General features: G+C 28.1%; 2 protein-coding genes across 2 annotated transcripts; both read right to left on the bottom strand.

Moving 5' to 3' along the window:
- Nucleotides 1-8,018: 8,018 nt before the first annotated feature.
- Nucleotides 8,019-35,819, bottom strand: LOC111041849 (multiple epidermal growth factor-like domains protein 8). The gene is made up of 41 exons (XM_022326287.1): nucleotides 35,688-35,819; nucleotides 35,342-35,622; nucleotides 27,496-27,659; nucleotides 25,577-25,860; nucleotides 25,313-25,491; nucleotides 25,001-25,227; nucleotides 24,685-24,797; nucleotides 24,373-24,617; nucleotides 23,850-24,113; nucleotides 22,954-23,091; nucleotides 22,689-22,872; nucleotides 22,339-22,619; nucleotides 22,098-22,249; nucleotides 21,813-22,022; nucleotides 21,544-21,738; nucleotides 21,169-21,479; nucleotides 20,924-21,035; nucleotides 20,614-20,866; nucleotides 20,325-20,526; nucleotides 19,926-20,117; nucleotides 19,681-19,857; nucleotides 19,355-19,537; nucleotides 19,047-19,231; nucleotides 18,758-18,969; nucleotides 18,408-18,692; nucleotides 18,111-18,320; nucleotides 16,325-16,508; nucleotides 16,002-16,183; nucleotides 15,520-15,664; nucleotides 15,271-15,451; nucleotides 14,811-15,039; nucleotides 14,543-14,712; nucleotides 14,308-14,479; nucleotides 14,018-14,248; nucleotides 13,572-13,950; nucleotides 12,163-12,619; nucleotides 11,757-12,066; nucleotides 10,216-10,376; nucleotides 9,964-10,134; nucleotides 9,644-9,884; nucleotides 8,019-8,723 (listed from the first exon to the last, which is right to left on the bottom strand). Exons 2-41 carry the CDS (start codon nucleotides 35,529-35,531, stop codon nucleotides 8,319-8,321), a joined length of 8,766 nt encoding a protein of 2,921 aa, XP_022181979.1. The 5' UTR covers nucleotides 35,532-35,622; nucleotides 35,688-35,819; the 3' UTR covers nucleotides 8,019-8,318.
- Nucleotides 35,820-39,702: 3,883 nt separating this feature from the next.
- LOC111041850 lies at nucleotides 39,703-45,056 on the bottom strand. Its single transcript, XM_022326288.1, has 5 exons — nucleotides 44,899-45,056; nucleotides 43,301-43,504; nucleotides 41,838-41,980; nucleotides 41,006-41,236; nucleotides 39,703-39,732 (listed from the first exon to the last, which is right to left on the bottom strand). Exons 1-5 carry the CDS (start codon nucleotides 45,020-45,022, stop codon nucleotides 39,703-39,705), a joined length of 732 nt encoding a protein of 243 aa, XP_022181980.1. The 5' UTR covers nucleotides 45,023-45,056.
- Nucleotides 45,057-62,475: the final 17,419 nt, after the last annotated feature.

Genomic DNA, 62,475 nt, shown 5'->3' with positions numbered 1-62,475 from the left:
TACGTTATGTATAATGCTCTGTTCTAAACACGACTGACTAACCTCCTCCCTGTGTGTCGGCCTGCGACCCAGCCGGACGCCGAATCGTCTAGTCAGCGGATTCCAGTCGGCGAGCCGTCGACCAACACACTATTCCTACTGCTAATATTATATTATGTGACAACATAATATAATATAATATTGTTCAGGGGTTCACAACAACAAGTATGTAGAATTAGTATTGGTAATTATACTGTCGGGAATCCCGACTCGGGATCAAACATTTTTTTGAGTGACCTACCTGCAACCTTGTGTTAAGCGTAAGTATAGTAGTGTGTAAAATAATTCGACCAAAAGACGTGGCTGGAACGCCGCGCAAAACTGTTGTGCTATGTGATGAAAAAATGTGTTAAGTGTGTATATACGTATACCTATGTGTAATTATGTAAATGTGTGTATTATGACTATGAAAATAGGAACAATGGGTAATATGGTAATAATTGAATAAATAAATAAATATGAACAGATAATTCGTAATAACTGTATAAACTATAAAGGTATTTACAATTGCTCTCCTGGCTTAACAATATAAAAAGTACAATAATAATGAAATATTGCCCTTTCGGCGCAAGTTGAGGTTCAACTGAAATAACTATTACAGAATGACTCATAATATGATCAAACCAATAAAATATATATAACCTAATATAATATAAGTGTAATAATTAAATCATAACAAATATACTGATGTTTCAAGTAGTTCAACTATTTTCAATTAAGTACCTAGTAGGTCTACATTTTGGTGACACAACATACTGATGGCCGTTTTTTATTTGTTGTTTCGTCGATAATTGCCATCTTTATGGTATAAATATATATTTAAAAGCTTTCTGTGACCCACCAAACATATAATTTCGACCCACAAATCTCTGAGCTAGATAGTTGTTAAAGCTTGTATACTTGTGCAAATAGAAATAGAAATTCAGAATTCTTAATATCCCACAACCACTATTTGAGATAAATCTTGTGTAATAATTAATATAATTATTATTTCACATAATACCTTTGTAACACATATAATGGAGTATAGTAACAATAAATATCACACAATGATTATAACTGGTAACAAAATATATATTCAAAACATTATTTGACCTATAAAATAATGTGGTAGTAATAAAATAATAATAATCAATAATTTGAGACTATAACAGTTTAATATAATAAAAATTATTGCTGTGAATGATTAGTTTTCACCCTTCTTCACTGGCGGTCGCTATTAAAGTTTCCCTGTATAGTAGATAAATACGAAATATACAATAATATATTGCAGCTATTCGATTTGTCTCATCATATTGAAAAATAATTCATCATAATTAAAGTCCTTTTGGCAGAACAATAAAATGTAATAATATAACAATTGTTGAGCTGTTATAAATTAATAATTAAAATGGCTGTTCGACTTACTCATAAAAATAACATAAAATATGATCTTTTAATCACTCAAGCCTTATCGATTTAGATTTGAATCAGAACGAATGTCGATCTGGCCCACCCGGCTTTCCATTAATTGCCGGAGGCTCTTCAAAATTTTTCGATATTAGGGACTCATATCTAAATGGGAAAATGTACATTAAGTCACTTATGAGACGTGACGGGTTCCAATCTAATCAATTTGCAGGTATTGAACATTATAATAAATACAAATAGTCATCATAGTTATATACAATGAAACCTGGTTCATTAAATACATTATACATAAGATTCAAATAGGCGCGTTTTTATATTTCCTTAAACACAACTATAGTTGAATGTAAACGAGTATTTTCAAAACTTAAAATTTAAAAATCCAAACTTAGATTTTCGATAATCCAACAATATCTGGATCGTTTAAAAGTCTATTTGATGAAGAAAACATAATTTAATTTATAAATTAAGATAAAATTAATGATATGTTATAAATTATGATCTTTCAGCAATTAACTAAAAAACTACTATTTTAATAACAATTTATAATCTATATTTTATAATATTTTTTTTACAATATTTTCCATTTTATGTGAGCGTATAAAAGCAGTTGAGCAATTGTAAAGAGTATTTTTTTTTTTTTAATTATAATAAAAAATATTTTTGAATTAATAAATTATCTTTTATTTAAAAATAAAATAATTTTATTCTAATGTTGTAAAAGGCAGCTAATTAGTATAAAACGTTTTTATGGGACGCTGAGGTACATTGGAAATTAATGGGCCTGGAGTTTACTCATGAGGCAGGTTGAAATTTACTCAATATAATATATACCAATAATATTTAAATTAAGTGACGATTAGAGCAGGCTTTAAAAAAAAATAAGAGCGTTTATAAAGTATTGTGTACAAGACTTGCGGTTTTTTACGTGCCTACGTATAATATAATGTATAACAACACACAAACGAAGAACAACAACAATAATCGGTTATCACAATAACCTTACAATTATTCATGAATATATTATATTGTTATAATTCACAATGATAATTTAAATAATAATAATAATCATAATTCATTGTGTACCTGTGTGTGTGTGTGTGTGTGTGTGTGTGTGTGTGTGTGTGTGTGTGTGTGTGTGTGAGTGTGTGTGTTAGCGAGTTAGCCGGTCGGTGACAAATATATAGGTAGGCTATTGACCCATTTCTGCTCTGCTTCGGTTGTGGTTCGGGGGAAATATATCGATAGTATGTGGAGTTTGTATAAAGGAGATACACATTTGTAATATTTTGTAATATATTAGCACATAACAGTCACTCATCATATAATAATATATACCAACTCATTGTTGTTCGGACCATGGGTTTTATGAAATTTGTAAGTAATAACAATAACTTGATACTTGAAAGTTAATTTATTATAAATGTATAGCCAATAATTATCAAGTAATGATTTATGGCATATATTATGTGGATATAGATGTGTATGGTGTAATAATAACAAAAAAAAACGAAATGAAAATACATTTTCTTAATTATTTCCGTTTGAATGTTTCGTACAAAAGGTGCGAACAAAAGCGCAATCAAAACATAATACCTTCTATAATAGCTTTGGTAAATATGTTTTCTTTAAAACACTGCAATTTACACCCCAGGAACAATATTTTCAAATTGTATTTTCTTGTGAATATCGTATTGCGGTTGAACAAAACAAGATGATTAGCAATAAAACAAATACAATTACTCGAATGGGCTTCAAGCTTTTTAGAGTAGGTAGTTCAATCGTTCGATTGTAACCTTCTGCTTGTTATAAGAATATAATATAAAATATAATCACTGTGTTTTATAAAATCAAATAATAGGTATAATGTTATAAAAAAAAAAACCATTTATCTATCTAATCTAAGTTGTTGTTGACCGGATATAATATATTATTAATTAATTGTTAATATTACACTATTGCAGATAAGCTAGTCCGAAGCCGTCGGTAAACACAAACGTTTATTTATTGATAAAAAACAAAAACAACTGGTCATCCCGCGTTGGCACACGAAATTTTTCGTCTGTCTGTATAAATACAACGGACATCATTCTTTTTTAACATCTAAGTGACCTTAGAAAATGTTTGATATAATTATCGTTTTAATTTTTTTTATCGCGGTCCGTCGCTGTAACCAAGTGTTCCTAGAGTTCCTAGACCTACCTATTTTATTATAGTAATCATTGTATTTATAACTTCGTATTTGAATACGATTGAGTAAAATAAACAAATTGTTTGTCTTACACGGTCTTTTTTTTCAATACTAATAACGTTATATACTTAGTGAATATTAAATTCAATTTAAATAGGTACAAAATAATATTGTCAGCAAGAAAAAACTATACTTACTATTTTATCAGTATACATTTTAGACAAACGTTTTATATAAACATATTTTATTTTATAATAAATAAATAAGTAACTGTTTGTACTTCGTCGAGTACACACCAACATGCTTGCAGTTATTAAAAAAACTGTTTGTTTCGGGAATGAGTCCATATATTGTATTGTGAAAAAAAATATAGTAGATTTATGTTTATTATATTATCAGTTTTATAACATAGTACACGGCAGGTTTCTGTCTATAGCATCTTTGTCAAAACCTATTTCATACAGTAATTTTGTCAGCACCTGTATAAACTAAAATAATATACTTCCGATATAATAGTAGTAATCAAGTAATTTTGTCAGTAGGTATCTATTAGTAGGGTTTTTTTCAGCTCAGTTTAGTTCATATTCATCCATAAATATATAATGTATAATACTAGCTGATCCTGCATGGCGCTAAATGTGACAAATTTACATAAATTACATTAACAGAAATCACCTTCAACGATGAAGATTGAAATATTTTTTCTGCTCGAAAAGCGGACAGTACAGACACACTATAGGCGACTTCTTTTGCAATACAACTTATATTTAAAAAATTTAAATAGAATAATAGCAAATGATAATTAATATCACGTTTTATCATTTTATTGGCCAAACAAAAAAAAAAAAAAAAACAATAATAAATTAACAAAACAAACACATCAACACATATCTGAAGTATAACACTACATTAGAAAATATTTCAATTATAATTTGAGTTCTTTTCTATATATATACACTAAAAATTTAACAGTACAATACGCACTCAAATATTAAATAGAAAAGCAGAAATATAATATACATATATATTTTGCACATAATATTTGTTAAAAATACGTTTAGGTAGTAGAATAGTAATATCATATATTATAATATGTTTATTGTTAATGGTATTTAACATTTTAATACACACAAAGAATGAAATTAAAAAAAACAACAAAATAATTATCGTTATTATAACTATTTATAAATTAAGTGTTTATAATATTATGAAATAGCCAATACAATATAGGTAGGTAGGTAGTAAAAGAAAAACTAAGGTAACATACATTATTATAATCAAGACAAACGAATTGGTTAATCAATTTATTGGTCGATTATTGCCTATTGGTAATAATAAGTCTATAAAAATTAAAATATGGGTTGGTAGGTAGTAGCTGCAACAAGGTATCCTAACCTATAAACAAATCAACTAAATTATTGATTTGTGTTAAAATAGACATAAATAAAAGTATACAAAAAATAGCTATAGAATTATGATATGAATGCCAGTTACAGTGGAAAAAGACTTTGACAGAAGAAAACATTTTGGAATTTACACTTGACAAAAAAAGGTATATTAGTAATTATTTACGTCAAGGGCGAAGTCGAATAACATTTTCGAGGAAGTTTCACATTTTTTATCTGATATTATAGATGTTAGAGTTATTAGAATAAGAATTAATTAAATTTTTCATTGTAATAACTTTGTCTGCCTGTATAATATCAAACTTCTATTGAATTTTTTATTAATGAATATATTATTTAAGTAAAAACACCCGAAGCCTTCCAAAAACACCCTTGATTTACACATGCGTCTAAATTATATTATATGTATACTATTATTATACATATCGGGAATGGTCACAGTTATTATAATTATCAAGTCTACAAAAATATACTATAATATACATATTAAACGGGAGTAGGGGTAAAAAATATATTTGATCACACGTACGGTTTTGTAATTAATATTATTTATCGTTTGGACTTCGCACTATGTGCTTATATTGTTGATGTTTATAAATGTTAAATATTATTATGATTTATGAATTATAACGTAAGTCGCCAAAGTATACGAAGATAAGAGATGGATTACGTTGATTACACTTTACACGCGAATAAAACGAATTAACGTCGTTTATTTTGGTCAATTCGATTATCACAATTGTTTATAATAATGAGGTATATTATATTATTTTACATTTCAAGTAGGTAAGTAGGTATTATTTTGTTTGATTCGTACGAAACTATGAATTCATAATTGAAACTTTATAGTTTATATATTTTTATCATAAAATGTTGATTATTCACGTTTTTTGTTTCTTGGTTTTGAATTAGTGATGAACCAAAGATGATAACAATAAATAATGATTAATGAAACAAGGGAAAAGTAATGTATCGTGTGATTCTATTGTTAAGTGTTTACTTCGTACACTATAGTAACTACCTACCAATACAATTATATTAATTATTATTTGATTTTATAAAGCGTTTATAGATACTATTTAGTTTTTTTTAAATCATATCAAATAATTACCTATGTAATATTGTCAAAAAATAGACTTTTGAAGTAAAAAAGGAACAAAAAACAACACATAAAGGTGTGTCAAAATGATAGCAATAGTCGTTTCAATCTGGATTTTCGATCTAAAATTAAAATATTTACTTTTCCATAAAAAAAAGTTGTGTACAATATTGTACCTATATAATTTCACAGTTGGTATTAATAATTTGAGCCAAAGTTACATGGTAAGTATAATGAAACACTGTATTCTCTGAAATTCTAATCTATGAAAAGTATATCAAATAAATGTTATGTACCTACTTCCTTATTAGTTATTACTTATTATAAACAGTATGTTGTTTACAACCTGGTATTATAAATCTGAAATCGCATTTTTAAATTTCAAAAATTAAAACTAATTTGAACTTATTAATTTATAAATTTTTTTTAAAAATAAATAAGCACTAATTATGATTGAAATTAGTTTGATTATTTTTAAATATTTCACAACCAAATAGTGAACAAATTGTAAATTGAACATGGTGCTTCATATATTTAATTTAAATTTTCCATTAATCGTGTTTTATGAATTATCAAAGAAAAATAAACGATCACATTAATACATTTGTTGATTTTCACAATTTAATACCATTAAGTATGTTAATGATGTTTATTAAGGGATTCGACAGACCGTTTTTAAGGAGTTTTATATAGGCAACTTTCTAAATTCGATTGTGTGTAGTAAGTAATCATTAGTGTATAAAGTGTGACTGCAGTGTGAAAAAACAGCGAAGAGCTTCCATACGCCAATAAGGCGAAAAATATTTTTTTTTTTTTGTCTAAAAATATTGCAAATATTATAATATATATGCAAATTGTATTCCAACCTATTTATCCGATAAAGTTTCAAGAAACATATAAGAATTTCTCACGAAACTTTCTTGAAACCGTTCTTTTGTATCAATATTATTAAAATTTTTAAATTTTTAATAGGTAAACAACATTTAAAAATCGAATTTTAATTGTTCAGTTTCAAAGAAGCGGAATATTCGTTTTCAAGTAAACTTCATGACCGTAATAAATATTTTTTTCAGAACTTCAAAAGTCAATCGATCACTAGGATTGTCGGTGCAATTAGCATAAGATATGGGTCTATTTTGGTAGGAAGCACAGCTCGGGCCGAATCCCTATAAACAAAAAATTAGTTTGTAATGATGTGGAATGTGGACCCTGTTAAATATTAACTAATTTTTAATTGATTTATTTAACTGAATATTTCTTGAGATGTTAGAACATTGCAGTTACATAAAAAAAAAATATTTTTAAATGTAATTGTGATGGTTTTGAAGGTATTCATTTTCGCAAAAAGTTTCACACAAAATAATGAAAAATGATTGCCTAAAATCGATTTGTCTGACATTTTATCAAATGTTTTAAATTTTTCATTTCTTTTGATTATATTGATTTATTTACATTAATATTATACATGTAATCGTAAGTGCATATGAAACATAATGAAGAGATCAACAAATATAGTGTAATATGATAAAGAATAATCATAATAGCAATAATATAAAAAGCAATCAGAAATCAATCAGTTCATTTATCATGGAAATTGGAAAGACTTAGTTAATAAATTATACAATAACTAAACATTATACATATATTAAATATAATAGGATAAAAACTGATTGAGAGAGTTAATGGAGAGTTGATAACAGATACCAAAAAGTTCAAACAAATTATTACTAAATATCAATTGACAAAATTAAACTTATAAATAATTAGTGGAATATTTAAATATATTTTAATAGGTTTCATTAAATTATTTCATTATCCACGTATATCTACTAAAATATGGAAATATGGTAAGTACGTTATATTTATTGCATGTTTAGGCGAGTTCTTAATTTTTATGCACGGGCGCTAAAATTAAATGCGTTGGAAGGATGAAATTGCGATCGGAATATCTACATGGGCCGCGTACTACCAGGCTCACAGTAATTATTGTAGTCGGAGCAATTATTGCGAGTGGGAAATACTGATTAAAACGCCATGTTTACGGATTATGTTACAACGTATTATTATTATTTTTTTTTATTATTGCATACAGTACAATGCCTATTACGACCACAATCTTATAATATACCTTACAAATGATATTTATACAATGCGCGGAGACAACGGTTAACCGTGATCACTGGGGCGCGTTTCTCCTTTGTCTAGGACCGGCGGCGTTGTTGTGATGGTGGTGGTGGTGGTGATGGTGGTGGTGCCGGTGCGCGTTGGAAGCGTAACCACCCCTCGGGTTAAGCATGTTCAACACCAATGTGGAGCCAAGCGCCAGCCTCGTGCCGGCCGACTGATGGCCGCGATCGGGCAGCTTGATCAGCAACGTGGTGACCGCTGCGTTAGCGTCGCTGGTCGGTTCAATCGCCAACGGCCTGATGTCACCGAACCTGGCCACTTGGCTGTTGTTGGTATCCAGCTGCTGCTGTGGAGTGCTGCAGTTCAGTACGATGGCCACGAATGCGAAAGGTCTCTTGGCCATGTGCAACATCTCCACGACCTGTTGCCGACGAGCTCGTCGCATGTCGGCTGCCTGATGGGCGAAAAATAAAAAACGAAATTTTAAGAAAAATCCACTTTATATTGTTATCCAATGTATACACAGATTATAATCTATCATAATATAGTGTTCAGTAATTACAAAATGATATTTAAAATTCATTTATAAAAATCACGTTGACGCAGAACAGTTGCATACTTATATCATTGATTAAAACTGTATATATAATCAATGCACATCTTGAGTGAAATTTAGAGGTAAAGCGCTTATTATATGATCGAAATTAAATAATACTTTAGAGAAAATGACATAATACCCTTTATGAATACAAAATGAGTGTCAAGTGTTTATCTTATAATTAAAGGTACTTAGGACCTAGGTACATATAAAATAATTTTTATACACTTTTTTTGAACTATTAACTTTTTGTAGTATGTAGATACTTTTATATCTAACTTATGGGCACATTACTTCTAATATAGTAGTCTTAATATTTTACATATTATCAAAATGTAAGCCAGAACAGACGTCTAAACTCTAAAACCTTCGCCCTATTCAAAGGATATGTAAGTTCACTGTATCAATAGAAATACTCATACAAATAGGTTCGTTATTATAGAGTATGAGCTTAATGACTGAATGCCTGGAATTCTAGCAGAAGATATAATATAGGTAGTAATAATATTTTTTTATCTCTACTGTAAAATTTGCTTTTTGTGCCCTACATTACTTTACTTTCAGTACCTAGTACAGATTTGTATTTAGCTAAAGTAATGACTTTGATACCAACAATTATTAATAACAGTAATACTAATTAATTAATTAAATTATAAATGACTATTGTCATAGTAATTTTTATGAGTATTGTTTAGTAAGATTCATACATTTCCAGTTTTCAAAATGAATGACAACCCTACAGCCTACACATGTAGTATATATATGGTATTATTTACTTGTTTAGCTTTCCATCCAACAACGCATACGGCAAGAAACAAAAAGAAGCACGAAAAAAATACAGAGAAAAACACAAAGAGATCAATATGAAGTTGGTCTTGTCTAAAGAACACTGTTCCGTAAGTCGGGACGGGTACTAAATGAGTGGCTTGAGCAGGTAACGACGAGATTGCTAACAATGCCATGTAATATCTTGTTGCTGATAGGTCATGTTTATCATGTGGAAGTGTAATGATCAATCTGTAAAACAAATGATATAATAATAGTATAATACATAGGTTATAATATAATATAATGTATATTTTGACTATTAACAAACCTATTGTTGACATTTTTCACCATTAACAGAGACATACTCTTTTTCAATGTCACATACGTAGATAAACCTTTGGTTTTGTGCTCTTGGTATGTAAATAAATGTTTACCCTTTGAAGAATTTGAGCTACTACTCACGCGTTCAATTGTTTCCATTTCACTAAACCACTCAAACCTGAAAAATGTGGCAAGTTTATACTTTTAAAATAATGGCTCGAATTATCTATCATCTAACTTCATTAATGAATAATATTACCTTGGATCAAAATCAAAAACATTCCTGTTAAGTGACTTATTTTTAGTAACTATGAAAATATCCTCATGTGATGTTAAGAAGAAATCGACAGCGCCTTGTGTTATGTCAACAGTTATTCTGATATCAACATTCATAAAACGTGGTTGAACAACAAAAAACGACTAATACAAAAGAGAACACTATTAAAAAACAATACTATGAAACATAATACTCTACTTTTAAGATAATTTAGAAGGTTACATTTTTTTTAAATATTATAATTTGTAATAATAACATAATAGATTAAGGACTAGTAGTTTGCTTGACAAATTAAAATATTGTTAGGCGCAAGAATTATGTGTATCTCAATAACTGTGAAAAATATTGCAATATTAATCTGTCGTAGCGTTATCAATACCCAAAATGATAAAGTATGAATAAAGATATGAATTTATTGCAACATTTAAAAAACATGAGGTCAGTAATAAGAATTATTATGAACAGAGAAATACTCAGGTAAATTATTGTAGAATGATTAACCAGTGATGTCTATTTTTACTTAAGGGAGCTGGAGCTGTTGCGTATTTAGTACAAAAACATGTCTTACAGAAAAAACTCTCACGCTCTGTAGAATAGTAACTTAGTTAGTTTTTTTTTTATATAAAAGAAGAAAATATCTTGCAGATTCTATCAAAGCCTGATTTACAAAATTATAACTATAGAAGCTAAAATATACATTTGAATAATGAATAATATTTGTTATTTTATAAGCGTATTTTTCTAGCACTATTTAAAGTAGTACACAAATTTGAGATTTAATTAAAAAAGTACTCATCTTTTAGATAAAAAAAATCATCAAAATGTTACATATCAATGAGGCATGAGAGATTTTATTGTGAAGTCATTTTTGTTCATATAATACAAGGTATCAATCCACCCTAAATAGATATCATGCAGTAGATTTGTAGACAAATATTATAAAGTAACAACTTAAGTATAAAATATAATTTTCAAGTTTTAGAAAACTGAGGAAAATTGGAAAACTGGCATAGACACCTTTAAGCATTTGATAATAATTGTATTTTGGACGGAAGTAAGGAATTTTGTATAAAAACAATTACATCGCTTAGATTAAATTAGAAACCAACTAACTCTAATTCAAGATTTGAAATTTTAATTTTTACTAGATGTAAAGAAAAATATAGAGAAAATAAGAAATATATTCCTCAAAATATCAGAAATTGTAGTTATAGTTGAGCTCTATTAAGAATTATCTTTTGACTGATGTGATTTGTCATTGTTAATAGGCTTAACATCTTAAGAAGCATACCAGCACCATATAGTATTAATGCAATAAAAGTAAGCAATATAAGTTCCAAATAATTTTTTTTAAATATTATTTCTATGACAAATAGTTATTTAAATTTTCAAATGTGATTTGAGATATTTACAAAAGCAACTTTATGGATATTATTAGTAAAAATGTTTATAAACATTCTAAATATCTTTCTTTAAATAATAAAGTACACTTAATGAAATATAATATTTATTTAAGTGCATACCGTTTGTCCTGGATAAAGAGGATTAGGTTTTGTTTTACACTCATCAAGCAGTTTGGCATCTAAGCAAAACCTTAAGTCTACACTCATTTGTTTATAACACTGATGGCCATCAGTTGGTGTTCCCATATATGATTCTCTACACTTTGAACACTGTTGCATCCAACACAGTTGAACGGTATTTTTTAATGTTCGGTGATGAGGTACGCCCCCTGACTGACAGTTTGTGTCACTTTCAGTATTGTTTTGGCAATCACATTTTTCTCCGGTAATTGGATCACATGTACTCCCGTGACCATGACATTCACAAGGTCTACAAAAAAATATGAATGGTACATAATATTAAATTAAATTAATGATATAGTTTATTGAAAACAATATAAATCCATATTTAAAATATAACACTTGCCTACAAGGATCTCGATTATCACTTGAACCTCGAAAATGACCAGATAAACAACCTGAACATGTTGGACCGGTTGTATTGTCCATACAATTAATACAATATGCATCAGAAAGAGGGCCATCATTTTGCATAAGATTAGTATTAGGATCATTTAAAATACTTAGAGCATCAAACGGTTCATTATCGTATTTTTCAACACATACTTGAGCATGCCCATTACAATAATCTGAGCATGGTATACATTGGCCATGATCCACTGGGTTACCAACATAAAATAATTTACACCGTTGACATTGAGAGCCTTGAGTGTTGTTTTTGCAACTCAAACATTCTGTTAAGCGATCAGGACCAGCACAATCAGAGTGTCCATTACATTCACATTGTATAGTACAATTGGAACCAACATAACCAAAACCACAGCGACAGACATCTGGTTTTATACATTCGCCTCTGACACAGCCTGAAAATAAATACAATACAATACAAGGTTATTTTTATTATTTGCATTTTAATTTTGTTTTGTAATACGTTTATTTATTAATTTATTCCAATATGCGGTTTAATAGTGAACTGTGGTCACCGTATAATGATTTAAGTATAGTATGTAGTCTCCAATACAAATGTTATTTATAAATTTATAATTATTTATAAATGTGATTTTACATTAAATAATCAAAATAAAAATATTAACATGTTTGCAGACTGTTGCAGATTATGTATAAATACTTGTTGAAACAGTAATCAAATTGGAGTTTTAAAGAAAATTTCATAAAAATTGAAAAATTATAAATTATCAATGAACGATTTACACGTACTTTAAACAAGACACCAATTGACGTTACTCAACTGGTTATGCAAACAATTTTAAATCACACCATTTGCAGAGAACGTATTAAGTATTATAATTGTATAGATTGTAAAAATAAAAATAATTTATATAACCATTACTATAACTATAACTTACACAACTATGATTTACTTCAGTTGAAAGTATGTTTTAAAATTCTTTTACATATAAATTAAAAAGTTCACTATAATCAACTATACCTACTAGTTGGCATAATCCGCAGTAATACACGACAAACAATATAAAACCAACTAAACTGATGTTATTGATAATAGCACTGATTTTAATAACACCAGGGAGATACAAAGATAAAATATGTATCAATGAAAGGTATAAAGAGAAAATATATTAAGTAATTTAAAATGAAAAATAATATAATAATCATAATGATGTGTAAGGGTCGCCAACTGGTCTATCTTTAGAGGAATATTGGTTGATATTATTAAAAATTAATATAATAATATCAGTTGATAACAGATGTAATCTGATAGACATATTGATAGATTGTCATACATATGTAAAATTATTAATTTTAATTTATGAGTAGTATATTTTAATTTGTCACCTTGTGTACAAATTGGAATACATTGAGAATTATCATCAGGTTGATAACCATTGCCACATACACAATGGAAACCATCAGCAAGATCAACACATTCTTCACTTTCTGAATTGCAACTGTGATGACCATTTACACATTCATTTTCTGGTGGGCAAGTTATATAATACCAAGCTACAGAATCATTTAAGGCTGATTCTTTATTTAATAAAGCTACATCTGTAGACGATGAAAGCGCATCATCTATTCCATAAATGAAATCATGAGATTCTAAGTTTTGATAAGCTGCCATTTTAGGTTCAGTATTTAAGTGTTGAAGCAGTTCCTGACATGAGTGGTTGGGGCCGGAAGCTGGACTAGACATATAACCTTCCGTACATATTCCCTGAAGAAAGAAAAAATTAAGTTCTGTAGTTTTTCAATGAAAATATTTTTAAACTAATTGTATTTACCTGTCCAGTTTTGTTCAATACATCTAAAGCACACCATCCACAATGGGTATGGCGGAGACACGTGGAACATTGAATATAGCTAGAACAAGGTTGAGGGCAACGATCTATATTACCACCACTAAGAACAAGTCCACAAACACCCCCAGCACAGTACAGTGGTTGATAACTAGGTGATATGCACTCATTTAATGTAATTGACCAGCGACATTCGTGCCAGCCTCCTTCTCCACCCTAAAAGATAAAACCCATTTTAATATAATTATAATTTATCCCCATTAAAAATATTTTACTTGAGATGATAAACATGTTTCACAAGATTTGTGAGCAGAACAACGTTCTGGACAAATGGACGAGTTTTTTATTTTGATATTTGACCGTTGATTGGGATCTAGACTAGAGCAACTCCAATCATACAATAACCCACCATTTGAAAGAGTTCCAAACTCAGATGTATGCACTTGCCTAAATATGAAAAATAATTTATGATGACTGAAATAAGTAGTTCAAATTTTAGTAAATTCAAACCTAGTCCATAAACAATTTCCTTGCTGATGACATTTTTCACAATTAGTTGCCATGCATTGAATATTTGGACACATTTCTACTTTAGTTACTGTTTTACATTGATTATCACAGCTTGAAGGGTCTTTAACACATTGTCCTTTAGTACCACAATTTGCACACCATGAACAAACCTAGAAATAATTCGTGAATATTTTATTTTATTATTTTTTTTTAAATACATAGTATGCTAAAATTAAAAAAAATATTTAATTTTAAGTTTATTGCTTACATTTGAGTTTTCATAATGATTATTAGGCCATGTAGCTAAACAATCAGTACATGTGGTGTATTGTTCACAAGATCGACTAGATATCCAGTTTGAATTGCAAGATACTCCATTATTTGTTCGTGATGTACCATTAGTTGAAACACAGGGATTAAAGCCTGGACCAAGATGAGTAAAACAGTAACTGACATTTGTTCCTATCACTTGACAAAATGAACATCCAACCAGTGATCTAATCAAAATAACGAAAACAATAGATAGGTAGTAAAAACCTTTAGAAAACGAGATTTACGTTTATCCTCTTCATAATAATTAGCAATACAACTAATATAACAGGGCTTTGATAATTTAGTTACGTACATATTTAAGTAGGTAATAGAAACAAAAAAAATTCTACAATACGATTAAATTAATTTAAAATATTTCAACATTATAATAAATTGTATTAAGTTTAATTTCTGACCTGCATTTATCTCGTTTACCAGACCACAGGTTACAAAGGTCATGTGGCAATTGAATCCTTGTTACACGAGATTGTATATCGCCTGCAAAACCACCAAGAATGTACATAGACTTTGTTTCTATGTCTAATGTCATTGCATGAGCATGAGTAGGTGGTGGTGGCAAACCAATAATAAATATATCTGAAAAATACGAATATATTATTTCAATTTTCATTTGAATTGCACTTTTTATACTGTATTAATTTTACCTGGAGTTAATAAACGTATCCACTGGTTACATGCATATGAGTAAGCAATAAGTGTATCATTTGTACTAGGTGGATCAGTCCTTCCGCCAAAAACAAACATATATTCATCTGTTGTAATAGCTGAATGTAAAAATCGTCCCCTTGGCTGAAAAATTGAATAAATACTTTTTAGATGGCAATATTAATGACAAGTATTGTGAAAAATGTAATCATGGTTGAAACGGCAAATAAATTTGTGAATGCTAAATTGAAGAAACTAATAATTATTGTTATTATAAGTATGTATATGAATCCGATATAACTTGATTTGAATATTACTTTTGGTCTATCATATTGTATGATTAATAATAACAACAATATGAACTATGGTATAACATAACAGATGATACATTTTTGGGAACAAAGATTGTTCAACATCCACTTTTATATTATAATTTATACAATTGAAACACATGTTTACAACATTTAAACTAATTACTTACTAGACTATTTTTTGGTGGATTATAGTCTTTGAAAATAGGTAAAATAGTCCATATTTGTAATTCGTAGTTAAGTGCGAATAATTTATCTGTCATTATTGTTTGATTAACAGAGTAAATATATCCACCAAATACATACAAACTATCAGTTGGCCCATGGTATACTGTACTATGTCCATAAATTCCTAATAACCAAAATGTTAAAATAGACACATTATACATTATTTAACAGGTATAGCTAACAAATTAAATACATAAGTATTAAGAAAAAAAATGTCTTTATACTACGACTATAAATTAATTTTATTATTTTCTGAAGCACTTACCAGCTGGTCCATATCCACTTGTTTTAAGCTTTCTCCAAACTTCTGTTTGCATATCAAATTCCCATACATCTTCAAGGAAGCCCATATCTGGACTAAAACCACCAATTAATATAAGACTTTCTTTATCACCAACAGATCGTAATGTAAGAGTATGGCCGGCCAATGGAGGGGGATCCAATTCTGTCTGAAAAATTCAAACACCGTATAATACAACAATAAAATATAATTAAAAACTATACATATTTTCTACACTTTTCAATGAGTCAAAATGATCCAGAACATATCTCATCAAATTTTTCAACATATCACCTCTCCTAAGTTAATTAAATAAAATATTCTCTTTTTGAACAAAAAACAATAAGAATAAAATGGAAAAAATAAATAGTGGCAAACATCAAAATATTTAACAAGTTTCTAGGCACAATAACAAGCAATGTGATATGAACACAATTGTGGAACAAACCGTACGGCACATTTTACCTCAAATATTTTTTTATTCAAATTGAATCATAAGTTGTAATAACAAATTATTTTCTGCCAGTTTATTAATTCTAATAGTGATGACCAGGGCTAGGATTTTATAGCATTTGCTAATTATTATAGGATACAGGATACATATAAAAATAATGAGTGAGCTGTACATTTTTTTTATTCACTAGACTCCAAATATGAAATTTTATAATACTATTTTTTGCATACTTGAAGTATTTTAGATTTTTAGTGTTATTTTGACTAAAATTTGAACCAAATAAATGTATAGAAGTATCAGGGGTTATAGGGTACGAGTCATAGCTTAGTGTTTTAGTGTTTCATATACTTTGAGAAATTAAGGTAGGTGCAGATGGGTAATATTTGGTTACTAAACATTAACAATACAATTATAAATTTAAGAAATAGTTAAAATTTAAATTTAATAAATTAAGAGTTCTTTGTGCTATTTACTAATATTTTAAAAAAAAATTGTTAAATATATTATTTTTGTGCATATTTCAGTTATTTTAAGTGCACCATATTATTATGTGCATGCATATTTTCAACAATTTTTCATGTTTCTGTGAACTAGTGAATATTTTTATACATATCAAAATACTTGTTTGTTAATACTTAATAGAATATAATAGTTCTAACTATACCAATCATATTTTAATGAATAAGCTAGCATTTTATATTAAAACATAAATCAATTGTGGGTAATGCTGAGTCAACACAGGACAAGAAAATAAAACTAAAAGTAAACTTAACTTTTCCCTACATTGATGGGACAAAATAAATGTTTTTAAAAACAGAAAAAAATAAAAAAAGACCGCGTGGAACTGGCACAAGGTATAAGCTATTTTATTCGGGCGCCATACCTACATGATGTTTTGTCTCCGTCTTACTAACTTATGACATACAAAATGTGTGTCAACTGTTAAGCAGTCCAATTTTATGAAATAACCCAACGAAAGAGTTTACCTATTATCAAAATTAAACAAAATATGAATATTATCTGTAATTTCATCGAGTTTTTATGATATTAAAATTTTTAAGAAATTATGAACATTTAAAATGGGACAGTTTAAAAATTCTCATGACTTGCTAAAAAATAAAATATTGTAAAAAAGCTCAAGGAGAAAGCACAGATAATATGCTTAAATTTGATAATAGGTCAATTCACTTTATCAAGGCTTCCTAACAGAACTAGAATTGCTGAATATAAATTTGTTATGTTGTATGTTCAGAGACAAAACATGTGACTATGACATCCTCTTAGTAGTTTAAAACTAATTATATCAACATTAGTTACTTGTATCCCTATCCATCTTTGATCTTTTAAACTGAATTTCCAAAAATCTGATAAAATCTTCATTGAATATTTTGTAGAACGACCATAAGCAGTTTGAATTTGCGTTAGACCTCCATAGACGTATATTTCTCTTCGAGAATGTACAATTTCAGCTGCATGGAAATATCTTCCGTTTGGCATATGAGCGTCATTTGTGCCATCTACTGTGACCTTTTAATAATATTCATCATATTATAAATAACTCAAAAAGGGTTTACAATGTTTTGTTCATTCCAGATTTGAATCAATGTAGCTTACTTGCATCCAAGAATTGTTTTTAGAGTCAAACAAACGTATATCATTTAAAGGACCATGCGATAATGAATAACCTCCGAATAACCACAATTGACCACGCCTTGTTGCAACTACTGAATGTCCAAATCGAGGTAATGTTTGACGCAAGTGATCTAAATTTTCTGATACGTGAGCTGAGTTAAATAGATCTGTAAATATAAGTGGTTGCCGCAAATGACTAGATATAGGAACTGAAATTGAACAATCTTCTCCTTCATAAATACTATCACAAATACAGCGACCATATTCCTAATAAATAAATAGAACAATCGTCAGTTATTTAAATCGCTAGAATTTAATAAAAATCTACTAACATGATCACATTTTCCATGGCCTTTAGCATGATTACAATCATTTGGACATATTAAGTCTTGGCAAGTTACTCCAGTGCTTCCTTTTTGACAGACACAGCGGTTATGATGACATACTCGGGTTGAGGGGCAGAAGTCTGGACAGCTTAACACTACGTATGTAGCATTAAACCCTTCAGTAGGTTCAGATTGTTTGTAATAAACAGTCATCACACCTAAATTGTTAATTAACTGTTTAATTCAACATTTTAACATGTAAGATAGAAATATCTTGTGTAATATGCAAGCTTACCAGTAACCCCTTCTATGGTTAGAGGATACTGAGAATCTCTGGTACAAAATACACCAAGAGAATGAGCTGGGTGTGTTCTAGACATAGACACAAAATTTGGTAGTCCATCATACACATAAACACTGTTCATACCACATGGAACATTTATATCATTATCGATTGTTAACTGTATTACATAAGATCCACTGAAAACATAACCAGGGAAATTAAATACTTAGAATATTAATATATTTTAGAGACTTTTATTTTATAAGTAGTATTTATATTTTAGTTCTTTTTGTACAACTAGAAACAAATTATGAACTTACATTGCAGTTGAATTATTACGCATGTTTTCAGGATCAATTATCCAGAGACATTCTTTTGATGGTGGACCTTCTAAACGTGTTTCCCAAGCACTGACCTCCACAGATTTTGATCCAAAACCTTGAGGCCCCATACCAGATAAAATACCTCTGGCCATACATTGATGATAACAAACATTCCCATTTCTATAAAATTAAACAAGTTTAGGAAAATAACATCTTAATTTGAAATCAAAGCATAAAAATAAATTTAAAAATATCTCAAATCATAAATATTATTGTTAAATCATTTATTTATAAATTTTAACTTATTAAATAATAATAATTACTTTGGATCTCCAAAAAATCCTTTCTTGCAAAATTGACAATTATCTCCTTCAGTATAATGTTTACAATAACATTTACCCGAATTAGAATCACAAATACCTAATTGTTCATCACCATGACCATTGCAATCACATTTGTGGCATCCTTCTAGTGATGTTGCATTACCATAACTTCCAGCTCTATAAAGTAATTATTGGATTATAATGTAAGTATAATATTTTTTTTAAGTTCATATTATTTGACTTACTTGCAATATTCGCAAAACTGCCCAGTGGTCCAATCTTGACACTGGTCACATGTACCAGGCCGTTCGTTGCAAGTTGAATGATTATTACATCCACAGTTAATTGCACAATCAGCTCCAGTCCACCCAAGATCACATTTACATGTATAATCAGGTGCTCCAATACAATATCCATTTAGACATTTATGATAACACCTACAGATTTAGTTATATTTAAGAAAAATATAAAAATTATGCTGTTTTATTTTAGTCTTAACAAAACATAATGCTGGTATTACATTAGTTCAACATCTGTCAATCAATACATTTTGATAAACACAATTTCCACCGATAAAAATAAAAGGAAAGTATTTATTATTTGACTGTTGAGAAACCAGTAAAATACCAGCAAAAGAGACTTACGTTCTTGTACATGAATGTTTTCCATCGCCAATAAAACCTCGTTTACACTGACAGCTATATGAACCTTGAGTATTGGTACATTTGGCTTCTTTATGGCAATCGTGTAGCCCTAGACCACATTCATCAACATCTGGACATTGTGCATATGCCCAACTTGAGTCTTCTTCATAAGTATTGTTGTTCATTATGTACGAACAAGTTCCTAGAAGATAATAAATATAGTTAAAATATTCTTAATACACTTATTATAATTTACAATAATATTTGGATCATCAAACAATGCACATACCTATAAACGGTTTACTAAAATCCCCTCCTGTACAAATCCCTTGAATTGGGTTACCACTGTCATAACACCATCCACAACCAAGAGTTTTTAGACAACTAGAGCAATTCATACTTTTTTCGCATGAGGTACATGCTAAGTTAGGTTTATCTATTTGCATCTGTCCTGATCCATAATAATGAACACTTCTATCAATCCATTCTCGACATCGTCCAAATTGATATTCTGATGTATATTCAGAAAAATGGAAACATTCCTAAAAATTATGATATGTAATTAAAAACTGAGGTACAAATAAATAAAAATACTTTACATTTGTTGCTCGGCACCAAACACATCGGCCACTGTCCAAGCAATCAGAACATGAGTGTCTATTTGAACATGGGACTGGGCATGAATCAATAGACACAACTCCTTCAGATAATCTAAAAAAAAATGGATAGATATAATCAAAACATCAAAATAGTTAGTATAAATTGCTTCTAAGTTATTAAATAATCTTAAATGGTTCTATTTTAACCAGTTTTGATAAAATAAAAAAGATCTTTGTTAACAAACCTTCCACGCCGTTCACATTTGGCTTCTTGACTCCACCATTCACAATATCCACTTTGAATACAGTCAACACAATCCACATGATTAGAACAGTTTGGACATAGCTGAGGTGATATAACAAGATACTTCCATTCATTAATATCATTATTACTATGGCAAAAAACTGAATCTGTTTGATTTCTTGTGGTGCAAACGGATTTTAATTCACACCATGCACAATTAGCATCACTAACACATATAAGACAACTTTGATAGCCAGCACATATTGAGCTGTCTCGGCTATGATATGGTTCGAGATAATCCATTGTAAAAGGCTATTTATATTTAAAATACATAAATAATTATTAACATTTAGTATTTAATAATAATTGTAAATACCTTTGAATTATTATGTCCTTTATTGTGTTGTAATTCTACTATAGAGGTACCAGTGTTTTGAGAATATGTTATATTTTTATGAGTTGTTAAATCTAATAAGTATCGTTCAGGAGCATGTAAGGGTTGATCTTCAGTAGACCACGATGAAAGTTGTAAACATTGCCAACCATCAGCTTTCAATGTTATATTGATTTCCTAACAATTGATTTTAGTTGATAAGAAAAGATAATAAAAAAACTTTAATATTAAGAAATTTTGAATTTACTTACTGGTTGGTACATATATGGAGATGTCATAATAAGTCGGGTATTTGTAAATCGAGAGCATAATTGCAGTTGGTCTTTATGATTGTCCCACATCTGAGGAAATCTCAAAAATCCAGAAAGCCTTACAACCATTGTACCACCAATCGATAGATCAGCTCTAGACATTGGTAAATGGGTTGAAACATCAATGACACTTGTATTAACAACTGATACCTATAGCAATTATTAATTATTTTAAAATAATAAGTAATTATCATGATTATTAATAAATAGGAAAGTTGAATTTACTAAGTCTGGCTGTGAAAAATTTGCAGGATGTAAATATTTGAAAAAAGTCAACCCTGATCTTCTATCTAAGGCTCTGCAATTGTCTGGATAAGCAACTTCTATTCCTCCACCATTAAAATTATTGTTATGCAGACCGCACACTTCATAATTATCTGTACAAATAAAAATATTTAGATCCATAGTTTTAATATTTTTTTATGCATAAATATTAAATAAATATAAAATATAAAATGGAATTTACCATTTTTATGATGACATCGACCGTCTTGTATACACCAAACACATCGACCTAATTGCATAATATGGGCAACTGAAGTGGTTGATTGATTATTGCTAAAAGGAGTACTTTCCCCATGAATTAAACATGAATGACAATCAGTTAAAGCAGAACAGATACCCGGGCATCTGGTTGTTTGTAAATTGGTTGTACAATTTATACCCCCATTACGACCATAACAAGTATCGTCAGAAGAACACCACCCACATTCAGGATTTGCTGTACACTCTTGAAGACCTTTGTGCCTAAATATTTATTTTATTGTTAATATTATTTAGGAGTATTATTTATATATTCTGTTTAGTATTTATTACCTTAAGCACATAAGTTCTAAATGATAGGAATCATTTCCAGTTGGAACTAGTGTTGGTGGTAAAACAAATGCTAACAAATCTGAGTTTATGTTTCCGCGATATCCACCAACAATAATTAATGTATTTCCGTTTCGGACATCAGATCCGTGTCCAAATACACCAAACATTTTCTTATGAGTGAACTCTATAGTGCATTTATTGACAATTTAAAATGTAGAAATAGAAAAATAAATAAATTCAAGATAGAAACATTTTCTTAAATTACCTTTGTTAGATAACCCGAGCACATCTCGACTAAGCCATGTATTACAACTAAGATGATACAGATATATTTCATTGTCATAACAAATTTCTTCCTTGGCATGCCTATGTGTATATCCTCCAAAAACAACAATGTAATTTCCTAAAAACAAAAGGTTTGATAAAATCAGTGATATTATTTAAATTAATTTATTAGGGTTAAGTAGCCCACACAAAGACTTAAAAATATAAAAAATATAGCCAATAACATAAGTTAAGTCATAGTGCATAAGTCATATCCTTTAAACAGTAAGTTCTAAATAATAATATTAAAGAATATTTACAGAATGTTTTGCTTCGATCACTGAAGGGCAGGATAGTATTGAATAACCTATTATAAAAAATTATTCTGTCCATACCTTAGTTTGCTTAAATGAATTAAAGACTGTATAAGCATTTATTGAATGAAGTTACAATTGTACGAAAATGACAAAGTTTAATTTCTAAAGCTACGAATTTCTAAATAAGCAAACGATTTCAAAACAATAACCTTGTTATATAATTTTAAAAGTTCACTATCATTAGATGACAAATATTGACTCAAGATTTCTGAGATTTTTTTATAAAACAATATATTCACTATTGAATTTAATGTAAATTGGTCCACAGAACACGATAACATAAAATTATGATTAAAAAGATAAATTAATATTTATTTATTTTAAGACTTCATGTTCTATATTAATTTTAAAATTTCAATAGAAATGTTAAAGTAAAATTTAAGTTAGGTTTGGTATAAAAATTCTATAGATATAAATATGGAGAAGGAGAGTTCTTAAACTTAGATCATAGTATCAAATAATATGTTATAAAGTCAAAGGTCGCTTCACATGGAATTCTTAATATGAGTAATATACAAACCCATTATATTTGCAGAGTGAAAAGCTCGTTCGGTGGGTACATTTGATGGTGGATATTTTATTTCAGACCAATGCTTTGTTGGTATATTAAAAATAAACATACGATCACTAAGTTTTGAAAACCATGATGCGCTCGTGACAATTCCACCATAAATAATGAGAGATTGAGAACGAATATCATATACTGTCGAATGAGCTGCCACCCGAAAATTTAATTCTTTGCCACCTCTCGGTTTAATTTCTTTCCATTGTTCATTCTCATCATCTAAATGCAAAAACATAAAATTTTATAACATATAAAAAAAATTATCATTGAACAAATTTTAGGTAACATATTATGACTTTTTAAGAACATTTAGAAATGATACTTGATACTTGTTTATTTTAATACTAAAAACAAATAAATTGAAAGTTTTATTTTTTTGAATACGGACTATACTTAATTCCGGCATTGAAAAAATAATAATAACGATAAACATAATACTATTTATTTTATTTTAAAATCACAAATGGTATTAAATTACCTGTATTAAGTTGAATAGAAAATATCTGAGAAGAAAAATATCCTTTGCTATTACTACCACCAACTAAATAAACAGTATTTGTATGTTCCACATATGTTAGAGTATGTCTTGTGAGAGAGGGTGGTATTACGGTAGAATTTCGGGCTCGCAAAAACCATTTTTTTGTATATATGTTATAAAACCATAGTTCTCCTGACAAACCCTTTTTCAGTTTACCACCATACATGAGAAATCCTCCATGGTACCTAAAAAAATATAACATAATTTAAAAAAAATATTGAAATAAATTTTTTCATAAAATATGTTACCCACTTTGTTGCTGCATGACCAAAGCGTGGGGCTGGTAATCGTTTTTGTTTAATTTCATTCAATATATGTTCATTATTTTCATCATTAGGAAACTCAAATGGCGAATGACGAGTATTCTGAATTGTGAAAATAAACATATTTAGTAACCGATAATTATAAATAATATTTACAACAATTCATATAAATTCAAAGCACAAGAAGTCAAGAATATTTTAAGTACTGGATATTTTAAGTTAATTTATTTAAATTTTATTTAATAAGATTGCGATGTATATCAACACTGAAACACTTATATATTATATTAATAAAACAAAATTACATCATTTTGATGTTCAAGGAACGTCGAATCGTCAGCTAGTGATACAAAAATATCATGTAATACAGCTGACCATGTTTTGTTCCGTCTATGTTCATTTACACGACTAGTATTATCAGAAGAAGAGTATTTAGATCGATTTGTTCCAATTGTCGTATCTCCTAACTTTGCAGTCATCAGAGCATTTATGGTGGCTGATCCAATGGAATTGACGGTTGTGTGTAAAGGATCTATATGTGTACAGCAACACAAATGAATATTAAGATATACTTACAAATAAATAAATATTTACTAATTAAATTAAAATTATCTTACCTATAACATTATCATTTCGATCGTACCACATAGAAGTGTTAAACCGAAAGACAACAAGATCACCAAGAATATTATTTAAATCATATCCACCAAAAATGTATAAAGAATCAGCCTCAGAAATATACACAGCTGAATGGGCAGCTCTAGGATGTATTCCTCCCTGATACAAATCATGCCATCTAAAATTTAACAAATGATGAAAATCATATTTTATCTCGTAAATTGTAAGATAATATTTTAATAATGAAAGATAAAATATCAAACCTATTGCCTGTAGAATCAGAACTATTCAATGTGCAACCCATTCCTGAATAGTTTTGTAAGCAATGGCATCGACCTTGTTTGCACACACCCCTGTGAGGTTCACCACATTTATCCGGACATAGTTCAGTTGCACAGTCAGGTCCACCCCATTCATTATCACATACACAAAAATTTCGAAGGCAAAATCCATGACTTGAACAATTTCTTGGGCAATCGGATACGTAATAGGAAGCTTCGAAACCTTCTAATGCATAATTTGTGTCACTGAACAACAATATTAACATCTAAACATACAAAACAAAATATACTAAAATAAACTAAAAAGTAATAAAAATAATAAGAAAAGTCATGAAAATACTTAAATAGGTATAGTAAAAAATTTAATATTTAATAATGATGAATTAAAATAGAATCATAATGTATTAGATAACTATTTTAAAAATGTATCACATAAAGATTAAAGCTGCTGATTAAAGTGATCCAGAGTTAAAATCGATATAATCAAGATTCAATTTTGAACTAAATACAAATTATTGGATATTCATAAAGTCTATTTTATACTTTATAGAACATAAATCAAAAATAAATCAAAAATGTAAGAGTTATAATATTTTAAAGTTAAAACAGTGACTTTTATACTTCTTTTAACTAAACTTTCAATTATTATAGTTGAATTCTTTTCGCTAAATTCGTAACAGTTTAATTGATAGTTTTATATAAGTTTAGGAAAATCATTTCTATTATCAACAATAAAAAATAAGTAACTAAGACATAATCATCAGATCTATGTATGTCTTAGTATTCTGCTAAAATAATAAAAAATCATTAAAAGAAGACATAAATATTGGACATAGTAGAAGGGTTTGGGCCAATACAGACATTTTTACCATTACAATAATTAAAAATCCTTAAAACACTTACAATCATTTTTGAACCACCCTTCAAAATACAATTTTTAAATTTTGAATATTATGCATTTTAAAATGTTAATAATATGAATTTTACTGAATACATAGATTGGCTTATACAGTTACCAAAAGATGAATAATTTTAAACAAAAAACAAAATACTTAATATTTTTGTAGCTTGTTAATTCTTATTGATGTGTGCGCGATAGACTATATTAAACTTTTTAAATCTGGCCACTTGCACATAAATTGAAATTTAGATTTTCACCATTTGTGACTGATAACTAGATATTCAAACAAACCTTAAGATTTAGATAAAACTGCTTACTTAAACTATTAGTATATTAAGATTTCGAATTTTGAATTTTAAAGCATTAAACAATGAAATTTAAAAAAATGAGAGCAAAATATAGATATCATAATGTATTTCTACGTTAAGCGTTATAGGTAGTAAAAGTAATTTAATAATAATTTAGAGTTTAAAATTAAGTATTTTAACATTTTAAATAGATTGAATAATCTAATTTTTATATTTTTAGTAATAATTTTATAAATCATAATAACAAATTATACTATTAAGACCTGTAGAGTAAATAAGTATTATAATACTAATCATGGCAACATTATAAAATTATGTTTTAATTTAATTTTGTTGTCATTGTTTGGTTGCTGTGGTTGCTTTAGGAAGTAACAATATGAAATTGTTAATTTTGTTTCCATTTCGTTATAAATATTTTATTTTATTTTCAGTGACATATGAACAATAAGTCTTGAAATACCGATAATTGATATTTTGACTGAATTTTTCAATACCATTTTTAGTCGGTACCATCATTATTTATTTATTTAAAAATACCTTTCAACACAATTTGACTTGCTAAACTTGAATAATATTTCAAATTAAATGGCTTTGTTAAAAAATATTTAAATTGGTGTCAATAAATCATCTTTTAAACAATATAACTATTGTTTTTAAATTGTTATCATTATACATTCAGTAAAAATACTTACAAAACCGGATGATGCTAATATCGACTGAGGTTGATTCTTTCCACTATAACTTCCAAGGAGAGGCGAATTAAATGAATCTCCATCATAAACAAACACATAGTCATAAGAACATTCGGTATTTAGAGTCTTGAACTCCAAAGTAATAAACTGATTTGTACTATTTGCTAAAACAAGAAAAAAAAATACCTATAGTTAAAACATTAATTTTTATAGAAGTCTTTAACAGGTAGATTTAGAATCATTTGTAAGTTTATACAATCACCATATTTTTTCAACGTACAATATTATGAATTTTTTTTGTATGATTTATTTTTTAATAGCAAAAATTGAGTTACAAATTTAACTAAACATATTCACCAAGTGTTACCCATATATATTATTATAAAATGCTAGGTATGTATAATAAATAAATATTAAATAAACATGGGAATAACTATTGATGAGCCAATTGTTATATTATTTTATTTTATATTCCTAGCATAAATTATGTTGCTTTGTAAATGTAGCTTAATTTATAAATTTTATATTCTGAGGGGAGTGATAAATGTATTGATTTTACAATGATGGGTGTCTTTTATTTTCATTTTTATTTTTCTGTCATCATCTTTTGGGGCAGTAAGTGCTTTGATTTTCTTCATAAGTGCTCGTCAAAAAAAAAAACTCAATAATTCATAATGATTATGGGAAAAAATTGAGGAAACGGGTATTCTACAAATAACTGTTGATATTTGACATATTCTCTAAATTTTTTTTGTAAGAATTGTTCACACTTGGTATGATTAATATTATATAATATGTTGTCTCTTTTTCTCAAAACGTTCTCAAAACATTTGGATTAATTTTATTCTATTGTCTATTTATACCAAGAACCTATTCAGACCCTTCTACAGTAAGTCGGTATCGACTCAAAAGTTAATATCAATAATAAATTATATAAATATATACTATTATAATAATTAAATATTAATAATATAATAAAATAATAATAAAATAGGATAATTTAATAAAATAAATGTAATTTTTTCGACAAAAATTAATTCAACTTACCATAAAAGCTATACATATATAATATAAAGTACAAATTTTGATGTTATTTGCTTTTTTCTTACCAGTTCAAAAAGATGCTGCTTTATGAGCTATGAATTTAATTCATATAACACAGAATAAAATATATACATCACAATATACAATGCCTAAAAGTGTATGTTCTTAAGACCTAAATTAGTACTTTATATTATTTTTTTTGCTTTTTAAGATCTTTAACAAATTTTAAAGAACTAATTATTTAAAAACCATACAAATGGTATTTTTGTTTTTTAATGTTTAAATGAAATTTAAATGGAAATCCATCAGTTGACATGGAATGCAATTTTTCAAAATACAAACAAATATTATTATTGTATGATCGACAATAAAGATTTTTGTTTGAAAACTTAAAAAAAACTTAAATCTTTCAATGCAAATCAGAGGATTTAGGAAAATTATTTTAGTACTGCTTTATTACTTATTTTTATACCATATACAGTGAATTATTTACCCAAAACAGTTTATTACATTTACAGATTAACCCACTGAAAAAGAAATCACAGAAAAATTAATTAGTACAAAAATAATATTAAGAATACCAATTTTATAGTTCTTACTTCTTTTTTAAGCTTTTTTTAAAGGACTTAAGGTTTACTGTCTTATTTTAAATGATTTTCTAGAGTTTTTAAGTACTTCAAAATCCGTGATTTACATGAAAATATGTATATCATAAAATATACTTTGTAATATAACCGTCATCTCTCAGAATCATATTTCAAATGCAATGATTTATCATTGAATTCTAATTTAACACATACATTACAGTGGCTTACTCAATGACGAAATACAATCAATACCTACTGTACAGCAATGCAGTTAACTTCTGCCCATATTTTTAAAAATTGTAAGCCATTCAATTCTTCAGATTTTGATATTAAATAATGTTAAAAATGTTTATGAAAAAGATTGATACTGAAAAGATTATTTTATTTTTAATCTATTGTTATAAGAAAGAAAGAAATGTTTTCACTTTGATATCAATTCTTTGAAAGAGTAAATTCCATTTATTTCAAATGTTTTTGTTCAGCTTATTTAGTTATAAGCCTTGATGGCAGTGGCACCGAACTACAAAATTAAATGTATGGTGAGGATCTACAACAACCAATCCCCTCCCACTCAACGATATTAACCAACGACTTAATCAAATTTTAAACTTATCACAAAAAATTTTCTACCACTTTTATTTTATTTTTAATTATCTTTCTCTCTTTTTTCCAACTAATAGATACCAGATAATTAACATAAATATATATACAAAACGGGCAAGTGGGTAATGCTCTACTGTAAATTAGGAGCCTACAAAAGTCACTCTAATGGATGTGTTAAATTTTAATTCAATGATATAAAGGTTTTCAATATGAAAACGTCAGATATTTCTACGACTTTCATTATTCTAAATTACAACAAACAACTTTTTTTGTATATCTTAAATATAAAGCATATAATGGCATAATTCAAATTTTGAAAATCTTATGTGGAATATATCTAATTAACATTTATCATTATTAAGTTATTCACCGAATTATCATGAATTTACAATCTAACCTTATCTTGATCAGACAAACAAAAGGATTAGGTAACTATACATTTTTTGTTTTTCACAAGTATGAAAGGTTTTAGTCAATATAAATCCATTCATGGTTTTAATTGCCGGTTATTCATGTTTCAAAGTTTGAACATATTGTAATAGCGATATTCAATGTAATAATAACTAATTATAATAAATAATAATTCTACACAAATAATAAAAGGTTATTAAATAGTAGGTAGATTTTGTTTCAGTTAGTTTCTGATTTTGTGTAAAACATATTTAATGTTATGTAGAAATAAATAAATGGTTTTGTATATTTTGATAAATAAAATCTATATTTTACAATTTTTTATTAAATTTAAATCCTAGCCTTAATTATGGTTAAATTAAGTTATTTAACTATTAGGTATTACTAAAGTAGGTAGAATTAATTGTTGGCAAAAATATTGCATTTAAAAATGTGTGTATACAATTATTAATATTTTAAAGTTTAAAGTACCCACAAGTAATATTGTTATTCTTTGCTTAAATGTCTAATTTTGTTCAAATTTTAACTTAAAATGTCTATGGAAAAAAAACTGTTAATATATTTTTTGGTTATAGTATGAACTATTTATGAGAATCCTTGTTTTAAATTTTAAATTTTTAGCTATAAAATACAAAATAATTTGTTAATGTCAAAAATGTCTCAACTGCTTTTGAAACAATTTATGAAATTTTCTCATGCCTATTAATAGCTCAAAAAAGAGTTAAAATATTTTGAAATGTTAATGGCTCATAGAAAATGATAATGATTCACTCTTGTTAAAATTGAATGTATATACGGTATATCTGATCTATAATTAGTATAGGTTTCTTAAATTATTTATAATAAATTAAGAAATGCGGTAAAATCTCAAAAGTGATAGTTATTACAACAGAGGAAATCTTAAATGGTGGTTGAGTTAATAGACTTATTCAACAGAAGGTAGCTGCTTATAGGTAGGTATTCATAATATATAATACATTATTACTTCATCTTAAGATTATTATCTACAATAAATTTCAATAATCCTTATTTATCATATTGTTTTATATAGGTACCTATATACAAGTTAGGAAAATATTAAACAAGGATTAATAGATTCTTTTAATGGACTCTATCGTGTTAAACAATAGAAGATAATTTACTATAATTTTTATTTTAAAAGCAAGAGCTGAGAATTAATATATTGAAATCTTTAAAAGCCATCACAAATGAAGCATTAGTCAAAAGTAATTAAAGGTCTATAAGAAAATTAAAAAATTAACTTGAGTTAGTTGAGTTTAAATGTTAAATTATTTTAAATTATTTCAAATTAACAATGTTAAGAACGTTAATTTATAAAATAATAACTGATATTTAACCAGTGTTGGGTAAATTACTTTAAAAAAGTAATAAAATTACATTACTGGTTACTTCAAATATTATTATTTAAATTACGTTTGAGTTATCTAAAATAATTTTTATCACGTTACAATATTTTTTTAAAGTAGTGCGTTACAAATTAAGTTACTTTTTTAATAATTTTTTTAATCATATTCAATTTATTTCATTCAATTATTATGTATATATTTTACAATCATAGACCTAGTGATAATAGACCAATTATATACAAATGTAAAAAATGTACAATCATCTCACCTATATGGCCGTATAACCGTATATGTGGATAGGTAGTTTCCTCATAAGTCATAAATCATAATTCATTTTAATTAACTTTTATTTTTTAACCAAACTCTTTCCTTTCTGTTAATAAAGTATAAACATATTAACATTAGCTTCTAGAATGTTTAATAATATTGTTAACTATTATGGGAATCGAAAATAAATATAATTGATTCATTTTTAATTTTTCTGAAATTTCCTATAGGCTTGTTTTTTTAATACATTCAAAACTATTAATTTAATAATATGGAAAATAACTAGTGAATTTCTTCAAAGAAATTACTTTTAAAAAGTAATTTTGTTACAATTGCATTACTTTTAGTAAAATGTAATGCAATTACTGCTGTGTTACTGAAAAATTAATTGCGTTACAGTAATTTGTAATTTGTGTTAGGTATTACCCAACACTGCATTTAATACATCCAACTGTAAAACTTTAAAGTTAATACAGAGAAAAATATTCACTTAACTCAGTTGAAAATAAGTTAATCAATACTTTGCCACCCATGGGCGGATAGGCCATTTTTGGCCTACCAGGCAATTTTAAAAAGGGGCCCCACATGAAAAAAAAGTTGCTCGCAAGTACAGTATTAGATGAATTATATTACCTACAATATCAAAACAAAATATTGGACGTGTATGATTTGTCTGTTATGGCAATATTAACATCTAGAAAATCCATAAAATATACTATAACAACATCTATATTCCATTATCAATTATTAATTAAGTACCTACATCTAATTATAAAAGTTTAGTGTTTAAGTTAGGCTTTTACACTTTGAATAATATTGAAAATTATGAATGTAATAGACACATTAAGAAACACAATTTGTGTTTTAAAAATATTAGAAAATTTATTTGACAACCCCTACTTATTTTATACTGCTAAATGCTATTAAGTGTAAACATTATACTAAGATACCTATAAAATATAGTGTCTTTTAGTTAATATTCTACATGAATACATGATTATATTATAATTATCATAATAATTAATAAGCACCTATATTATATATTTAGTGATGGTTGGCAACGAATAAAAACTAACGAATAATTATTCGATACCTAGTTTTTCCAAATAAGTTATTCAAATAATCAGTACGACAAATATTTGAATTATTATTCGAATATATTTTCAAAAGCAAATTCGATCTAATTAGTACTTTTGGTAGGTCAAAATTAAAAATCCTCCAGTACTTTTAAAATAATTGGGAAAAAAAGAAAATTTGTCAAAATTGTTTGGTAATCTTGGTTAAACTGTCTTCATTTCAATGGTATTTGATTAGTTTGAGTTGTTTTCCTACAAATGTCAATAAAAAATTATTTGTCCGGTTAAAAAGATAAAAATGTAATAGGTATATACTATATAAGTTTTTATTATAGCTAAAATATTAACGATACATAGGAATGATTATTGTTTATAAGCATTTAAAGTTCAAATGTTGACAAAACCAGTGTTAATTAATAATTTGTAGTTCAAAACTTAAAAAATAAAAGATTATAATATAAAATAATATAATATTTCAAATTTGAAATTTCTTGTGTGATTATATAATACTAATGTGTCATTGCGTTAACCATAAAAAGGCTCCATTCCCAAAATACGAAGGGGGGCCCACCGGGAAATGCCCGGTTGCCCGGTAGGCCTATCCGCCCATGTTGCCACCTGGCTAAACAATGTGATTATGTACCTTCATATTTTTTTAAATAATAACCAAGCATTTTATTAAAAATTCATTTTACATTAAACAGTGAGGTGATAAGGTGACAAAAAATTGAAAAACAAAATCAAAAATCAAATTAAAATATTTGGCAGCTCAACTAGTTTAGTTATGACATAAATTATAAGTGATTAGTAAATTATAAGTTAGGCTTGAAATAAATTCATTCAGCAATTGTAGTGATAACTAGAAGAGCTATTGCTATAATTAAATTAATTAATACTCATGAATAGGGAATGGACTTTATTGATATATCAAAATATGTAAATAAAAATGTAATTATTTTTATAAAAATATGGAAAAAAAATTATAAAAATGTAAATATCAAAAAAATGCATTGGTATTGAAAATTACAAAAATATTTTACAAATAAAAGTAATACAAATGATACAGGTTTATATAACTATCAGTATTATTGCGGAACAAAGTCATGAGAATGAACATATTGATGACGGTTTGCAAATGAAAAGTTGTAACAGTTTGGTTGGAAAATACTCTTGTATTGACTAAAATACCATTCTACATCAACAGATGTGATAGGGGCAGAAATCATGTTTACTCTATTAGAAGGAGTGAATTCAATGTCCAGAGTTCCTTGTTAATATTTACTTATTAAAATATCTTTGATGATTTTAATAGTTTGAAATTCAGAATTTTTTCAATTATATTTTTTATTTTTCAATTATTTTATATTTATATGGTCCGGCATCACAAATGTCGACAATAACTGAACTAGTTCTAATCTGAATAGTGGCATGCTGCGTGCCAGAATTGAGTACGTAAATACCATTTAGATAACATATAATATTTGGTGGTCATAAAAATTACCAATCTTGTTAATTTAAACGATATATAATGTTCAGTTATCAAAAATCAATGAAAAAATAAAAAATTACTAAAATATGAACTTATTTACCAAATATGTAAAAATAAATATTCATACCAAAATATGTAAAAATATATAAAATAGATTTGGATTTATTTAAATTAGAATGGTCTGAATTGTATACATTTTTTATCAAATTAAAAATATCTTATTCCAATAAAAATATGTATTTGCAATAAAAATGTTCCCTACTCATTAACATTGCTATATTTAATTTAATAGTTTAGTGTATGATGTGGGGTATGATATCAATTTCACATATTAAATAGGCATTGATAACTTATTTAAAAAAGAATGTTAAGAGGATGTAACACCCTCATGTGTTGTCTCCGTCTTACAAATGTACAACATAGCAAAAACTGTTTTGCGCAGGACAACTTTTAACTTTCTGTGTTTGGAGTAGTGGCTCCAAAATTTCTGAACATATAGAGTAGAAAATTATCTATACAACAGCTTGCCTATATTTCAGATAACATAAATACAATAAAAGTTATTTGCTTCTAAACGTTTTATTTTTTTGTTTTTTCATTTGCTTATTTAAAATGATTGGATAGTGTAATTAAAAAAAAAGCAAGCTGTTGCATAGATAAAATTCTTCTTTACGTGTTGTGAAAATTTGGTAGTTCTACAACAAATATGGTGCGACAAAAGTTGTCCCGTGCAAAACAGTTTTGCTATGTTGTACATTTGAAAGACACATATACAAATATACATAACAATACATTTGTAAGATGGAGACAACACATGCGGGTGTGACGTTCTCTTCACAAAAAACAAATTATTCTACTTTTCATTTCACATTAAAGTTCTATGGTCTATTGGTACAAAAGTTTACACGCAACAATAGTTAACAAATACCTATATTCCACTTAAGACTTGTGATTTGTAACAATAAAAACACCCATTCTATAGCTTTAATCAAAGTAACTTACCTTTGATCAACCATTCGCAGTGAGTGTTCTGTGAGTAATTTGTTCCCGGAGGACCATGAGTGATGATTCCACTAGCCTGAGACAAAATGGCTCGGGTCTTGTCGCAAGGCACGTCGTTTGAACGAACAGCATTCAATAACAAGGTGATCACCAACAATTCCCTTGGAAACATGACAGATAATTCTCCCATTACAGTTTAACATGTTGGATAAACATCAACCGCAATTCTCATTGTCTCATTTTAGAGTCCAACAGAGTCTGTCGATGAAATATCCAATGACCTATTAAGATGCATCGAAAATACGAAATCAATAAGATGGAACGAGCTATAAGGTTGGATACCTACATAGCTCCGCACACCACCAGATAGATACGTTAAAGACGTGTTAAATAGGACGGTTCCGAGCGATATTCATAGTTTGATGTTGGGTAAATAAAAAATTATTTACTTATTTAGAATTCTGTCCATTCAATCTCTTATCACACAGTTTGTGTTTTGATTTCTGTGCTATCATCACTTAAGGCGTATCGGTACTTGTTATCACTGATTATCAAAACCACAGATATATACAATTGTATAATATATTTGTGATCAAAACAAACGAAAATAATATTAAGTATTGATGTTTTTTTTATTCCTACGGAGGACATACAACAAACAATAATATGCGAGTGTACATCAAACGCATTGTACCTTTAATTATTTACTACCTATAGGAATTTTTTTATTAGGCAGTTTGACGGTTAACGTTTTTGTGAAAACTATCAGAAGGAGGTACATCACACTAAAACGTCATTTGAAAAGATATTTTTTCAAATTTTATTGACCCGTGTAAGCAGAATTTGTGACCCTGTTTTTTTTCTATGACCCAATGACCCGGCCCTACACTTATAAACGTCAATTGTTGACCAGAAAAATGAATTTTATTCGTCAAATACTCATGTAGGTAGTCGTGCTATACCAAAAACAAAATTCAGCAATATAAATATTAATATTTCTATAAAAGTACCTCCTAAAATTCTAAGACAAAAGTAGTTTAATGTGTTTATATGCCAGATGGATAGTGGTACCTAAAATTTTAGTTTCTGAGCAGAACGATAAATGTATTGATTTTACAATGATGTGTATTTATTTTTATCATTTATTTTGTGTGTTTAGGTAGGTACACGATAAGTACTCAAAATTATGCTTTAATTTTCAATTTCCGTAGCTTTGGATTTAAATCTGGTCGATACTTTTGTCAGGTCAAAATTGAAAAACACAGTTTCAAACTGAAGTCTGACAGGAAAACCGAAAAATAGAACAAAAACTGAGGATTAATGGGACTTTGTGCGCAAAACTAATTTAGTTTATATTATTTGCATGATTTAAAACAATATTATAATAATTTATAAGATAACTATAATCCTTTTTAAAATAATTTAATCTATTAGGTTAGAGGGAAGTGAATTAGAAGATTCATATTAGGCATCTTATATGGCATATATATCTTGAATGTGTCAATGTGCGTCTCATATAGTCAAGAGAAGTAAATTAATTAAAGTTTGAATATTATGTAACCCGTTTAGCGTGTGCTTATCTATAGAAAATTATTAAAGTTTTCATTATTTATTAGCTGAATAACTCTGCTTCGACAGTCTTAGCAGTTTTTTGCTTAGTATATGCTCCTATGTATAGAATATAAATACGCTATATAGGGGTATCTCGGTTTGAGTTTATCTCAGTTTTAGTGTACCTTAGTTCACGGACGAATCGGCATCAGTGTATCAGTGTACGTTAGCTTTGTGAAATAACTCGACCTGGGCATCTGCAAGTCATGAATTGGACTTGCAGTATGCGGGCAGGACACTAGTTAAATTTTTTATGTGGCTTAAACTATCTACTTGCTTGCTACAAGTTTCTGATATCTTAAAAAACAATCTCTGAGATTTTTTGTAAAAATGAATCTAGTAGTTTTTGAGTATATAAGCCATAAATATATATTTGGTTTTAAGATATAGTTCCTAATAGAGCCAATGGAGGCCATGTAAAATGCAACAAATTTCGGAAAATCTTTTCCTTGTGGGTCTTTACGTCATAAAATGAAACTACTGACCAAATTACACGCTTATACGTAGGTATATGAAATAATAATTGTACACAGTGTCATTATTGAGGATCATGTTTTTAGTGTTTCTGTACAGTAGGTAGTATAAATGTATGCAGATGTTCCGTGCAAAATTGTTCAGATGTACGGTGTTTTTGTAATCTAAATTAGCTTTTAAAGTTAAAGCTTAAAATACTTTTTAAAATATTTGTTCAATCATTTTTATGAGCCGTGTATTTTTATTCTGCAATTCGTACTGAATACCTACAGTACAGCAGAGTGGTATGGACTTGCCTACCTTTAGGTATGATTCTTGAATAAATCCACTCCTATAAGAATAATTATTTCTTATTTAAAATATGTTTTTATAAGTTATATCAATCAAAAGTTAAAAATATTGAAAACAAATCGTTACCCATTTACATTTTATTTGAACTGATTAACTTAGATAAATAAATTTAAAATACATATAATAGTAATTATCATCAATTCTTTTTTACAATTAAAACTATGTTTAGTACCTAGTATTTTATTATGCACCAGTCATTTGCATAACTTTAACCTGTTAGCTGCAGCCTACAGTACCCACCGCCCTACCTATAACTATATTAAGTCCTTGAATATATAGGTTACCCTATACCCTTTGCTAAACCTTACATGTAACCTTAATATAATAATAATTATGTTTCTTGAATATGGCCAATGTAAATTTTGATCTATAGGAAAATTATTAATATATATAGATGCATAGTATGTTTTTTTAATTCAATCATTTTTAGTAACTATATTATAATTTTTTGTTTAGGACTTAGATGCTATTATGAATATTGCTGCAACATTGTTATTTAGATGACTGTGTTATTACAATATACTAAATGATTCTGTTGAATTAGGAAAAAATTAGGGCCTTAGTGAGTATGTACCTACTTATATATTATGTGACTATGTGAGTGATTTCATATGACCAATATGACTTATTACATAAATCTTAGTACCTATTAAGTACTTAGTATGTTACCATGCAAGTCTAGGTAAGTTAATGGCAATTTTTAATTGAGTTAAGTTCTTAGAAAATATTTTAAAAAGTTTATCGTTCATAGTTATCCTAATTTTGTTTTTAACTCAGTTATTAAGTAAAAAGTTGCATGGAAACTTTCAATCAACTAATGAACTTAAGTTTAATTATTTTTAATTATTTTTTTAGGTAGCCAGTATATGGTTTAAAATAATAAAAAGTAACATCGATGCAATATGCATCATCAATAATAATTGTATTATATTTATTAATTAATTATTTATAAATGAATGTAACATGAATTTGATTAAAAGTAACTGGTTATTTAATTGATATTGGGAAATAGCGTTAAAGGATTATAGGTATAAGTATCGACTAATATTAGAACATTCAAATAAATAAAATAAATAATACATTTTACTAAAAATAGTTTTATTTTATAGTTTTTTTCCTATCCAAGGATATTTTTTTTGAAAATTTTGATTTATCTAGTTGAATATTCAAACGAGTAGTTTTTCAGTTATTAAAATGTTTATATTAAGTCTTTGAAAATGGTGTTACAATAGCATAAAATAGATATGATACGGAAGTAGGATTAATTATACTTGGACCATTTTTTATAAATGATGTATAAGTATAAATATTGATAGTTTAATAAAATTTACTATAAAGTTTATTGCCCCTATATTTTCCTAACCCATTATTGTATACCTATTATAATTAGTACATAAAGTTAAATAAGTAACACAAAAATTACAAAAATTAGGATTTTGAATTAGATAGGTAGGTACATCAACGTTTTCAAAAAATCATCCATTAGGTCAGGGATGGTGAACCTTTTTGTATCAGCGTGTCAAATAAAAATTTTGGTTGCATTTTGTTTTCTCTGCGTGTCAACTAGTTCAATGACCTTTCAATGTTTTGTTCAAAAACTTTAATATCATCAAACTTTTACTTAAATATAAGGTACCTAGTATACTGATTAAAACTCAATATTTTTTATATAGTATTGGACAGACATGTATAAAAGGTCACTGTTAAATTGTAATAATTTTATTATTAATACTATCAATCATTTGATAAATATAATATGAAGAACATCATATTTATTATTTACTGACAAAAATAAATGAAGAATAAAAAAAAGTGTTTCAGAAAAAATTATTATCATTAATCATTGCACAGAATTACTCGCAGTGGTAGCAGTTGTCATGGAAGTCTGGTAACCGCCAACCGGATATCGCAAGTAAATCTAATATCTATGTCATTCTTATTAGTAGATCATTCACCTGTAAATACAATTAAATAAAATTAATATTTGGACATTGAAAATCTAGATTTCTAAATAGAGTATGCATTACAATTCCATTTAAAACATAATAATTCTGTTGATAACTCTTTGTAAATGGCCCAATAAAGCTAATTATTGTATAACATAATTATTATTTATCATTATCAAAACAAATCAGAGAATTCGATAAGCTGTATAGACAATACTTTGTCATTGACTTCTCTAATAAGGTAGGTATGTTACATTTGATGAATAATAACTAATTTTTATTATGTTATTATCGGTAGTTTAATATTATTTTGTTAACATTTTTTAACTACCTAATAATATAATAATTGTTTTGAAATATTTAAAAATTTGAAGATGTATGGTCAGTCTTTAAATTGAATATTTATTTAAATTTGTTTTCTTTTAAAATTCAGATTTTAAGCGGAGCGATTTACATAATTTATAATAATATATATTGATTTTACAACAATGTATTTTTCTATTGGTTTTTTCTTTTTGTCTAAAAATACTTCAATCTTCAACTATGAGTGAGTTTGTATGAGATTATTTGATCCAGTTGGTATTTTATTGAGAAGAGGGAGTCAAAAATAAAAAAACACCAATTACTTTTTAAAATAATTGGGGAAAACAATAATTTTTAGGCGAAACAGTTTTCTACAAAATCGATTTTGATTTAAGAGACTAAAGTTTAAAGTGGGCTTAAAATTATTAATTTAATACATCTATTGTAGTAATAGATATGTTAAATTTGTTGAATAATATATTAATAACAAGAACCGTGTTCATATGCAAATGAATAATTGATGTCATCAACCTATTTTAAACTTTAGTCTTATAAACCAACATTTTTTTTGTAGATAACTGTTTGATAGTTGTTTTTCCAAATTATTTTAAAAAGTAAATGTGATTTTTTATTTTTTGACTCTCTCTTCTCATTGAAATACCAACTGGATCAAATTATCTTCCTGAAAACCACTCATAGTTGAAGATTAAAATTATAGAATTTAAGAATATATCGTTGTAAAATAAATATATTATTAAATATTATGTAAGCCGCTTAGAATCTGAATTTTAAAATTATTGTTCATTTTAAAATAAAACAAAAATAAATAAAAATATTCTGTTTAATGATTGACATCTTCAAATTTTAAAATATTTCAAAACAAATATTATATTATTGGGTAGTTAAGACATGTTAACAAAATAATATTAAATTACCTGTATTAAAGTTAGAAAATGTTATAGGTTGTAATAAAGTATACCTCATTTAGTTTATAAGGCCAGGTATTAGGATTTCTTCCTATCATGTATAAATATAATGACCCATCAGGCCAAGTCCTTTGGCCCTCGGTGACATATGGAAGTTCATATTCTCCTAACAGATTTGCGAGTCCTTCGCATTGGTCTACATGTAGTTCATCTTTTCTTGCCTTAGAAATTGCTATACGTATTATTCGTACTTTCTCTTTCTCGTTGTCCTGCACATCGTACATCTGTGGGCAGAACGAAAAACTCTGATGTAGAGAAAGAAAATTAATAAACCGTATCTTATTATAATTTATTATATAAGCTCTACTTGAATAACTCAGATTCGCCCCTGTGCAGTTTTTCTTGTTTCAACTTTTTTTTATCAGTTTTTCTATTATAGGTATGTATGGAGAGATTGCTTTTAGATCATTACCATTATTGATATTATAACTTGTAATTATTATTTATTAGCTTATCTATTATAAGAGGACGTCATACGGGTATTTGGTGTTTCCGTCTTACAAACTTAAAAAATAGCAAATTTTAGGTTTACAATAATGTATTTTTATCTATAATTTCTAAAATTAGAGTGAATTTTCCACTTATAAAATGTAAAGGCAATAATATTATCTATTCCATCTCGGAGGATTTTATTGATGTTGTATTTATTCATTATGGTTAATTCATTTCACTATGCAAAATTATAAGTCGAGTTATATTTGTTAAAGGAGTTGGTTGGGGGGGGGGGGCGCATATTTATCGTTTGCTAGAAGTACTATTTCCACGTAAGATCTATTATTCGTTTTTAATTATTAAATCAAAATAACTTAAACATAGAATACTCACGGCACATCTGTAGAATGAACTTTTTTGGGATTTTTCATCAATGACATGCTCAAGTAATGATATATACTTAAAGCCTTGGTCAGTTAATATCCTGTTGTTCGGATTTTCTTTAGACAAACACTCAAGTATTATGTGGTCCATATCTGAAAAAGCATAAAAACAGAACAAATACAGACATATGATTAATTTTTTTGCTTAGGAATAATTGTTGTTGACACTAGTAATCTAGGTACTTAGTAGAAATTGGCTATTATTACCACCGTGGTGGTATATTATGGGAAGATCATTGAGTACCATACTATAAGGGGAAGATTATAAATTATAAGGAATGAAGCAACAATGCATTGTAATATCGTTCAACATTTAACTGAATTATTTTGATGATGTGGATACGATATCTTACCTAAGCTCAAAATCCACATAAACGTTACCACGGGAGGGATAAGGTCGGCAGCTAAGCTACCTACACTGAGGGCTAATTATTTTTCTCCAAATTAAGTATGTGTTAGGTACCTATATAAATTTCTGATTGTTATTAATAAATAATCTTTAATATTATAATTGCGATACATGTCTAATAATTGACATAGGCTGTGTTAAGGCACCTGGTACCATTGCCGTGCCAATGTCATTTTGTTCACAAAAATATACTCTATGGAAATAATGATCCTGTCCTGTAGAACCAACAACATTTCATGGTTTTTTTTTTAAAAACTTATTGAGGGTATTATTCTACAGACCGCATTGAACTGTTTTTCGATATTTTAATCTCAAAATTTACTATGTCTTTAAAACAGTCTTAAGCTGTTTAATACAAATTCATTTTTAAAATTATTTGATGTAAAATAAAAATCTGAGTTTAATGCTGCCTGTAATAAGTTTAAACTTGAAAATTCTACGAGGAATGAGAGAATCTCTTGTGAAGTCATTTTTATTGATAAAATCTCAGTATTTACACCCCCCTCCACCCGAAAATTATTACAATTAAAGTGGTAACGATAATACAAAAGAAGATATTCAAATTTTATAGAATTTGAAAATTCTGAAAAACCACTACCGGGTTTTTACATTTTTACTATAGAAATAAAGAGATATGCTATATTACGGAGGACGTCAGATGTGTACCTAAAGCCAATACACTGAAATGTATATACATAAATTATAAATATACAATATAAAAATGTAAAATACATATTGCATTCTGTGTATACTTCCTAAGACTGTCACAATAGAAGCGATCATCTATTCAACTTGTAGTGACATTAATTGGCAATTGTGCTTTTATAGTGGACCTTTTTCATTTTAAACTTTATATTTACGACTTATTAGTAATACATAAGTCATAAGGTATAGTAAATGATATGCTCATAAATTTAGCCGGGGAGAGTTTTACTCTAGTTGTTGGCGCAGCGCATCCCTTCCTTCTTCATTGTGCTGTAATAATAATGATTTGTTGTACTTACTCTGAATGTCGATGCAATGGTTGTGTTCCATGGTTAGCACGGGACGTTCTAGCCACAGATGAAATAATGGAGACGCACTTAGTAGGTTGTCTCTTTCCATATAAGCGCATCCGTACATGGGAGTCGCAGTTTGTATAGTAGCCACTTCAAATTTATGCCTTAGTCCTATTGGAGGGCATAAAAGTCCATTCAGACTATCTTGGCCTGAAACACCAAGAAAAAAATACTGTATTACATTATAAGCGTATTTTATTATTTTTATTATTAAGTTGAGCTTCAACATCCTAGTCATTAGTCTGGGTTATTAGTAGGTGTATTTTACTATGTGGAGGAACGATTTGGTTCACGGTTTGAACTACAAGACGTGTATATGTGCGAGGATTTGTCACTAAAAACCCAGTGGTCGCCCATAATATTATTATTATGGATACGACATTTTTATTAAATGAACATTATATGAACGAAAAAAAGTCGTTCGCGTTCATAGAATAATTGAACGCATTCTTTTCAAACATTGACATAATATACAATATGCATATCTATTCTGTGGCCGTGCTACGAGATTGTAATCTAATATTGATAGGTGTCATAGATAGTTAAATATGTGGTGAGCCGCCACCATATGATTTCCCCCAGGAGTTGTTAACATTGTTAGGCTGTTGGTCACCATCGCGTCGGTCCGGCGGCCTGTCCCCTCAAACCCCCGCCGACTCGCTCAACAGTACGCACTCACGGCTTTATAATAGATACCTCTCTCTCGTTTCTCGTCTCCGGCTATTACGACCCTCACGCTCGAAAACCTCGTGACTACCGTATCTCGACGCCCGTATCCGTGGCTTTTTGTATATTACATTATTCACCATTATCCTTAATCATCATTCAATAAAAACAATATTCAAACGCATTGGTTGTTATTTATATATCCACCAGTCTAGATAAAAGGTGTTGGAGGTAGTCGCTACTAATCGTAAACGTGAGACCTCTACATTACTATGACATTTAAAATACGAACAATTTAACTGACGAAAAAAAGTCGTTAGGTTGAATGGAATTTCATGGAATAGTTGAATGCGTTCTTTTCAAACATTAACACAATACCTATACAATTTGCACATAATATGTGTACTGGGTTCAACAAGAGAACTCGCAAACTCTGCGCATCCCTACGCTAAAACCTGCCATCGAAACCGGTGTTACAGTTTTCTTATATCCTCAAAATATGTTTTTACCATATGGGCAGGGACGGATTGGAACTTCGGACCAGCCCGGGAATATACCATTTTACCGGCCCACTATATGTTCGGTGATTGGGGGNGGGGGGGGGGGGGGGGGGGGGTGGTGTTATAAATTAAATACAACACACGGTAATCTTTTAGATACATAAAACAATACCAAAACATTTTATTAATACCCACAATATATTATATTATTATAAAACCATTATTAATACTATTGTTATTATTATATGGTAGGGGAGTAAAATTATGAAATAAAGCAAATAAATAAAATATATATAAATTTAGAAAAAATAAATGTCTTAAACATTTAAATGATGATTTATGAAATGTATAAAATAATACGTAATGCTTATTACTCACCATGATTGCGGATGCGTATATCAACGTCAGTCATCTGTGATGTTGCATTTTTAAACCGCGGGGCTGCCAACACGGAGTAGGTGATGGCCAGCAAGAGTAATATTTTTTCAATAAATTTAATCATATTGTGAGTCTATCGAGAATTTAATGCGAACAGCAAATAAAAAAAAACGGACGGAATAAACTCAAAACAAACGTGCTGTCGAGAAAAATACTGCAGTTATGAGCACGGTTAGCACAAGAATGACGAGCGGTGCGCCCTGTATGTGTCGTTTTACAAGCCACCTCGATGTGGTGGTGGTGGGAGTGGTCCCTACCACTGCTACGACGTTTAAGTCATAGGTATATTATACCAATATACACAAACTCAGGACCCTCTACGTCGAACGTTGTACGCCACTGATATTCGAGTACAAAGGGCAAAAATCACAATATAATAATTTAAAAAGGGAATTCGTATGAAATCGGATTCTGCCAATAACAATATTCTGATTATAATCCTTTGCGGCATAACACTTCATGCCTTTGGTGTCCTGTTGACTTGTGTCATTTATATGGGAGGGGGGGGGCTATTGTGCAATTTCAAATACAATTAAAAATTAGCAAGGAAATGTTACATTGTCGGGTTGTAGCTACGCTGGTGGTAAATTGCCCCATAGTGAAAATAATTCCTATATATTCCACTGACGTTGTCAGACTGTCTTTTATATCTTGGTCTGACCATGCAAGTATTTCGTATAGTGTATAGGTATACCTACTGCAGGATGACTGTCTAGTATCAGTGTCGCAACACAATATTTATCAGCTTGGGTAAATTTCAAGTAAGAAATTGTACCCTTTAGAGTTATAAACAATTTTGGTTTATTTGTCTTCAGAGTTTGAAAAAGTAACAAAACTATGATATTTTACATTACGTAAATTTGTAGATAGGTACGATGTACATGTATTATATTTACTTTTTAAAACTAACTTTACTGAATGACCGTATGCACAAACAAAGTATGTACTATATTTTATACTTTTACGCCTTCAGGCTTAATGGCAAATTAATGACCTAACCTAACCTAACCTATGTAAATCAACGGAGGACCTAATTGGGGATAATGGCACCCTCATCACCCTCACCCCACCGATATATGTACCATTGAATATTTTTAAATATATTATTAATACATACACCAGTTGCTCTATTACGCCGTAGGTGCATTTATGATACATCAAAAGTTTAAAATTATTTAAAGCGAAGCAACTGAACAGAATAATATTCTATGTTGGTAATCGTGGTTGGTCTTGTAATAAATCAGTTTTCAGTCTCTCCTGAACAATAGCCAAAATCTACATTCGTTGTATTACCGTGTAATCAACGATATACCTACTCTGTTCCAAAAGTGAATATAGGTAAGTAATGTGCGGCGACCGGTTTTCGTGTTGCACTCAACTCCCACCTATGGAACTTAACCGTTCGACCAATCAATAATTTTATAATTGTATTATTGTATCAAGCCGGATATCTAACAATAGTTTCACAGAGCATTGAGTACAGCGCCGTAGCCAGAGGGATAGACCTAACACCCCCCAACCAATTTTTTTTATGAACAATGGTGTCACGGGTGATGAGTATTTTAGTTCTACAAAAACACTCCTAAAAAAAATCTTGGTTATGGCACTGGTTAACAATATGTTAGTATTGCAGTAACTTTAATCGGTATAAATGTAACTCAGTGAATGCATGCTTCATCATGATCGTAAATCAACTCTTATAGTACCTATGTATATATAAAATTATTGATATAATAGATAGTTAAAACAAAATTTAGACCTGTAACACATAGCTGATATGTAAAGCAAAGGATTTTTATTCGTATAAAACAGTTAAAAAAAATTAAACAAATTTGAATTGCACACAAAAAAACAAAAACGAGGTACTTACAGTCATAAAAGGACAAAATCTTTAAAAAATGTATGATTTGATAATACAATATTATAATTTTTTATTATTTCTAGAAAATATTTATATTATATGTACATTGTACACTTATTCGGAGATACCGAATTATCAGTTAAATTTTTCATTTGCTATATTATACCGTCTTAAACCCTTAAAACCGGCATGTGTGTTTTTGATGTCCGACAACAATACACAAATCGGCGTCACGATGTCGCACACCCGCTGACCAACCCACGAGAACTATGAAACAGAATAAAACTGGTCGGGGCTGAAGTAAACATCACGTGAAAACCTTATGTAGGAATTTCAATTCAAAAACACAATACACCTCGACCATATTTCACGGTCCACCTGCACACATTTTATAGTTTCTATACATGTATAGAAACTACAAGAAAGAACGGCAACGTCGTCGAATATTATTTCATATTGATCGGGTCAGCAACAATAATTCGGTTTTTGTCATGTATGCACCGTAAGATTAATTTTCAATGAGGGTTGAAGTAATTTAATATGACCTTATTCATTCCAGCGGACAGTAAATGTATTTATTATTATACTTATATTATGTTAAAAATACGAACACGACTATACACAGACCCTAAAAACCAGTCAATGCATTTTTGAAATACCAAGTCGGTATCACGTTGCTGCACACCCGCTGACCCATTGACAAAAACTACAAAGCAAGAGAAAACTGGCCACCGGCCCAGCGAATACCACTTAAGACCCCAGGTAGGAATTTCGATTCTTAAACACTGTACGTTTGAACGATTTTACACAGACCGACCACCTGCACACATCTATAAATATAACCTACCTGTAAAGAAACACGAGAATTACGAAGGCGTATATCAATTGAGGGTATACTAAAAACGGTATTATAATTATGGTGGCAACTAAAACATAAAATATAATTTTAGAAATGTTTGCATTTCCAAATTAGAAAAATGCTACTTTAAAAATATTATGTCGAAAGTATATAATATGTACATAAAATAATACTCTGAAAATAATAGTAGGTACGCTTCCAAAGATGCATTCGATTTTGACAAATATACAATAACAGAAAAGTTATAAAATATAATCGATTGTTATGAATAAAAGAACATTTAAGCATTGTTATTTATTTTCGCCGAAGTAATAAAATAAAGTCCAGGCGTTGGGGAAACACTTTATTATCTTCAACGCCAAGTCTCCTGATCTAAGGAAATACAATTCAGTCACTGGTCAAAAATAATAATGTCCAACGAGTAAAAATGTATATATATTATTTTTTATTAAGGGGAACCAGCGGTGACATAAGCCATTGGATGTGGGGTGGTGCGGTTGGGAGTTTTTTGTCTAGGTTTAGTAGGTTTTGTGTTGGTATGATTCAATGATTGTAACAATTGTTTGTGTATGTGTGGCAAAGATGTGTTGCTAAGAACTTGGTTGGTCACCCCTCCGGGAGCTAGTAACGTTGGCAGGTACGTACACTCGGAGCGGTTTTGCAGATTGAGCATCCAACCGCGCCACACTAAGCCACTAAATTATATTAAAATAAGGGCTTGAGATTATTGATTATTGTATAAGAACTATTGATTTAGTATAATTGATAACGTTATAATTTTCATAATCATAGAAAATTATTATCTTGTGCAAACACCAATAAAAATTTTATCGCATTGCTGTATTGTCGGCAGGTAATTATAAGACGGTTTCTCAATTTCACCAGTCTTCACTTGTTTTTAACTACCTACAAAATAATAAGATAATTTTCCCCATTTAGACGAAAAGTCTAGGTAGTCAAAATTTGAGTTTAAAAACGCTTAAACAAATGGTTGTGGATTTACAATCTTATATTATTTACAACTTTTGAAGACGTTTTTTGACAAAGCTAAAAATAAAAAGCGACAAAAACGAGAACACAAAATATCTTGTCTCTTAATTGCTCAAAAAGAGTCAAAATATATTGAAAATTGAATAACGTATGGAAAATGGTAATAGAATATAAACTGACTAAAATGTATTTTGCCTACCTACAAACAGTTATTCTTTTTTGAGTTTCACCAAAACAACAAAATGTTTTTTTTTCAAAAACTGGCGTTGCGTAAAAATTCCTTCATTGAATTTTTTGTTTTTCTCTGTGATTATCATGGCTACTAAATTCCTTTTGTTTATACATAGTTAAAATAACTTACCACTACTCTTGACTACCAAAATAGCAGAAACTAGATGTGTATTATTTAAAAAAATTGACTGAGCCATTTATAAGAATGTTAATGATTACTTACCACTGAGGCAGAGACCCAAAAATTCCATTGATTATGCAGTAAAAAGCGAATTTAGGAGCAACACTTTGCAATGTTGGTTATTTGGTTATCGAAGGATTCAGCAATGTATATACTAATATACTATACATAAATAAAATGTGTAGTAAAAATATCCTTGGAAAAAGAGTAATGAAGAATAGTTTTATAACCTTAAAAATGTAGTAGGTAAGTATTTAGCACAAAGAAGTTGTTTACATAATTTTTAAAGAATGTGACAAACGAGAATTTTAAATAAAAATAAAGGAATATAAAAAAATTATTAATTTTCAGTTATTTTTTATTTCTTTATAATATATTATTTATATTGTTAATAACAAATTATCATACAATATTATTGATTTTAAATTTTTCTTCATAGTATCTTTCATTATTTATATTACATATTATTAAATCGAGACTTTTTTTTAAGAATAAAATAATAAAATCTTATTTTTTCAAGTTGTACGTATACTTACCCTTATTTTACATTTTCTAGGGAGAACAATGTTAACACATTTAAAATAAAAGAAAGATACAATTTATAATTTGATAATACAAATAATTTTATCCGATTTTGTTAACAGTATTTTAATATATTATAATATGTTATATTGGTATAAGTCTGAATGCACGATATGTAGAGAAAATTGTAGAATATACAACACTTGTCTATGTGTCTATGGAACTATAAAGAAATTAAAAAATTAACATTGTATAAGAAAAAAGATTCAGAGCGAAGACGGTCTGTCAGCCCATACCATTCGTTATTTTCTCAGTTAATGTTATGATTACTGCCAGATTTATGTGCAATAAATATCTATAAAATATGCAGATTCCTATTACAAAAATATTATAGAATCCAAATAAATGTATACAATTTTTGTTCAAAAATATTTTGTTTAATGGCAGTGTGTAAATATAAAAATGTTATAAATTAATTAAAGTATTAGGTGAACATAAAATTATTATACTTTAAATTTTTTTCAATGTAAAACAATCACGATTTTCGGTATTTGTTCATCCGTAATTTATGAATACATATAGAACCAATATGATTATTATTATAATTATAGCTATATAATATGCAACATTTATTTAGCTATTCATAAATATACAATTAATATGCATTTTCATTAAAATATGAAAAAATATGCAAACAAATTTTCTATATATTATTATTAATAATAAATTATCATTCAATATTTTTGATTTTAAATTATTAAACATTATATCTTACATTATTTATATTATAACAAATTAAGAATTTTGATACATAACCTTTTTTTTTACATTTTCCAAGGAGAACAAAGGTAACACAATGAAAATAAAAGGAAGATACAGTTTATAACTGGATAATGCAAATAATTTTATTTGATTTTTTTAAAAAATATTTTAATATACCTATTATAATATGCTGGTATAGGTATAAGTCTCCATGATGTAGATAAAATTGTATTATTATTATTTTTCGACGTTGTTGTCACCGAATGTTCGATGGCGGTGTTTGTAAACAGTAAACTGAGCCCAAATTGTTTTCAGTGTCAAATAGATATAATGTAAACTGCGGGCAGTTTGTTAACATTATTTTAATATTTAATATGAAATAAATGTACATTTTAAATTATTACAACTCAAGTTTATTATAATATATTTAAGTATTTGTATAATACTAGCTGATCCCGTGCACTTTGTTGTCCTTTAACAATGCCAACTCTATTTTATGAAACTCGATGGTGATAACGCGAGCAGTTTATTATGCCTACCTGAAGTGGATTGCAGATGAGTACTTCATATAAATAAAATGTTTTATTTTTATTTTTATTGTGGACACGCCGATGAGCGGCTATAAGTGTAACTTAGCAACTTTGGTAGGCAATGTACAAAAATTAAATTGTATGCATGTTTATACCTGATCTGCCTGATGAACCACTGCAGAAGGCAACCAATTAAAAAAAAAAAAAAATACCAATTTCTATTAAATATATTTATATTTCTCCTATAACCATTAGCAACCGTCTATAAACAAATAATTGCTTCGTAAATCTTAAAATCCATGTTTGAGCAACTCCTCAGGTCAGACCTATCGGGTCCAATTGTGAATCTAAACCAGGGGTCGGCAAGTAATTTCTATTGGAGTCCTAAAGATTAAAATAATAAATCAATGTGGTCCAGTGTAAAAATCTTTTGCAAATCTTTATATTTTAAAAATAGCAGTTTAAAAATAATAATGCCGTTTTAAATTTCCACTTTGAATAATAACGACAGTTGAATTGTAAATTAAACAGACTGGAATGGCTCAAACCCTTTCAGGCAATACAAAACAATATAGTTCTGTCCACTCGTTCATGAACTTCTTATTTTCGCTGACAATTTTGTGTGTCTTACTCAATATATAGAACGAATAATAATAAGAAATAACATAAACGTTGACTGGGTCCAGAGTTTTGCCTTCCGCGGTCCAGATCCGGACCGCTGTCCGCCAGTTGCCGACCCCTGATCTAAACCATTAAGGGCGTCACCCAATGTAGAATTATAATATATATAAAGATAATCAAGACCATAAGTGCAATTATGCAATTAGGTAGGCTGAGAGAAGGTTAGCCTCTCAATCTTGTAATATAGCCCCCCTTCAAAAAAAAAAAAATTATTCAATGGTTTCCTAAAATATTAATAAATCTTTTAAAAATTCAACTGTAGGTTATTCTAATTTTTTTATTTGGAATAAAATTTTTTTATTTTAAATTCTTATTTATTTTATACTAAGTACAATAAATATGGTGAATTGGTAAATGTCATTATTTGTATGCAATGGTATAATTAATACCTAACTTATCAATCCTCCATATGGAAAATGATATTTATATTCAAATTTATAAAAATATAAACATATTTCCGACCAAAAAAATAACAGTAATAAAACTTGAATCAATAAATATTGTCATTTTTTGTATATTTTTAAGTGAATATACATGGGGGTGTGAGGGCAACACCGTGTTACTTTATAGGTGATACCAGATGAGGCCCTATAAAACAGTTTAGCCCTTAAGCACCTTGCTCAAGATTCAAGTGATTCCCAGTGGCCAGTACCTATTATGAAATATTTACACTCATATTGGTATTTATATAATTATTTATTGATTTATTGATTTCTTTAAATTGGTAATGTAAACTCTTCTTTTAAACTATTTACTTTAAAATTTGTCTCTATTTGAATTTCTTTGAATTTTCCCATGAATACAAATATATTTAGATGAGTTTAATAAAAACTAGAATAGGTAGTAGAATTCAATTAAGAATGGAGCGGCTCATTCCATTCAAGAAAAACGATTCTGAGCGAAGACCGTCTGTCAGCCTATAATATTCCTCACTAAATGTTATGATAGGGCCTGATTTATAGGCAATAAATATCTATAAAATATGCAGATTCATATCATAAATATTCGAAAAATATGCAAAATAATTTTTTTCCGAAAATATAACGCAATCTAAATAATATATGTATAAAAGTTTATTTTAAACATTGTTAAAAAAATATTTTTTAATAATAGTGAGGAAGTATGAAAGTGTTATAAATTAATTAAAGTATTAGGTATACATAAAACAATTATTTTATAATTGAGGATCATATTAATTTTATGCAATTGTGTTCAAAAGTCTTACACTATTTATATTCAATTATTAATATGGGAAGAGTACCAGCATGAAATAATAAAAATTGATTTTAAGCTTTCGAATTGATAACTTATTCTGAGATTATATCGAAGCATTTTTTTTTGCATTTATAAAAACTTCTTTCCACATCTCAAAATACAATTGATGCATTTTTAAAACTAAATAAATCTTCAACTAACAGTTTCTCGTCTTGGTCAAATTCCGTTACCTCGCCGTTGAAAATAATATCTATTTTTTTTCAATGTAAAATAATCACGATTTTAGGTATTTTTACATACGAAATTGTTGAATGAAAATAAAAATAATATTATTGTTAAAGCTATGAAATATACAACATTCATGCAACTAACTAGAAATATTCTTCAATCATCAGTATGCATTTTCATTCAAATATGCGGAACATGCAAAAAAAAAATTCACCACAGAATCTACACAATATTGCGAAACGTAAACATTTATGATGAAAATGATTAGTAGTATATCCCTTATAATACCGCTTATAACTCAAACACCGTAAGGGTAACTTCTGGCAGTTGTGTGAATCTTTCAATCTTTCAATTATTTATGTTTGTTCGTAAATAATTTTAGAAATGCAATACTTAATGGTTCATATATTATTGGTAAGGAGTTAAAAATTATAAAAAAGGACATACATTAATTCCGGATTGCATGATAAATGTATTAATTAAACGGTCCAATACAATTTTAAGAACCTATATATTTACACTCATCTACGGTAATTCGGTGAATGGACTCAAAAGAATAACAATAGTATATTATGATACATAAATAAATAAATTTAATAATTTAATATAAATAGTGTACTAATCAAAGCTATATTTTCCGCGAAATTACAGAACTTTGGAAGTCCACAAATACTTTATAATATGACCGTCTAATGCATGAATTTTTACTAAATTTGATACTTCAGAGACAAATATAGCGGTTGCAGCCTGTGCGATCGTCAGTAGACAAATTAATCGTCGTAGTGTTGTGTCGAAACAAAGATCTATTATATCGTTATTATATCTTTTCTAGCTGGTCCCTTGCACTTCGTTGCCCTTTAAAAATGCCAACTCTATACGAGACTCGCTTGTGATAATGTGAGCAGTATATTATCAGGTAGGCTATCTACTTGTGGTGGATTGAGGACCCTGCTAGTTGCACACTTTATGTAAATAATATGTTTAATTTTAATTTTATTAATTATTTTGATTGTGTACATATCAATGAGCGGCTATAAGTGTAATTCAACCGACAGCCTCCTTAGTAGGCAATGAACTAAAATTCAGATTAATGCATGGAAACCCACAGGTCGCCGTGCTGTAAAATATGTATATAGTACATAGATAAATAATTTGTACGTAAACAATTTATTTTTGCCGATTGAAACCCTTTAAAATCAAAATTTGAAAAATCCTTTTTTAAAGGAACTTGACATTATAATATTAATCCATCCTCAAAATTTCAATTCGATAACTCAAAAAGGTTCGGCTCTGCGTTGTTTATTGCTAAAGTAACTTTTCTTTATACACAGAGAAGATTCTACAAGTAGGCATTCTTATTAGTTATCATTGTACCAGTCATGTACATGTTGTGCATAAAAAACTACTATAATTTTATTAAACTGCTATTTATAATTTGTATACGCCCAACTAGCACCATCATGCATTATTGTGTATTTTTTGTTGGGCAACAAAATGTATATTATTATTTATTACATTTATATTAACTTTAATATTTTGTTTATCCCAAGGGGCCCAAGTATACTCTATTATATTATTATACATTATGGCCATATATCAGCAATGAATACAAATTACAATTTTTACAACAATAACACTGCTGTCTTAATATTACTCGCAGTGTTGGGTAAATTACTTTTAAAAAGTAATAAAGTTACTTTACTCGTTACTTAGAGAGAAATGTAATAAAGTTACTTTACTCGTTACTCAAATAAATTTGTAATGAAATTACTTTACTTTTCAAATAGAAAAGTAACTACGCTACTTTCTCGTTAAGTTACAATTTTTTTTTTTTTATTGCTTTGCGATTATCATTTAAAATGCAAAGGAACTAGAAATACACTTCCTACAGAAAATATGGTATAATTTGAAAAAGATGTACAGTTAATAACATAAATACTTAACAATATTAATTACTTATAACTTTTAAGTTATAACTGTTAAAAATAGTACTAATTAATTGTACATCATATTCATATTCATATTGGTCATTACTAATAAAGATATTAGATAAGTATGATAGGTAAGTTTATTATTTTGTCACAACTCACAACACCACATAAAAATAAATAAATAAATAAAAACGTTTTTTTTTTATTCATTTTAATCATACAATATTATTATTTATTTATTGTTTTCAAATTTACTTTACAAAATAAAGTATCTTCAAAGTTTTTATCGCTCATGCGTGACCTTTTCTTAGAACAAATATCCCCTGCAACACTAAATAATCGCTCTACAGAAGCACTTGATGGTAAAGCTGTGTTGTATTTAATAAAAATATCCTTGACTATTGTCATTGAATTTAGCATGGTGAGATCAGATGTATAAGGAGCTTNTTTGTATCATTAATAGCTTCTGTGATAGGGTCATCAGCATTTGGTTGATCAATAACCTTACCAGCAAGATTTGTATCATTAATAGAATTAAGTTCATTAGCTATTTGCTGCCAAAGTACTTTAGATTTTTTGCTGGTGAATGTAGAACTAAATTTTCCCTTATGAAGTTCCGGATGGGACTGCATGTACGAAATTAATGCTTCCTTTTGAGCAAATGAAACCGACTTCCCTTTACATTTTTTTGACATTTTTAAAATGTTATTTATAAATGTAGTAACAAAAGACAATGACAAAAAAGTTTGTTTTATTAATTAATATTTAATTATTCATCCAGTTGGCCGTAATTGATAAATAATTAATCGTTATCAGCCAAACACGATGTTATCTCATGGAATAATTAGCTATTAAATGATTACAATTCGATAGTCGAAAACTCGATCGAAAATCACTTATTCGATATTTGAATATTCGATTAGCTCTAGAGAATAGCTCAGATCGAAAAAAAACGATCGAAACAATTATTTCGATCGAAAATTGATAATCGAATAAACCTTTTCGACAGCCGTTTTCGATTGATTTGAGAATAGACCCCCTGAACTTCTGAAATACAATGGTTGTATCTGCGGCCTGCGCATAAAACCACCAAAACCACGTTAAACAAGAGCAGAGAACAACGAGAATGAATAGCATACATACATTCTAGAACAGGGAAAAAACTTAAACTAAATGTAACAACTGCTACCTGAACGATACTCACCAGAGCAAGAAAGAACTACAATGTAAATCAATACGAAAAGATGAACTTGGCTACAACAGAAAATAATACAAATCCGGCTGTTCAGCTGAGCGCTGAGCCACAGAACAAGCAACGAGCTACGAGCAAGCCATACGAGAAAGAAAAAACGACAGAAAAAATATGAGGAGAACGTTAATTACTTACGAGAAGAATAACAGTGTCACCTGCACAACAATACGAAAAAACCGGACATTACTAATACAATCCACAGTGTAGGTGACACAAACATCGGAATATTTATCGTAAAATAATGGCATGAGATAAATACGAAAACTAAACATGAGTACATGACCGAACGATAATTAATACTATTTTGCCATATTGGCACAAACAATGCTATTATACATTTTGTTTTTTATTCATATTAATCAAGATTAATAAATATAGCTAAGTTTTAATGATCAATTTATTTATATATTTATAAAATAGTAAGTAATTACTAATTTATCAAATTAAATCAATAAAAAAATATATTTATCAATTACAATTTAATATAATTTAAAAATTAAAAATAGCAAAAAAATGCATTTTTATTTAATTATTACAATGAAAAATCTAAACAATTTAAAATACAACATAGGTAGATAAAGGTTATGCTTACCGAAATGCTTTTACAAAATTTGATCTATTATCCGTCACAACTCTAGTAACTTTATTCGTGATGCCATATTCACAGAATATTTTACAAATCATTTTTGTAATATCATCATATGTGTGCCTTCCTTTAATCCTTTTACATGCTAGAACTGCTGACTCTCTTAATAAAGTTGTGTAATTGAACCTATGAACAGTCATTCCAATGTAGCTTCTGTACAAATAATAATAACAATTTAAGTCAAATTTTGCACTTAAAATTTTATTTTGTTTTTAAATTTACCTTTTGTAAACAGACCAACCATCAGTAGTAACACATACATATTTTACAGATGTTGACGTCAATTTATTTTTTAAAGATTCTCTCATATTAAGAGCTGTTGCAGATATTTTATGCTTGAGAGTTTTCCGATAAATACACTTTCTTTTAGGAAAGCCTTTAGCAATAATATCTCGAAATTTTACTTTTTCTACTATACTAAATGTATGATTTCCCATAATCACAAACTCAGTAATCATAGTATCTAATACTTCTAAAAAATATAAAATGTATTAAAAAAAATAATATTAATAATAATACATATTATGTATTGTTTGACAAATTTTTAATGTCATAAATTATGAAAATAATAAATAAATAAAATTATAACTCATAATTATTACAGGTGATCATAATAAAATTGTATATATTAATATAAAATAACCATCATAATTATGTACTTAAAATATTTGATTTTTTTTTTTTCAAAGAAGTAACAAATAATGTGTTTTAACAATTTAATTATAATTTTTTAATACTTTAGACAATGGTGTATTGGTGTAAGAAAATATAAAATATCATTCTATTTAATTTATAGTTAATTATTTTATAATTTATCTAGTTTATTATTAAATGATTCTATTGAAAAGTAGTAAAAAATAATTATTTGATTGTCTATGCTAACACTGTGCATAAGCTTAAATTATCATATTATTTGGATAATTGTCTATGTTTATTTTTAATACAACTGATTCTTATCTCTTATGATGTTTAAACTAAAAATAATTTGAATTTAAAATAACATGTCTTAAATTTTTATAAACATAGGTACCTATAGTAGTGTTAGGTAAATAATTTTTATTTAATTAAATAGGTAGGACAATTTTTAAAAATATGTACCTAGTTTAATATAATATGTAGGTAACATTGTTAAATATTAAAAAATTATATTTTAATAACATACCTTGATTAATAGTTGGTGGTTGAGAAAATGCATTTATGATGGACAGTTGTTTATTTTTTTTTGATACGTCATCTTCATCTAGCGCACGTTTATTAATGTTTTCCGCGGTAACTCAAGTATCCATTGACTTATTTATATCAATATTATGTTTAGCCTGTAAAAATTTAAATTTTTATCATACTCTTAATAATTAATAATTTTTATATGTAATTAATTAAAATAATTACTATATGTATTAAATGATAGGAGGTTAAATAATTACAATTGCTATTTCACATATTTTTTTGTTATATTGTTTTTAATAAGTTAAAAAATCTGGTAGCTGGGTCCAATAAAAACAATTATATTTAAAGAAAAATGGTGAAGTATAAATAGTAATTATTTGAATGTTAGTTGTTACTTATTTTTAAATGCTTCTTCAAATTTGATGAACTTATCTTCGATGTTGATAATGGTTTTGAATTACCCACACATAATTTACATTTTACAAGAATGTTTTTTCCATTTTCGGATTGCTTTAACATTTCAAAATACTTATCGTAAATCAGCCAAGGTAGGTGCAGGTTCATACGTTCATTTTCATCACAATCCATGTTCGTGGATGTTATTATCTCGCAGAAGAATTTGTTCGAAAAAATAATCTCACAATACGGTTAAACGGGTAACTGTCGAGTATCGACTGATCGACTGACACAAAATAAGGAATAACAGCACTCGGCCGTGTCCCGTGTAATCGTATTATTAAATATTTTATGAAAATAAAATTCTAATAATAGTTTATAAATAACATCATAATATATTAATAAATAACTTCACCGTTTCTTGTAAAATGATAAACAGCTATAATAATTATTTATAACGCTGCAATGTAAATGATTCGATTTATCATTGGTTATCCATCAATATTTATTTTTAGTGAATGTACAGTGTATGCTTAATAATAGACGATAGTTAATAAGAATATTAGGAAAGTATAATAATTACTGATTAGCCACTTGTATAAATAATACCCGCATTATATTTTTAAGTTTTTTTTTTTTTTTAAATTCGCAATAGGTACTAAATAATTTAAAACTGTAACGCGTTATACTATGTAAATTACTCATCAAAAGTAATTTTCATTACATTTTCGTTATTTAAAAATAATTGTAATTAAATTACGTAACGCGTAACAAACAAAGTAATGGCGTTACAGTAACGCGTTACTTTCGTTGCGTTACTACCCAACACTGCCTGTACAACAAACTGGAAATATAGTACGTCGAACATTAATTAAGACCGTATTTGATTAAATTTTTTTTTCAATAATTTTTTTATAGAATTATTTTATGAACATGTGATTTTAGATTCTGAGTGGAACGATGAATGTATTGATTTTACAATGATGTGTGTTTTTTTATTTTTTTTTGTGTCTGTCATCACTTTTTAAGACAGTAAAACTGCTTCGATTTTCTTCAACAGCAACTTTTCTGATTGGAAAGTGAATCTAGTTGGTACTTTTGGGGGTCAAAAGTAAAAATTTCCCAGTAGTTTTCAAAAGCGACGTGAAAAACAAAAGAAAAATTAAGGAAAAACGGGAATTTTTACGCAAAATCTTTTTTGGTTTTTGGTGTAACTCTAAAACAAATGGCCGTAGATATATGAAATTTTCACAGGTTGTTTATATTTGCATTTTCTATACACGGTAAGGTTATTTATACCATAGATAAGTATGTAATATGTCTTAAACCAAGTCTGACATACCGTCTCCACTCAGAATCGTTTTCTTATACAATGATATTGTATCATTGAATTCAAATTTAATTCCATCCATTATACAGTGACCCACTTGTAACCTACTGTACAGCAGAGTGACATCCACTTACCCGCTTTTTTAAGAATTAAATTAAATATTAAAAAAAAAAACATAATTCCTATTAAATATGAAAACTTGTACTGTAATTTCACTCTCAATGATGTGTCTATGCAACAAGAGACTCATTTGTCATTATTATATTATGTAAGGTCACCATGGTTACAATATCATAAAAAAATAACTAAGAACTAAAAAAATTGCCTTTATTAAATAATAGATAATTGATATACAACATAGGTAAATTATTATGTACCTATGCATTTTAGTATGAATAATAACAAATATGGATAATAATTAATAATATTATAACAAAAACATAATTCTTTTTTTAATATGAATATTAACAAATACTAATCATAATATTATAACAAAAACAATTACTTTTTTAGTATAAATAATAATAATTTTTTGTTTTTAAATTACTAGACAAATTTATTTCTGGTGACTGGTAACTGTTATTGAATGTTGATGTTTCAGGTTCTATATTAAATATACCTTAAAAAATTATAGATAAGTTAATACATTTATACATTTATAAGACCTTCACATAGGTAAATACCAATAGTTAGACATAAAAAATAAAATGTATATACCCCAATCCACTTTTTCACGGGAATTATGAGTTAAATCATCTACTGTGATATCAATTTCTTCTACTCCATCTTCAAATTCAATCATTTCCACATCGTCTTGTACATTTTGAACACATCTATCAGCGTTTATTGGATCTTAAATGTAAAAAACTCACATAAAAATTACTAAAATATTTTGAAATTAATACAATAGATAGTATGTATACATAATTTTTGATTCTATGAATTATTGAAATCCTTTAATTTTAGATTTTTCGTAAATGATAAAATTACTTTAATACAGTAATATAAATATACCATGTCATATATTTATGATTCACTAATATTGGTTGATAGGTAAGGAATCAGAGTCCAACCCAATTTCCCTTCTTAATTTTTATTTGCATTATATAATTTAAATATTAGTAACTAGGACATACCAGCATAGCCATAATCATCATCAAATGCATTTACTAACGGTGTAATTCGATCTTCAATTACTGCAATTACTTGCTCGCTGAATTGGTTCATCCTTTTTTTGTATTGTCCTCCGCCAGTTTTAAATCTTTCAACCTGTAATACAAATAATAACATAATTAGAATACACATTAAATCTAGATCAGTCACTTCTACTACATAGAAACATAGAGTTTGCATAACAGTAATTTGGGTTGTCAGAAATATTAAATTTGTAATTAATAGCACATAATTGAAAATCATGATAGAACATATTTCATTTCAAATATTTAAAATTAAAACTTTTACTGAGTGTCAACCACCAATTGTTATTTTGAGGGAGATAGGATAAATTAAATAATAATGGGACTAATAGTTATATACGGTGACTAGACCAGCTGCAGCAACAATCTTTTTTTTGTTCATACTTGGCCTATTTCTGGTATCTATCGTGACTTACAGGCACGTTATTTATTATTATTTTGTTTGAAAACTTCGTTTTAACTAAGTAAAAATCCGTGGTCTCTTAAGACTTGCTAAAAGATCAGTGGATCTAGTCCTACGGATAAAAACCTATGAAAACTACCGAAAATTACTCCATACATGAACGGATTTGGTCCTATTAAGGATCCGATCCGTTTTTATCAAAGGATCTTTATTTTTAGTGGGCACAACTAAGGACCTGGTCCGACGGACCAAATCCATCGAGGTCCTAAGGATTTGTTCCATCAGACCAAATCCGTCAACAAATCCTATCGTGTATGGCAGGCTAATGAATCACCTACATGGTGTTCTTCTTGACTTTTGTTGACATAATCTTCATGTATTCTTTCTCTAGAATTACTGTCTTTAAATGGGAAACAAGTACTTCCGACATGTTCACCCTCTGCGAAACACCTGGTGCAAGAAAAATAACCAGTATGCCCTTTGGTTTTCATAATAAAAGACTTTGCTGGAGCATCAGTACAAATTGCATGTATAGAAACAGTTCTTATTATATTAACTAACTCTTCTACTTCATCTATAAAATTTCTTAAAAAATTATTACTATCGGCTGGTTTTTTATGTCCATGATAGAGATCAATCAAAAATATATACTCTTTATATGGGTCTAGGTATGCTAGAATGGGCCAGAATTGGCTAGAGCTACTTTTCGCTAATGTTAAGCTATCTATTCCAACAACCACTTTAATGTTACTTTCAATCCTGATATGCTTTAAAGTATTTTCAATTCCATTTTTTAAGCCAAAGTCATACTAATTACCTGGATTAACAATCCTGATATTTTTTGTTTTTGATGAACTAGAACTTAATAACGTCCTACAATCATTTGGAATTTCAGCGAAACATTTGTGTTGTTTTATAATTGACAAAAGATCATTCACTGTATTTTGTGCAACATTGCGTTCAATTGCCCAGTTTGCGAATTTTAATTTTAAAATTCCAGAATCATCAGAAAATTTATTTGTGCTTGGGTTGGATCCAACATTGTTTGTAAAATGAATGTATTGAATAGATTCAACACATTGATTTACAATTGGATTTTCAATGAAAGTATTACTTTTTTGCTTGTGCTCTTGGTA

This window comes from Myzus persicae, unplaced genomic scaffold, assembly GCF_001856785.1.
Source record: "Myzus persicae strain clone G006 unplaced genomic scaffold, MPER_G0061.0, whole genome shotgun sequence".
Lineage (NCBI taxonomy): Eukaryota > Metazoa > Arthropoda > Insecta > Hemiptera > Aphididae > Myzus > Myzus persicae.
This window is presented reverse-complemented; position numbering and strand designations above follow the sequence as displayed.

Coding starts and splice junctions, on each gene's coding strand:
- LOC111041849 (XM_022326287.1), bottom strand. CDS start 35,531: ATGGGAGAATTATCTGTCATGTTTCCAAGGGAATTGTTGGTGATCACC. Junction 18,970..19,046: donor AACCATAGAAGGGGTTACTG/GTAAGCTTGCAT, acceptor TTAACAATTTAG/GTGTGATGACTGTTTATTAC. Junction 14,480..14,542: donor GGAAATTGTTTATGGACTAG/GTTTGAATTTAC, acceptor TTTCATATTTAG/GCAAGTGCATACATCTGAGT.
- LOC111041850 (XM_022326288.1), bottom strand. CDS start 45,022: ATGATTAAATTTATTGAAAAAATATTACTCTTGCTGGCCATCACCTAC. Junction 43,505..44,898: donor TATACGCATCCGCAATCATG/GTGAGTAATAAG, acceptor TTGGTGTTTCAG/GCCAAGATAGTCTGAATGGA. Junction 39,733..41,005: donor GGCCTTATAAACTAAATGAG/GTATACTTTATT, acceptor TTGTATTTACAG/GTGAATGATCTACTAATAAG.